Genomic DNA, 72,089 nt, shown 5'->3' with positions numbered 1-72,089 from the left:
TATGATGCTGGTATCGGAGCGTACAGCTTTGTTTTGTTTTTCCAGAAGGCATTTTATCACCAACTGCATATCGGTTTGGTAATACTATTCGTCAAAAGGAATGGTAAGTACCTTCAAGGATACTTCTCATTCGGAACACAATCGTGTCTATCCGCTGAAGATTTTCCACATTCTCAATAATACCTGGGGTTAATCGTTGTGATGTTTCTCAAATTTGTAAGTTTTTGGCAGACTAACATACGGCTAGATGGGCCAAGAACAGTCTTATAGCATAATAGGTTTGGATAATAGTACTCGACTATGATGCAACAATCAGTGAAACACCTGCACATTTATTTTTAATGTTGTTCGTGCAAAAGTGTAACTTTGTAAAGATAGGAAATGAAAAAATCTTTCGGTTTCAGTTTTCTGCAACAACTGCTTGTGTTGCAGTTGGTGATGATATATCATATATTTATTGTGACGTAATAAAGTTAATGTGACTTAAAACCAACTACGGGCAGGACGGTTTTCAAAATTGCTATTATTTACATTTTTTTTTGTTTTTGTTTGTGTTACGTTTTGTTTGTTTTCTTTTGGTATGCGATGAAAATGGTCGAGTATGTTCTGATTTGAATGCGCCTAAATATGTCCGCGTTTGTAAAATGAACCTTGACACAACGCACCTAATTTTGACATGAGTTTTACATTATTTTGTCACTGACCCCCTTGCGGGTCCGGGGATGTAGAATTGGCCCTACGTGTCCTCACTACGTGTCGTAAGAGGCGACTAAGTAGAGACAAACTGTTTGCCGTGGGTTGCGTCCCGTGTCGGAGGAGCAAACGATCCTGGTAGCTGAGCAGAGGCTTTCCAATGCAATACACTACGTTGGCCTCGACTTCTTCTAGACGGGTGGTCGGGAGGGCCCGGTTTCAACAAGTCGGCTGATCACGCCAAGCAATAGGAGGTCTTAATTTATTCGCTCGCTTTCTCTATCTTTCTATATGTATCTCTCTTGATACCACCGTTGATCCCACTGTCTACCCCTTTATGTTTCCTTTCTCCTATTCTCAGAAGATGTCCTGGAAGGCGGTGGCTTAACGGGTCAATCGGGAGGTATCTTTACTTGCTGAGTACACCACCTATGTATCCCTGGCACTTGAAAAGTGTCCCCTTGTTGGACTCCGTGGCGGGTGGGTGAACACGGGTAATGAATATAAAACAAGACATAATGGAAAACAAAAACAAAAAAAAAACAACTAAAACGATCTAAAGTATTAGCTGACTCAGATAACGAGCCATGTAGCATGGAATCGTTCCCACGCTTCATGGCTATTCAGTCAAAAGATTCAACAAAACCGATTGCTTCGCTGTCACCATTTATAGTCGAGAAGACTATACTTGTCCTAGTCGGCACACCCAAAAGCGTGAAGAAACTCAAATCGGGTAGCTTGCTTCTTGAATGTGAGCGCAAAGTACAAAGAGAAAATATAAAGAAAATTCAAACATTCTATGATATGCCAGTTATTTCTTTCACTCATTCAACACTTAACTCACCCAAAGGTGTCATTCGTTGCCGTGACCTCAGCAGGGGTCAGAGACACTGAAATCGTCGAGGGAATGAAGAATCAAGATGTTACCTCAATTCGTCGAAGTCGTATCTAATGGCGGTACACAATTGCAGGACGCCAACACCATCATATTTACGTTTAACACACCAACACTACCTAAGGTAATAAAAGTTGGCTTTTTGCAGGTTCAAGTTGAAGTGTATATTCCATATCGTCTACGTTGTTTCAAGTGTTAGAAGTATGGTCACCACGAAGAGAGATACTCCAGAAACCCTGAATGTGGCCGAGGCAGCGAAACCAGCCAACAAGAAGCAGTCTGACTCACTATCAGTACTTCACTCACTACACAATAGAAAACTGGAAAATCCATTATTGACCGATATTCTCATCCAAAATAATGAGCTTAGTACCTCCCACAATATAGTATACTGTTGATTACCTAACCATAGTGGTATTAAAGATAATGAAAAAGCAGATTGCGCTGCTAAAATAGCCCTATCCCAAGAACCATCTGATTTTAAAGTACCGTATACTGATTTTATACCTAGTATCAAAGAGTCTTTACGTCAGAAGTGGCAGGCATCATGGAATGATGCATTAACAAACTTCATGCAATTAAGCCAACCCTAGGAAAATGGACTCCTTCCTACAGAACCATCCGTAAGAAGGCAGTCACTGCAAAAATTAGAATTTGTCATACCTATATAACCCACTCTCACATCATAAAAGGCGAAGAACCACCAGAGTGCGTTTCTTCCAATGAACCATTCACTGGTAAGCACTTTATGATATAGTGTTTCGACCTGCAACCTACGCCCAATCAGTACTACAATGTGTATGACATGAAGGAACTTTTTGACACAAATAAACGTCTCTTGTATCATAAAATTCCTGAAAGAAGTAATATTTATTCTAAACTATAATTTTTACGCTCTCACCTTGAGTATTTATATGTAATTTATATACAGACCTTTATATGCAATATCTTTTCATCGAAATATTCATTAACACACATTTACATTCCCCGTTGACGAGGAAGTTTCATATACTACTTTTTCCATCTTATCGTTTGCTTTTAAGTGTTTTTCTTATCGCTGTTCGATAAGAAACATTTTACCACTTTTAATTATTCCTACATATAGCCTTTGTATGGCGCTCAATAGTGTTGATGCGCCGTAAAAATACAATCAATCAATCAACCATTATGTCATCGATATGACGTTACTTTCTATCTTATGGTATCGTAGTGATATATATTAGGGAAGAGATTTGTTGTAATATGACGTGATTTAAACTTCTGGCTCTTAGTAAATACCAGCTAATAAATATACTTATACAATAGCAGCAGAGAAGGTGAACAGACCTTTTCCTAGAAAGTCATTTTTGAAAAAATAAAGCTTTCTATGAAATTGGACGAATATCTGATGTATTTATACCTATTGAGAAAAAAAGATTCTGGCAATGATTCTTTTGGTGCTACTAGAAGTGGGTTTTCTTCCTCAACCACACCAGGAGGAAGAGGTTTTATTGCTTTTCCTACAATATTCTTGCCGATGTAGATAGTTTAGAAATTCTGTATGAAGGAAAACGTGCTGGAAATAATTCTCCAGAAATCATTAATGAAATCATTGATATTTGTCGACGATTACTTTCAGGCAGTATCAATCACATCAATGTTTATATATCTCTCATTGATGAAATTGCTGATGATTATTACAGCGATTAGATAAATGAATAACAAATAAGATGATTATACATATTGCTTAACGTGGACCGATCAGAGTGATGAATTCTCTATTACGAATCTATAGAGTGATTGCCGGTGATGGACTCGGCGATGTTGTTCATTTTTTGTTTTAGAAGGATGGCCCCAAAAGCAATACCGATTGCAAAACAATTATGAATGAAATATATTGATTTTGTTCCTGAAAAAAGTCCTGGCGCAATTAGTAATGTTGCCGGTAAAGCGTTCCCGTCAATCAAGGATAGACTAGCACAATTAATACGACGAAAACTTCAACCAGTGAAACTGGCCAGCACTGAAGTTATGCCTGCAAATGTCAGTAAAATAATAAATAACGCTGCAAATAAAAAACTATCCGAGCTGGCTGGTGCACCACCATCAGAATTTTTTTTTTATATATAAAAGTGCGAGTCTAATAGAAGGAAGTGGTCTTCGTGTTAGACGATACCAATTATAATAAAATGTTTAAGCGTGTATCTGATCCAGCATTTGACATGGACGCACAAATTCTCAAAGATGGGTCTGTGCGTGATTATCAGTATTATTCTTATTATGCACGTATACCTAACGCAGGTGGAATAATCGAACTACAGGTTCAGGATACATGTAGATATTTCTTGCCGACTGAGGCATTTATAGAGATCGAAGGTAGACTTTTGAAAGCATACGGAATTGGTGATCAAGTTGGTTTTGTTAATAACGGTGTCATGGCACTATTTAACAGCTCTATATATATATGATATGTAGAAAAAATATTGAATCATGTCTGGAAACCGTCGACGTTGCCACGACGATACTTGGCCTTGCAAGATACAGTGATGATTATTCAAGATCAGCTGGTCCATCAATGATGTTTACGAAGGATACAAATGATCATCCAGAAAACAGAAACTAACATTAAATGTCGCTAGAACTGAAGTTGCATCAATGAACGAAAATTTCAACTTAGGATTTGATGCACGTCGATCAATGTTGAACAGTGATGAAGAGTTTTCGTGTGCAATTCCACTGTCGCATATCTTTGGATTTTGCAGAAATGTTAGAAAGGTTATATTTGGCGTTAAACACACCGTGATACTTGTCAAAAAAGCCACCGATAATGATGCAATATGGCGTGATCTTGCCATTGGTGTTGGTAAAGTAACAAAACTGTGGCTGTGGATGCCAGTAATGACTCAATTCCTTTCTTTTATGAGCTCAGGTGGTAAGTCATTATTATCATCGTTGACAAGGACCACAGACAGCATTCAAAGTAATACTGCTGGGTTATTCATATGGCAAATAGCATCACAGCAGGGAGTTTCAACACCACGACATATATTTTTGGCATTTCAGGAAAACGCCAGAGTAGATTCACAGGAAAGAAAACCAATGGTATTTGACTCACTTGGAGTTGCTGAAGTCAGATGCAGCACCGCAAGACAAGTGGCCAAATATATGGAACTTCAACAAATAGGACCAACTAATGTGAGTGTAATAAGACACAAAGCGCTCCCCAAAAGTACTCCAAACATCATACCGCAGGTCTGCACAAAGAATGAGAAAAAGGAGGAAAAACCTAATGCCACCTTAAAAATTAATACTCCACAAAAAGCAACGATTGGTCATAAGTCAAACACAACTTATAAAAAAAGTCATTAAATTACATCAAAATTTAACCTTTTAAGCAATAATGACATAGCATTGGAACTAATAAACCAAAGAGCCGACATATCAAGAGCCTCCAGGTTTAAATCAAGCCAAGAACACCCGACCAACATAATCCTACTCGACTTCATTTCAACACCACCACTACTAGTCTACTTTGATGGCCACTCTTACCCACTACTGGAATACAACATTAAACCTCGATTCTGTAGCCATTGCAAATCATGCAAACATCAAGCCAGCATCTGCAAAAAAAAAAGGTGTGACACCTGTGGCGGAAACGACAGCAGCAAATGCACATACACTGGACAAAAATGTGCTAACTGCAACGGACCACATCACCCTATCTCCAAAGACTGCAATCACACCAAAAAAGAAGAGGCCATCATAAAACTGATGAAAGAAAACATTTGCCATACTCAACTGCCAAATCTGCTATGTCATCGAATCTCCCAAAGCAGGAAAAGGAAAAGGAACCTAAACCACAAAAACTGCTATAATGGAGCCAAATTCGAAACAAAACCCAAAACCTATCCATACCCAAGCCCACTTACACCCGATAAATCAGCTGACAACAAAAACCACCCTCCTGCCTTCCAACACAAACAAAAAACAAGTGGAATCCAAACCAAAACAAGTGATTCTAGATAATGTTACCAATACCAAACCAACCAAATCAGATATTTCGAACTTTGTTCAGGAGGCCTGAAACCAAGTAAAATCTGAAATCACAAATCCACAATTACAAAGCAGTGCAAGTAGCAGAGAAACAAGCAATGCAGGTAACAAAAGTACGCCCCCACATGAGGAATTCACACCTGATATAATTATCCATTACTTAAAGGACCTCGTGGTAGGGATCACCAATATCTCTCAAAAATGTTTTAATAAACTGAGAAATAATGTCTCTTAAAATATCTTAAAAGACATTGCCATGTGAGCATAATTCCAAAAATACTCCAGTCATTGGCAACAACAGCATATTACCTATTTTCTTTAATTGGTTCAGAAACGTAGTTGAAAGATTTTTCTGAAGTTAATAATGAATCCGCAAGAAAGTCTTTCTTGTAAATATAATGAATTTCTATGGAGCAGATAGGGAGAATAAGTAATTTAAATGTTTCAAGTTTCTGACAAATTTAATAGCAGATCAGCAACACTTGTCCAAATCTTCCAGAATTTTTTTCCGTCAAATTTTGATTAATTTTGTTCCAGGTTTATGAGAATAAATCGTTTAATATTTTTCTACGTTTAGAGTTAAGAAACAACGGTCATATTTGATAGCGGATCAGCATCGGTTATACAATTATGAAAGCCTTCTGTCCCAATAAATTGACTACTAAATTTGGTGAAAAATTGACCGGTGATTTTTGAAAATAAGTTGAAAATTGCAATTGTTAACAGACATACGCAGGAGCATACCATCAGCTAACTTGGCTTTACAGCCCAGCCAGAGACAAGTGAGTTAAAAGAAACAATAACCTCTACAACTACTATTATTACCGCATGTGTTATTTTGATGGCTTGGTTTTGTAAATGACCGTGCTTTGCATGTACGGTTATAATTACCGCTTGGTCATTTTGATGGCTTGGTATTCTAAATGACCATACTTTTCATGTACAGCCATATGTGTTGCCTGATTTGAAACAGTGTTATTTTACACCTTTTATTACTCCACCTCCATGACATCTAGTGCCCTTCAACCCGATGCCCTACCTCAACCGCTTTAGAACCATGATCCACGAGTCATACTCACGTATATCTAACGCCTCTCAATCGCAAGCCCTACTTCAGCCGCCTTTTGGACCATAGTCCGTGGGTCGTACCCGAGCATATATTTAACGATATGCTGTAATATATTGTGTATTACTGTTATTACTACGTCAATAAATTGGTCTGTTATTACTATGTCAATGTATTGGTCTGGAAGCACGATGCGCACTCCTGTATGTTGTAAGAGACACGGAGGAAACTGATTATCTGATGAACCAGTTTAAGAGGCGAAGCAGCCTCATATTTTGTCGAATATATATGGCTTGGCTTATGATCGTACCTAAAGTTAAATTTTGATAAACTGAATAAAAGTTTATCATTAAATGAATATGATAGGCTATATTGTACCATACTACTTGAACAGATTCTTAGCAGAATGCCAAAATGAAAACGGTATGCCCGTCTATCAGCGGCATCTGCATTTGAACTGTAGGAAACACGTGCCATCACCGTTAATTGTTTAATCTTAGTCCAGGATAATTCCCTTTTACATCCTGGAATTCAAAAAGACGTTAAATAACCAACAACGAGGCTTTCATATTGTGCTGTATGTTGAAATTGTAGTGGACGTATTTCGCAGGAGTACAAACATTTTCTTCCCTGGAACATCCCCTGACAAACTGCATTGTATTCTCCGTTTATGTGTAGGTGGCTGCACAAATTTAACTTTTTTGAAGATTATGTTTTTGCTCTGTATTCAAAAAGATGGACCTAACATAAATTTCTCTAATCATAAATAAATATTACTTTGTTCAAAAATGTCAATCAAATACAAGCAAACGTGAGGGCTACATTTGGTTTAATCTGTGTCCCAGTGACAATTCATTTGCCCCTTTAGAGTCTTGTTTTTTTCCATATGGGAACAAGTAATTTCAAATATAAAATGTCTACTTCCCTGACTTTCATGGATCAAGGATTGTGGAATGTTGCATTGGAGTTATTATTTGATTATATTCTAGCTTCGAAGTCTACACATTAGAGCTATTTGTTTTTTATCAATAACAAACAAACTATTGTGTTGTAACTAGTACAATTCCTCTTCAAAGTTACATTCATAAGGATGATTTCTAACCTTGTGAGGATAATCTCACTGACTTTATAACCATTTCAGTCTTTTCTTGAGATCAAACTGTAGTGGAGTAAGAGATTGTGTATGCATATATAATTTTGATATTTTGAATAGAACGTTCAATGCAAGCGTTTGCTTAATTAGATTGTGTGTGTGAATAACTATGTAGGTAAAGAAGAGAACCTTTTTACCTTGCTGCAGACACTAATATATCTTTAACGAGAGAACATGAATTAATGTGGTCATGGTTTTATAGCCACCCCCACTTCCCCCACTTCTGTCACTCCATCCATTAGTCCGATAAATCAATTTCTCAAATCTGTGTTGATCCTAATGGATGATATGTGGGTCTGATGTCACCTATTCATTTAAATGTGCAAAACTGTGTACAATTTAGACACATGCAGGGAATTAGTAACAGACATATCTAGCACGAAATTCGAATGGACACACGACAGAGGATTGTGCTATTCCACGTGTATTTACAAGTCACCAAACACAGGCTTTGCACCGGAAATATGATGTATATGCCCCCAAAATAACCCTTCAGCCGACGATAGCTCCTCAGCCTCGAGAAATACTGGTAAGTGTATAAAATTCACACTGATGTGTGCAGCCAAAATTGGGTGCAGAATTTCGCATGATTTAATGGAATAGGTGATATCAGCCCCTAAACAATCATTCAATATCAGCCATATATTTTCAATCAAATTTAAAATCTATACTGAATGTCAAATTGTTCTAAAGCACAGAGAAATGGATTGTACTTTATTGAATATATTGTATACTTATAGTATTGAGTGTATTGTAGACTTGTATTTTTGTATGTTTTTTTTTTCAAGTCTGAAAGCATCTGTCAAAAGGTAGTAAATAAAGGTTGATTATGACGTAAAAAACAGAGATAGGGATTAAAATTGAAGGGAATGGGAGCAAATTTGTATTAGATTCTTTCCACCCTATATTTCTACTTAAAGGTAACTCGAATTAAACAGACAGAAGTATTTATAAATTTCCTTCAGCAGTCACACAAACACTTAAAATTAGATGCAGATGTTTTTTCAACGAATAAATACCATTATAAAAATTTTGAATTGCATGGTCCCGTATGCATATATATAGAGTACTCGCTATATTTTTCAATTTTGAGACTAAACTTGTATACCGTTATCAACGACTAGTACAGATCAATATAAACCATTATATACTCTGGTAGAACATTGATCCAGCTAGAAATAGCATGCGTCAGCAGGTGTGTTTTGGCAACGTGTACAGATATGAAATCTCGTGAGCTTCTAAATACCCAGGGCAGCTCACGATCAAGCCGTACTCAGGGAGTCTCCAATCTTATATATATAAAAATATATATATATATATATATATATATATATATATATATATATATATATATATATATATAATAAATTGATTCATAAATGAGTTCTTCAATAGCACCATATTCATGTCAGCGTCGCAATAACCAAAACGAAGTTTCTAGATTGATTATCTAGAAACATTTACATTTGTCAAGTCTCGCACTGTAGTATGCAACGTTTACCAAGTTCAATAAACGTGTGTTTAGCCTCCCACCCTTCTTCGATTTTCCATACATTAATTTTACAACTGTCAGCTACACACCAATGACAGTCTGCATGCCGTACCTCGCTCAACTTGCGACTGCAAAACAGATTTTATCTCTTACTATGACGAGATACAAGTTTTATCGCGTCTTGGTTGGATATATCTGACAACGTAGGTAAAACATTATCATAACCGTTGTGATATTCTTTCGTAATGCTACTTGTAGACCTATGCACATGATTACATAATCGATAATGCAACCGGATGTAATGTCTGGACATGCGCAAATGGTGATTTAGTTGGATCTACAGTGACTATGAAAATGCAGCGGCTTACAAACTTGGACGATCTTTCTTTAAAATAAAATTTCGAAACTTTATCACGCTGCCCATGTATTTCGAGATAAAACATTGTGTCTCTTTTTGCAACAGCCTAGGACAACTCACCACATTTGTTTTTTTTTATATTTCTTGTTATCCGGATTGGGTGTATGAGCACAATGAGACATCTTTAAGTTTATATAAGCGTAATAAAGTATATTGAACCAAGATATTTTATGGAACGACCAACATACATACTTATTATACTCTCGTTGTTTTCTCCGTTAACTTTACATTGTCAGAATGGTGCAGTATTTTTCTTCTTTTTTCATACTGCACGACAAGTGTGTCTAAGAATAGTATATTATATTAATAATAACCTTGTCAACAAACAATGTACGATCATTTAGCACACGCTTTTGCCTTTGCTTAATTGGATTTGTTTTGTGGATGAACTATACAAGTTGTTTCATTCATTTGAAAATATAGATGATAAAGTTAACTGACGAATTAACTGAGTCACAAGTGAAACTTTAAAACAAGCAAATGAATGAACGTGATATTCGCAATGTCAACAACAAACGTGGGAGATGCAGTAATTGAAACTACCATTCTGATCATTTCAACAGTTATTTAGGAGAAATATTCGTACTTTTCGCAAATAGAATGGTTCAGACTATGGCCAGTGCCCTCTAGGGTCTATAAAAATAGTCATTCAAAATATAAAAATAGCAGAGAACAGCATACTGAGGCCAAGTGCTATCGCACATCAATCAGAGACATACCGTTTTACAAGTGAGCCGAAACACACAACAACAACAAAATTAAAATTGAACTTAAGGTTTTGGTAGGAAACTACGAGCCTCAGAGCCAATAAGCCAAGGCGACGATGTTTTTTCTATTTCTGTTGGCTAAGTGGAGTGTCACAAACAGCTGCTTTGCAATTTTCCCAGTTTAACATTTTGGTACCATGTTAAACTAGGCATAGAAGACACACATTGTCTGATACAGGTCATAGCTGGGGTCCCTCCAACAGTGAACATGCAAGTGAGAGGACATAAACAAATGTCCTTTTTAGCGAGTGATAAGCATGGTAATAAATGCATGCTTAAATGTATGCATCTTGAATTTCCTTAAATTTACCTTCTTAGTTAGTTCTGCAAATTTGAAAGACATGAAGCATGTCATGGAAAACCTGATACATACCGAAATGGCACTGAAATTTTGATTACATTTCTAACTGAAATCACATTTTCCTCACTGCATTGAATAAATCCAGCCCATCATAAGCAAAAAATCAGAATTGACTTGGATCAACCGAAAAGCAAAATCCATCCATACAGTACTCCCAAGGTCGTGTAGAATTATTCAGAAAAAAAACTCGTTCATATTTTTCCATACAAATGCAGTAACCTATACGTACATGCATGCATTCATGCACCCATCCATCCATCTGAATATAACATACATACATACATACATACATACATACATACATACATACATAGATGCATACATACATACATACATACATACATACATACATATAATTTTAAATAAATGATTATTGACAAATTCATTAAGTACTGACATGTCGAATTTACTCAGATTTTAAAAGATTCATATTTATGTGATCACCTTCATTAGTGTAATGACGTCATGCCATGCAATCATAACAATTTGGCATAAACTTAGCGACGCCAAGCAACAATGTCTAATATGGAGAATATCGACAAAGTGTAAATTTTTTATTAACATGTTAAAATTATATATTAATTTCATCGGTAAACATTTCTTCAAGAGAATTTCCGATATTTGTTTAAAATTAATAAGGATTTAGCGAGTTTAAAATTATCGGCTGCATTACCTACCTGGACGAGGGCACAGTTTAGTGTTATGTATGATATTTACGCAGAACTGAATACTTATTTTGTTGTTAGTCAGCGGAAAGAACGAGTTTGATATGGCATAGGGATGTCGAGGCGTTCCCCGACCAAAAAAAACCCAAACACAAATGCGGTTTTTTATTTATTTCATACCCCCTACTTTCTAAAAATGTTTAACTTTACTGTTTGAATGTAATCCAAAACGAATTGGGATTTATAAAAGTTCAATTCACTCTGTCCACAAATTTTTTTTAAAAAAATAATATATATATATATATATATATATATATATATATATACACACACACACACACACACACACACACACACACATATAAAGAAGACATCTAGCAAGCTTGAATCTGGCTGTCTAATACAGAAATACGGATTGAACAACTGTATCATACACCAGATCAAGCATTTAACAGTGAATGGATATGTACATAAATCTTAAATAAAGCGCGGATCAGCCAATAATGTAGAATGTTATTGATGGCACAGTCGGGTCATGTAAAAACGGGGGATTTCGTGTAGAAAATAGTCACATATTGCGATTACAGATAGAAAAAGGTGGTTGTTTTATTTCTATGCACGTTTTAGATGACCCGGGACAAAGACGGGGATTTACGGATTAAAATGTATCAAGTCTTATGAATAGTTAGCTCCTGCTATTCATTCTAATTGTTTCAAACAAGTCTTACTGGTCATTCTAATTCTTTCAAGCATACTATAAGCGATCTAATCATTATAAATGCTGCTGAAGTCTGCAAGAAGGATCTGGACATCTCATTTAGGCAATCCTATTATAAGGTACCGAAATTCGAACAGCACATTAAACCTTTGCTTTGTTGATTTCCGATGGAGAAATATGAACAGCTGAGCTCAAGTAGAAAATGGCGAATTAATTCTAGGAGAGAGGGGATTATATGTGGGGGGGGTGGGGTGGGGAAGCAGTATTTCAAAGAAAACACAATTTGTTTTCCAATATAGGTTTTCGATAATCGAAACTAAAAATATGGATCTGATAACTTGTTCTCAATGTCTGTTTTATAATATATCATATATAAATAAATACTCCAAGATCGCGCATCAGCGTTTGAATACACATTCTTTTCTTAATTATTTTCAACAATTGTCAGAAAGTGTTTTCTTCTCTTTTCAGTCCATTGATCATGGACATATTGACTTTAAGTGTAACATTAGTCATTTGAATTTTTAAATCGATTTTTTATGGCCATATTGACTTTCGGTGTAACATTAGTCATTTCAATTTTTAAATCTATTGATGAGAGCCATATTGACTTTAGGTGTAACATTAGTCATTTGAATTTTTAAATCTATTTATGATGGCCATATTGACTTTAGGTGTAACATTAGTCATTTGAATTTTTAAATCTATTTATGATGGCCATATTGACTTTAGGTGTAACATCAGTTATTTTTATTTTGTTCAATCCATTCAAGATGCCATACAGACTCTAGGCGTAACATCAATCATTTCTGTTTTTAAATTTCCACGGGATAACTCCTCATTCCACAAACTGCTGCACATTCCCTGCAAAATAATATTTATTTGACAAAGTTGTTTGTTCCAGTGATATTTCATACCCGCAATCATATATTGGGCAGGTAATACGTACGTCAACATTCGCTATATTCACGCTTTTGAAGAAAATTATTCGTAAATAATGCAGTATAAATTTATGCTAACGAGGAATATGGGTTTTTCTTGTCGATGACCATATTAACGTTAAGTGTAACATTAGTCATTTCAATTTTTAAATCTATTGATGAGAGCCATATTGACTTTAGGTGTAACATTAGTCATTTCAATTTTTAAATCTATTGATGAGAGCCATATTGACTTTAGGTGTAACATTAGTCATTTCAATTTTTAAATTTATTGATGAGGGCCATATTGACTTTAGGTATAACATCATTTATTTCTAAATTTTTTAAATTCCAACGGGATTAAACCTCATTCCACAAACAGCCTCACATTCTCTGCACAATAATATTTATATGACAGAGTTATTTGTTCCAGTGAAACTTTATACCCTCAAACATATATTGGGCAAGTAATACATACTCCAAAATTCGCTATATTCACACTACTGAACGCAATTATTCGTAAACAATGCAGAATAAATTTATGCTAACGAGTTTGAGCATACACTGCTGTAATTGTCCATCAATTAAACAAAGACCCCAATTTCGTGGAACAGACTAATACAATAAAAAGACCCCCGAATTTATGTAACATACTAGTATAAAACACTCCTGTCAATCTAATACGAAATTTAGGAAAATTGTCCAGCAGTATGATAGGACTATACCACCAGCAACGCTTAGCATATAACATTGCTCAACTCATGTTATAAAATTTATTTAACAGGAATATTTGTAAAAAATAGTATATTTTTTCGAAAAATGTACATTATAAGTTTTGATGTTTATTAAACAGAGTTGCAGTGCCTGTGTAGGGTTCATGTTAGTAATTTCGGATTTAAAAAGAATGTATGACCGAGACTAACTGATTCATTAATATACATCATTTATATATCCATTCGTCAATTCGTTTATTTGTGCAATAGGAACATACGAAGATCCATATGAAAACAAACCATCGCTTTATTTCAGTTAACGATTTCAAAACAAAAACAAACAGAAACATATTGATTTTTAATGATTTTTAATGCAGCCAAAATGCTTACCCAAATGGATTGTTTCATCGCTTACTCAGATGGATTGTTTCATCGCCATGTGTTTATTGCTTCCAACATATTGCAATACAAATCTCCTTTATCATGTTCAATGTAATCGTTCGGCTTTTTTGCCGTCTTTAGTTCTCTCCCTGTGCAAGCTTGTACATCAAAACAAGCTTCAACGGAATAGGGGAGGCAAATCCTACAAGCTCAGCCTTTACTTGTCTCCTATCAGAGTGTGGTCTCCATGAGAAGAGTAAAACAATGCATTAATTACACCTAATTGCATATTTATCCCACCTAAATAAGTAAATTTCAAAACTATTTATTTATTTTGTTCATCCCAAAACTTGATGATGCTAAGAGAACATTATATGATAAACAATCTTGCTTTCAAATCATTTAGCATACAACAAAACGTTTGAACTTAACATCATAAAGTTGAATCAACCCAGTTGAACTTGCATGATAAAATTTGAATCAACCCAGTTGATGTTCCTAAATCTTCATTATATAAAACCTAATCAAACACTGTTACCATAGTAATATTAATTATGTGATTTAACCTCTCTTCTACCTTTCCAAGAAATCTCCATTGCATGCATTATAACGTGTGCTCATTGATGTTAGAAATGGCTGAACTCCCAGGCACTAGTCTGATGGAAACGCATACTTGGAATCAGAGTTAATATCAACTACTTCGCACATGAATAACAAATAAACTTTAGTCAATACATTATATATTTCATACGTTTCAGTGTAAATATTCCATGTTTGTTATTGAATATACATTACTATACGATCAGTATCGATAATCATACAGTTACAACATTACGACTCTTGCAGTTTTCATTTTATAATCCTTATTCAGCATTATATATGAAAAATACACCAACTTAAAGCAGAGAAAATGCTTAATGTGCACGAGGCAAACATATCAGTAACTAATCATCATTAAGTTCGAATTTTACGAAAAGCTTTTATAACTTTCTTAAGTAAATGAAAATAATTAAAATGTTTATAATTTTAAATATTACAAAGTATTCTTGATCCATTTTGTTTTGGAATGAAAACATCTGCTTAAAAATACATGTGTTGTATTGAATATGGCCTTTTAAATGTCTGTGTTGTATCAAATATGGCCTTTTAAATGTCTGTGTTGTATTGTATACTCGCTCTTTCAGTTTTCATTTTACAATCCTAATTCAGTATTAAGTATGAAAAATGCACCAACGTAAAGCAGAAAAAATGCATAATGCGCCTGAAGCAAACATATCAGTAACTAATCTTGAAAAAGAAAAAACTGTTATAACTTTCTTAAGTAAATGACATAATTAAAATGTTTATAATTTTAAATCTATAAAAGTAGCCTTGAATTTATCGAACATGATCTTTAAAGTGTCTATGTGAGATCGAATGTGGACTTTTAAATGTCTGTGTTGTATACTGAATAAAGTCTTTTAAATAATTGTATTGAATGTGGACTTATATATATATATATATATATATATATATATATTGTATCGAATATGACCTTTGAATGTGTGTCTTGTATCGAATATGGCCTATTAAATGTCTGTGTTGTATCGAATATAGCCTATTAAATGTATGCATTGTATTCAATACGGCCTTTGAATTAAATGTATTGTATCAAATACAGTTTTTAAATAGATCATTCGTAGCATTTTTGAAAGATCAGATCTCCATGAACCTTCATTATGACAAACAGAGACAAAGTACATGTGATAAATTTGATATTATTTCTACATAAACAAATTAAAACATTTGACAGTTCCGTACTCACTGCATTCAATCAACATTCTTGTATTTATCACACGGCATGCAAAACCAGAAAGAATTTCATTTTCGTTTCACTCTGAAACATATTTCCAGTTTTAGAATCAAAAGGGACCGTTTGGAATATATTCCATCAAACTTATGGCTTCACTAAAATAAATCACAAAAATATTCGTAAAAAGTATGGTATATACAACGTGAAAAATCTGTCAATTCAAGAAAAGAAAATTACCATTAAAAACCCTCTAGAACATCACTACTAAAATAATTTTATTCAGTGCATGAATATTCAACTCTCTAAAATGGTATTCATGATAATTTGTACTTCTAGTCGTTGATTTATTACACTCGAAAACTATTAAAGATCTTTCAAATATAACAAAAAATATATTTTAAAACAATATCTTTTCTAGCTATATCCCACACTCGCGCATGCCCACAAAGGGTCATCTAGATATAAAAACAATGTTATAGCTTGAAAACTATCCAGCCTCGTATTCGCTTTCAATTTGCATGGAAATGGAAACGACTTTCAATATTTGCTACTTATGAGACAATATAAAGTTCAATTAGTATGAAAAAGATATAACTTATGCGATTGCAATGTAAATAACTAGAATGCAAATTATACTACATGTGCAGTACACTACGGTACGCTCAAAACTTTCAGGCAAGACTGCTCTTCGTTTGCATACTCCTTATCGACGTTTTTTTTTACTGGTAACTGCAAAATATCCTTAACACATCACAACACGACTGCATATGACGGCTTAGAACTTTCGTATGTCATGACAAATTTCCACAGCATATGGTCCATTCGGTGGAAAGTGATCAGACGGCAGTTTCTCTTACTGTGTGTACACAACACGGGCAGGAGCCATTGATCAGTTCAACTTTGCGAACTACGTGTCCTGAAAAATTAAAACATATATTACTACAGGTATTACTAAACCGAGGAACAGTCAAGAAAAAACGTTTCGTGGAAACACTTCATTGAAATGTCCAAGGGGATCGAGTATCCAATTTTTTTCGGGTCGAATGAAGCAACTATAAGTCTTAGTCCTAACAAAACATAAAGTGTAACTGCAGGTGGTGGTTACAATTCTTAGCCTCTCAGATAATGTAAATATAAGGACATTCATTACAAAATGTAGACTTTCCAGACACCCATCTATCAATCATTTAACTAATAATTATCTAGTTCGCTCTTGACCTGATATTCGAATTATCTGGGACATATTATCTGGGACCAGTACACGCTATGAATATCTGAGGAGATGCTTAAAACAATGTTAAAAACCATATCAAAGTCCTTGGCACTGAATTACATGTCACGGCCTCTCCACTTTTTATAAGAAAATCTATTTATCGGTTTCTGTGAAAAGACTTTTTCCCAATCAATTATATTTACTAACATTCTTGCGTATCGTCCACACACAAAATATCTTGGAAGCAATATCGTTTACAGCAAGAAGCCTTTCAAGATTCCACAGATTTGACATTAACAAAATACTGACCAGACATGAAAACACCATTGTCAATGCTCAAATATTTTCATGCTATCAAATGTGGTAGGAATCTTCTGAAGTTCGAATACAGATACAATCATACGTACAAGAGACAAACGAAAAGAAGGAGACATTTATGCCTGCGAAATCATGACAGAAATATGGAAGCCTAGATAAATGCGTAAGTAGTATAAGGGGTGAGATTAGCGACAATGGGAATTAGCATTAAAAACACCCCCTGGGTAAGATTAGCGACAATGGAAATTTAACATTAACCACCCTGGGTAAGATTAGCGACAATGGAAATTTAACATGGGCAAAAAACCCTGGGTAAGATTAGCGACAATGGAATTTAACATTGGAGAAAGGAAAAAAAAGGAAACATTGAGATTAGCGACAAAGGCATTCGAACAATGGAAAAAAAAAATATCGATTCTAGGGACAAAGGCAATTGAACATGGGGAATAGAGTTTGGGTCTGTCTAGGGACAAGGGGAATTGAACATGGGAATAGAGTTTGGGTTTGTCTAGGGACAAAGGGGAATTGAACATGTTAGAAAAAAAAAACTACTTTAGGGACAAGGGGAATTGAACATGGGATTTTTTTTTTTAAATTTTTTGTAAAGGGGTAGGCAATCGAAACGCTATCTCTTTTCGAGAAATGTGGGTGGCCCTGAAAAGGGCCTTCGGATTTATGTTAATATTAATATTAACATAGACGGCATCTGTCACATCTTTTTCTTCTTAAACTCCTTCTAACTACAGGTCCATACACAAGTACCCTCTTGAGGCATCCTTGTCTTTCTATGTAAACTCTTCTCATCCATAGACTAGTATCTGTCCTATCAACAACAGTCCACTTGGACCGGACATACATGAGCATGTCCGTCCTAAACATCATTGAAGACACAAGGCTGGATGATTCAACTGTGGTCCACATCGTGAGGCGACGAGAACAGGTGAATCAATGCAGTGAACTGCGCTTATTTATAGGTAGAGGAAGGATTGAAACGGATTGAGTTCATTCATCTTGAAAGGCACGATCCCTTTGTCCAAACACCAGAAACAATGCTTAGGCAAACATCGTCACGTTCTTCGCCAAATGGTTCAAAAGAAAATTCCGATTCGTCAAAAAAAGAAGATGTCGGTCCAACGTGGAGGCATTTTACCCCTCTTGTTAGGCCCCTTACTGAAAGGAGTCTTGGGAACCATGTTGGGAGGACTGGTGGGAGCAAGATAAAAAGGCCTTCGGAAGTCCCAAGATTTCATAATCGACCCCTGACAACCCCATGGAAGGACGAAAACTAGCTTTAGTGCCTTACAAACGATGGATGGAATACCATCGGTGGCAAGAACAACGCACCCCGCATTTACCTCCCAATCCCCATTTGAGCGAGATGTCCCATTTACAACACGAATTGCAGTCCTTGATGGATCGCCAAGATTTGTCCAAAACAGAAAAATCGCAAAAGTACGGTCAACTCTTGCAACGACTGCAACTCTTTCACCAGAAAGCTTTAGACGAAACAGCTCTACCCACTCTGAAAGATTTTAAGACCTTGATGAAAAGTCCAGCACCATCACCAGTACCAGTACCAGTACCACCACTACCAGTGACCAAGACAGAAAAAGGAGAAGAAGAAGAAGGGTTTCAAACTCCACCAGAAAAAGTACGCAAGTTAACAACACCACCTACTTCCAGAATTGGATGGATTAAAAAGATGATGGCCACCCCTTCTTCATCACAAGAGAAAAAGAAAGTGAAGACAGAAGTGAAGACAGAAGTGAAACAAGAACCGATATCCCCCGCGCAGACATCCTCCTCTTCAACACCTATTGCCGGTCGCACACGCAAATCATTGCAATCCAACAAAATACCTCAAGAGAAAAAGAGTAGCATCCTCCAAGAGTGGGTGTCTTATTAACACACCAACCAACACAAAAAATGGAAAAAGTCTTAGCCAGCATTTACTACGATCCCTCCCATCCTGCAGGTTACGCAGGAGTTCAAAAATTGTATCGTGCTGCCAAAACGCGACTGAAAAGTCTCCGTTTACCTCAAGTGCAACGATGGTTACAAGAACAAGCTACCTACACTTTACACAAACCCATTCGACGCAAGTTTGCCAGAAGTCGCACCCGAGTGGAAGGCATCGATCATCAATGGCAAGCCGATTTAGCCGATGTCTCTCATTTGGCCAGCTACAATCGTGGCTACAAATATTTGTTTTGTGTCATCGACGTCTTTTCCAAATTTGCCTGGGTCGTGCCCTTGACTTCCAAATCGAGCAGCGAGTTAGTGCGAGCCCTGCAACGAGTGTTGAAACAAAGTGGCCGTCACCCTCTTCGATGGCAAACGGACAAAGGCACCGAATTTCTGTACCAAGCTTTCCAAAAAGAATTAAAGAAACGTGACATTCATTTTTTTACCACCGAGAATCCCGAAACCAAAGCCAGCATCGTGGAACGTTTTCAACGCACTTTGAAAGAACGCATGTGGAAATATTTTACGCATCACCACACTCTGAAGTACATCGACATCTTACCGCACCTGGTGCAAGCGTACAACCAATCTTACCATCGAAGCATCGGACATGCCCCGCAAGACGTGACTCCCGACAACGAAGTATTGGTGTTTGAGCGCCTGTTTGGTACGTCCCCGACGAGGGCTGTCCCCAAGAAAAGTGGAGAGTTGGTCGTAGGAGATTGGGTGCGCATTGGCAAAACCAAACGCACTTTCGACAAAGGTTACTTACCCAATTGGACGACCGAATTGTTTCGCGTCACTGGACGAGTGCATGGCCGTCATCCTGCCGTCTATAAATTGGAAGACATGAACGGAGAAGTGCTCAAAGGAACGTTTTATTTGCCCGAGTTACAACGTGTCACCAAAAAAGAAGACGACGTGTACGACATCGAAAGCATTCTCGAACGCAGAACCCGTAAAGTGGGCAAACGACGTGTCAAAGAAGTCAAAGTACGTTGGAAAGAATATCCACCCAGTTTTGATTCTTGGATCGACGCTTCGCACGTCATCGACTATAAAAAGAAGTGATCATCATGCCCTTTCACACAGCAGACGCAGCTACGTCGACCACTCCTCCTTCACCTAGTTCTTCTGTGCAAGATTTACAAAAACAACCCTTGTGGGTGTGGTGTGGAGAACGTGTGCCTAAAACGCAAATCGTCTTTTTCTGCCAAATCTTCGTGGTGTATTCTGTCATCGGGGCAGCCATTGCCAATTTGAGTTTGCAACAAAGAGACAAACAATTGTGGACCATTTTATTGAGCAGTTGCATCGGTTACCTGCTTCCCAATCCCTCCCTGAAATTCTCCTCGAACGGGAACCACGGGAACGTTGTGCTGTTACACGGCCAAATTACCTCAAGCCATCCAGTTACATCACGAAGCCCATTGGGAAGTGGCTTTGGTAGAAATGATTCACCCTACACAAATCCAAAACATCACCGAAAAGCAAAACACTTTTGAGGTCGAAATCCTGAACCAACAATTACAAGAAGTCATGAATGACATCGGGTTTTCAGGGGACACAAGACCATCCAACAATTCACCCTTCAATATCTACACCTTGAAAATTCTGGCAGGGTTTTATTTTAGTGGTCAACATTTGGTGGACACCATTACTTCCAGGTTCGAGTTAGCCTTTGGCAAAGCCCTGAACAGAGTCAAAAAAAGTGTCACCCTGGAGTACCATAAAGTGGCTCGTCGCTTACTGATGAAAGTTCAGTATACCCAAACGTTGTCCACCAGTTTTAATCGTGACTTGTTTGATATTTTAGGTGGAGACACAAAAATGGCTCCAAATTTTAAACCGAAGATCAACAGCAATACGGAATTTTACAAGTTTTTTCGAATCCCTGTAGAACTGAGCCAAGGACTGAATTTGATGTTCGTGTACTCCTATGTGGTGGAGTATAACGTGGTGGGACACACCTCTGTGCCGTTACTGCGTGTCATTCCTTTGAAAGTGGATAGTACCACAACCAGTGACCAGGAAGGTGGAAACACTTACCACGTCCACCGGGAATTTGTACATCCTCATTATTTGCCTGTCAGCAAGTCGTATTTGGACACGGTCAACATTGCTATAAAAGGAGATTTGGGACAAAATATTCCATTCACCAAAGGAAAAGTCACGGTGAAACTCATTTTCGAAAACGGTTCTCTCACGACTCGTAAGTCATGTATCCAGTGTATCGAGGGGATATGTTAAAATCGGCCTTTCGTTCGGTGGCCCCAGTGTTGAAACCGATGGTGACACGCGGATTGCACGCCTTGAAAGATGCGGCACTGACGCAAGGCAAAGAATTTCTCCAAAATATCATCATCGACAAACAAAACCCTAAAGAAGCCTTCATGAGGGCAGGCAAAAATGTCTTGCTGCAAACAGGCAAAGAACTTTTGGGCCGACGCGAAACACCTATAAATGCCCTGCACGCTACCGAGTCAGGCATTCAGCAAGGACAACGCAGAAAGAGACGACGAAGAAAACACCCTATCACCAGACTTCAAGCTAGAAAGGCAAAGAAAAGAAGAACCGTTCGAGACTTAGACGTTTTCGATTATTGAGACACAGCAACAAAAAAATGATGCACCGAGAGTCTTGCGCCTGTTCCAAGACGGAACTGGATCTGTTTGCCATGCCACCCACCATGATGACCATGCAAGAATCCCAATGGGTGGAATTTCATCCCGTCTCCTCATTGACCGATTCCGCTCCCATCGAGTTTGAAATCAAAGGACAGCCCGAAGATTACATCGATTTGAATAGCAGTTACTTGTACTTGAAAGTCAAAGTTCAAGATAAGGATGGAAATGCTATAGACAATGAGCCAGTAGCTCCCGTCAACAATTTCATGCATTCCTTGTTTAGCGGAGTGGACTTGTACTTGAATAACAAACTAGTCAGTAGCAGCATGGATACTTACCCTTATCGAGCGTACCTGGAAAATCTCTTGACGTACGGAATAGACGTCAAGAACACTCATCTCAATGCCTGTGTGGTATGGGAAGCTGACGATGCAGGCGAATTTGAAACATTCAAAACTGATACAGCCAAAGACCACAATGCGGGATTTGTAGAACGAAGAGACAGAATCAAAGACGGACACAGTTTAGAACTGATGGATCGTTTGCATTTGGACATGTGGTTGCAAGAAAAATATTTGCTGAACGGGGTGGATGTCCGCCTGAGACTGAATCGGAGCAGTGCCGCTTTCCATTTAATAGCTGATAGTGACGATAATTACAAAACCAAAATCCAAGAAGCCAGACTCTACGTACGCCGTGTGGAAGTGTTACCTAAAGTGGGAAACGACATCAGTCAGACGTTGAGCAGAACGACCGCCAAGTATCCGATCCGACGCGTAGAAGTGAAAACCTTCACCATTCCTAGGGGACAGCGATCCATGATTGAAGATCATCTGTTCCAAGGACAGTTACCCAAACGTTTGATTGGTGGTATGGTCGAGAATACAGCCTTCAACGGAGCTATCGCTAAAAATCCTTTCTACTTTCAACACTTTGACGTGTCCAAGATCGAAGTCAGTCGCGATGGCAAGACCTTGTGTACCCGACCTTTCGAACCTAACTTTGACAAGAAGAATTACTTGAGGTCGTACTTGTCGCTGTACGAAGCCACGGGACAGTTAGGAACCAACACCAGTCACGGCATAACGTACGAGGATTATGCAGGAGGCTACGCTTTGTGGGCTTTCGATTTCACTAAAGACCAAGGCAGCGACGAGGGACATTTCCACCCTATAAAATCTGGCCAGATTCGTGTGGAACTTCAGTTTGCAAAGCCACTGGACGAGACAGTGAACGTCATCCTGTATGCAGAATTCGATAATACCATAGAAATCAACAGTTTGAGAGAAGTCATTCTAGATTACTAGAAGCTATGGAAGACTGTTATCCCTCTTTACCTAGTGGAGAAGCTTTGAAGATGGAATGTGAGGAGACCGTGGAAGGAGAATCCCAACACAAAGACGAAAAGGACATCGTGATCAAGTCGAGATGTCCAGAACAAGAACAGCAATTGGTCTCCTACTGTGCTACATACCTGGCAGACACAATTACGACATGGATGAAGCATGATTACTATGGATGTCAAAACATCAGTCAAGAAGAAAAATTCAACGAATATCTGGACGAAGCTTGGAGTCTGTTTAAAAAAGACGTGTTACGTTGGTGGTATAAAGACTTGCGTGAACATTTCTGTCCTCCATTAACGACTCGAGACATCCATTACATCAAAACCCTCTTTGACAAATTCAAAGAGAAAGTCGAGATCGAAATTGATCACTTATTATCAGCAAAAGAACATTTAGTGACTTATTTTGATCGTGATTTTTCTACAAACGATCAGAAAGTAAATCGTTGATTTTGTGACTAGTATGCTTATTTTGTTGTCTTAAGCTAGGAAACGTAGTGTCCATCCATGACTCAATGACTTGCAACAGTGGAAATCACAATTTCATTCACAACGTTGCCAACCCTGTTTACAGTAGAGTGTAAATTGAAAAAAAAATGTTTGATGTTATATTGTTGGATTATTGTTAAAAAATGTTAGAGTTGTTGGTTAGTGTTAAGTGATTTTTGAATAAAAAATGATGTGTTTTGAAAAAAATGCCTTTGTGATTTGTTTGGCTATAAGAATGTTTGATTCATGCTCTTTGACTTCTTACTATCTCTCTCATGACACTCATTGAACATTGCGGCTCGAAAACCGTGGAGGGATGTTTTCCTTCACGTCCGCGCTTTGACTTTAAGAACCGGGTTGTTTCCAGTCTAACCATCCATTGTCGACTCATCCTCCTACGAAGATGTGCTCCAAACTAGCTAAGCTAAACGAAGCCTACGTGAATTTGCATAGGGTCAGACACAGTCTGATACCGAAGCCAGAAGAGATAGAGAATGTGAGAATGCTAAAGTCACTGAAGACTTGATAGAAGAACTCTTCAGAGAAGAAGTGAACAGGGAGAAAGAAGAATGGACAGAGAAGTACAGACTTCAGAGACAGCGGCAACAACAACAACAACAGCAGCAGCAACAGCAGCAGGAACCTGAACCTGAGAGAGGCTTTGTCGATTGTCGTATCGACACCAAAGAGTTCTTCTTCTCTTTCCGAAGAAGCAGACCTATCGCCAGAAAGTCTATCCTCAGAGGACATCGCATTCTTAGAAACTAAAAGATTGCCATAGCAAACAAAAAAAAAAGCCCTTTTCAGGGCTACCCCAATATTCTAGAAAAGAAATAACAATCAATTTGCCAATGTGTGTAGGTAGAGTAGTGTGAATATAAACACTAACTCTTTTTTATAGTGTGAGGGTATGTGTTTGTGTGTTTGTGTTTGTAACATCTCACGTACGTTGGTGTGGATAGTAGATTAAGATCATGTTTGTTTTGGCTGTTTGAGGTGTGGGGAGAGTAGATTTGGGGGGGTTTGATTGGATTGCTTTGCGTATGTGAATAGTATATTGGAGTGATTAATGAAAAAATTTTTTAGAATAGGAATGGGTAGTATAAAAAAGTGAGTGAGTGTTTCTTTTAGGTCCGCGCGTTGTTTTTTGGTCATGATCTAGGTAAGATCAATTTTATGTTTTTTAGGGGGATGTTTTCCTTCACGTCCGCAGTTTTAGTATAAATTGAAACTCGTTCGGCAGTCCAGCTACCCTTGTTGATTGATCAACACCAGAATGAACACGAGACTGGCGAAACTGTTGGAACTTCATGTGCATCTGGAATATGCCAGGCGCCTGTTGAACGAACTGGCCGCGGAGGCCATTGTGGAAGAAGGAAGGATGAGAGAGGTGGAGGAAAGAAGAAATAAAGAAGAGGAGGAGAGAAGATACAAAGAAGAGGAGGAAAGAAGATACAAAGAAGAGGAGAGAAGATACAAAGAAGAGGAGGAGGAAAAGGAGAAAAGAAGAAGAAATTTCAGAATCCCAGAAACCGAAAATTGGGATTCCGAAGCCATATATCCTGCCTCTGCTCTCTCCCCCAAAAAAGTAAAAAGCAACTGGGGAACAAGATGTGTATGTGGCGCCAGGCCTGGAAGGTGCCACCATTAACCAGGTGTCCACGAAGTTAAAAAAAAACAGCCCTTTTCAGGGCTACCCAATACTCTAGAAAAGAAATAACCATCAATTTGCCAATGTGTGTGTGTGTGTGTGTGTGTGTGTAGGTAGAGTAGTTATATAAACACTAACTCTTTTTTCATAGTGCGAGTGTATGTTTTTGTGTGTTTGTGTTTGTAACTGCTCACGTAAGTTTGTGTGAATGGTAGATTATGGGTTTCTTTATTGTTTCTTAGCGTATGTGAAGAGTATAGTTTGGGTTTTGTAACCGCTCACGTACGATTGTGTGGATAGTAGATTATAGATTTTGTTTATTGTTCCTTAGCGTATGTGGAGAGTATAGTTTGGGTTTTGTAACCGCTCACGTACGATTGTGTGGATAGTAGATTATGGATTTTGTTTATTTTTTCTTAGCGTATGTGGAGAGTATAGTTTGGGTTTTGCAACCGCTCACGTTCGATTGTGTGGATAGTAGATTATGGATTTTGTTTATTGTTTCTTAGCGTATGTGGAGAGTATAGTTTGGGTTTTGTAACCGCTCACGTACGATTGTGTGGATAGTAGATTATAGATTTTGTTTATTGTTCCTTAGCGTATGTGGAGAGTATAGTTTGGGTTTTGTAACCGCTCACGTACGATTGTGTGGATAGTAGATTATGGATTTTGTTTATTTTTTCTTAGCGTATGTGGAGAGTATAGTTTGGGTTTTGCAACCGCTCACGTTCGATTGTGTGGATAGTAGATTATGGATTTTGTTTATTGTTTCTTAGCGTATGTGGAGAGTATAGTTTGGGTTTTGTAACCGCTCACGTACGATTGTGTGGATAGTAGATTATAGATTTTGTTTATTGTTCCTTAGCGTATGTGGAGAGTATAGTTTGGGTTTTGTAACCGCTCACGTACGATTGTGTGGATAGTAGATTATGGATTTTGTTTATTTTTTCTTAGCGTATGTGGAGAGTATAGTTTGGGTTTTGCAACCGCTCACGTTCGATTGTGTGGATAGTAGATTATGGATTTTGTTTATTGTTTCTTAGCGTATGTGGAGAGTATAGTTTGGGTTTTGTAACCGCTCACGTACGATTGTGTGGATAGTAGATTATGGATTTTGTTTATTGTCTCTTAGCGTATGTGGAAAGTATAGTTTGGGTTTTGTAACCGCTCACGTACGATTGTGTGGATAGTAGATTATGGATTTTGTTTATTGTTTCTTAGCGTATGTGGAAAGTATAGTTTGGGTTTTGTAACCGCTCACGTACGATTGTGTGGATAGTAGATTATGGATTTTGTTTTAATGATTTGCGTGTGTAAATAGTAGATTTGGGGTTTGTTTATTGTTGCTTCACTTATGTGGATAGTATATTATATGAAATGAGAAAAGTAGGGGATGATTTCCTTCACGTTCGCGCGATGTTTGGTCATGATCTAGGTAAGATCAATTTTATGTCTTGGGGGGATGTTTTCCTTCACGTCCGCGCTTTTCGTATAAGAACCCACAGTATTCGTCGTTCAAATCATCCTACAAAGAAGATGGCTTCGAACCACCTTGACAAAATGCAAAAATTACAAGACGTTTTAGACAATTTAGGAATAATGGAGCAGATGTTAGTGAGACTCAATGAAGACCACTATTCATATAGTCCCCATCGACTAAAGATGGAAATTAATAACTTAAGAAAAGTAAAGGACATAATAAGTGGTGTCATGAAAGAGATAAAGGAGGAGAAGCAGGATGAAGAGGAAAGGATAAGAATACGAAAATGGAATGAAAAAATTGAAAAAGAAGAAGAAAATGAGAAGAGAAAGAAAGAAGAGGAGGAAGAGAAGAAGAAAGAAGAGGAGGAGAAAAAAAAAGAAGAAAAAGAGTGTAGGAGAGAAAATAAGAAGTTGGTGGAGAAAAAGAAGAAATTAGAAGCAGAAGAGGAAGAAGAAAAACCAAAGGCCCTTTTCAGAGCCACCCATATTTCTCGAAAAGAGAATGACTTTTCAATTGCCTACCCTTTTTAAATTTAAATTTAAATTTAAATTTATAAAAAAAAATTTTAAAAAAATCCCATGTTCAATTCCCCTTGTCCCTAAAGTAGTTTTTTTTTTCTAACATGTTCAATTCCCCTTTGTCCCTAGACAAACCCAAACTCTATTCCCATGTTCAATTCCCCTTGTCCCTAGACAGACCCAAACTCTATTCCCCATGTTCAATTGCCTTTGTCCCTAGAATCGATATTTTTTTTTCCATTGTTCGAATGCCTTTGTCGCTAATCTCAATATTTCCTTTTTTTCCTTTCTCCAATGTTAAATTCCATTGTCGCTAATCTTACCCAGGGTTTTTTGCCCATGTTAAATTTCCATTGTCGCTAATCTTACCCAGGGTGGTTAATGTTAAATTTCCATTGTCGCTAATCTTACCCAGGGGGTGTTTTTAATGCTAATTCCCATTGTCGCTAATCTCACCCCTTATACTACTTGCGTATTATTCTCTTTACCTGCAGCACACGTTATCCATGTACCCCTTGACCATTCTTTTCTGACATCCAAGATGGTTTTGAATATCATCAGGGGTTCATCGAATAAAGAAGACATTGACAGTCTTGCAATATTTTCCACGCAACTTTCGACCCCCATGTGATTGTTCCTAAGCCTTTCTCCAGAAAGAAGTAAAGTACGAGCAGATTCAACCACTTTTTGTTGGTCACGTGTCAGATGGGTGTGACCTTTTAGGCTTTCATGCCTAAGTATGATCAGTTTCAGCATCAACTGAAGTCTTCTGAGTTCATCTCTTATGTCTAGTTCATGTTGTGGCGTTAAAAAACATTTTTGTTTTGATATCCAAATTTTAAATGCGTCGACGCTTTTCATGAAGGCCTCACTGATCTGTTTTTCAAGTCCAACTCTGGATTTCGTCTTGAATAAATACTCTAGCATCTTGATCTTAGAAACCAACTCATCCTTGACAAGCTTATCTCTCTTCTCGGGATTACATAACTTTGATTTTACTTCTCGTATTGCTTTGCGGATCTTATTCAGTTCTCTTTGATATCTGACACTATTTCTAATTATCATTCTGCAGCACGGACAAACTGGGAATCGAATTTCGGATAAATCTCCCTGCTGAACCTGATTTCGCATCCACCGATCCATCGCTGTTACTTCCACTACATCGCCACAATCACAAAGCTGTACAAACATAGACTTAAGGCTATTTTCTTTTCCAAATCGCCTCTTTGTCACTTTGTCTTTGTCACATATTCTACAAAGAGTAGGGCAAGGTTCTCCGCAGATTCCAATGCACGTATGTCTACATTTCAATCTTTTTTGGCAAGGCTCGTTGCATGGAGGACGATCACATATTTCACTGCAGGTTTTCGTGCATTTGAAGTGTGGACATGACCAGGTGCATGGTTCTCTACAGGGTTCACAAATTTCTGAGCAACCTTTGATGCAGGTTTTATGAGGACACTTTTGATCACACCTTTTCTCACATGGTGGACAGTAAGAGCATAATACCGTGCAGACATGTCCACAGATGAGGACTTCAACGTTGGAAACTGAACATTTTGTATGGAGTCTACCTTTAAAACATTCAGTACAATCGCCAGGGCACTGGTGCCCGCAAACAAGGCGGGTGTCACATTTTTCTTGACAAAGAATAATTCCTGCTCTGTGGCATGGAACATCAGATTCATGTCCACACTCAAATTTATTTTCAATCATAAAGTTACATTTCTGAGAAGACTCCTGCCCACATCTTACTCTTGACGTATGTCCACAATTAAACTTAACTTCTATGCTCTTGTCGCATGTTAAGTTAGACTCTGGAATGTTGCAACTGGTCTGCACCGTATGCCCGCAGCCTGGTACACGTTTGGTTACCATCTGGTTACAATATTGATTGTGGTCATGTTTCTTCCCGCATATTTTGTGACATGTGTGACCACATATCAACGGACGTGTACACTTTTCTATACATACTATTTCAGACTCTGACATACAACACTGAATATGAACTTTGTGGCCACATTCTAGAATCTTGTCCACTATCTCAAGGCAGTCTGTCATGTGCATTTCACCACACTTTCTCTGACATACATGTCCACAACTCAAACGTTTCTCACATGGCATTGGACATTTCACACCTAAGGTGCCCTCCCTGCATTCTACAGTAACGGTATGTCCGCACATTGGAAGAGTGCTTGACACAGGGAATTTGCATTCAAAGTCTTCTGGATTCAAGTAGCACGGAATATGTTGCACGTGGTGGCACTCTGGCATTTCTTTAGCAACTTTAACCATGCAATTACAGTCCCGGTAGCATCGCTTCTTGCAGCTGTGTCCTCTTTCACAAAGTCTTTCACAAGGCTCTTGACACTTGTACTTTTCGTGATTTCTATCATCAGGATGACATAGTCTTTGGCAAAAGTGTCCGCATTTTAACTGCATGTTGCAATCTTTCTTGCAACCACCTTCAGGAGCAAAGTTTTCAAAATCATGAGCATCAGCTGCCTTAAAACCGTCACTTGGATGGTTTTGACAATAAAGGTTTAGAGCTTCTCCCAATCTCCCCTCTTTCTCGAGTGTTTCGATAATATTTTGCCATAACTCTGAATGTCTAGCTAGGAAACCAAAGTTTCCAATGACATAAAAGCCCATCTTTGCTCTTGAAAGAGCGACACAGATTCTGTTTGAGATCTTCAAGAAGCCTATTTTTCCTTCACGATTACTCCTAACCAACGAAAGCAAGATAATGTCGTTCTCTTCTCCTTGATAATTATCTACAACAGTCACCTTCACCCCATCGAAATCTGACTTTGGCATCATGTTTCTCAAGCAAAAGAGCTGGCCTGAGTAGGTTGTGAGGACGGTTATTTGTTTCGGTGAGTAGCCCTGTTGCAGCAGATACTTGCACAATGCAACTATATATCTGGCTTCATGCTTATTGAGATGGCTTTTCTGATCGGAGTCAGCACGTTCTTCTTGTGTATGGTCAATAAAGAAAATATCAGATCCAACTCCTTTGATGTGTTCATACTCTGTAACAGATACGTGATCTCGTAGATTGCGATATATATGCCGTAGAAGTATTGATATTTCTGGTCGCATTCGATGTTGCTCCTCCAGGCAATCGCACTGGATTCCATTGTTCACCATCCTCTCAAACAAAGAGATATCAAGCTTGTAATCCTTTGCTAGTGCATACGTCGTTGGATTTGGACGAAGTTGCTCGTGATCTCCAATTAGAATTACATGTTGACAGTGTTCGCTGAGAGTCGTGATGACATGACTCTCCAAAACCTCTGCAGCCTCCTCCACAATAATGATTCGTGGCCCTATCTTCTGAAGAACCGGTTGATATCTTGCCGCACATGTCGTGGTCATGCCAATAACATCAGCACGTTGTAGAACGAACCGATCCTCTTTCATCTTGGCTTCCTTATACATTTTCATAACCTCTTCATATAGTTTTGCGTGTCCGACAAAATCTTCCTCTAATGCATTGATATAAAGTTGCCTCCAGTATCTATACAAGCACCATCTATCCGCATAACCTAGTTCCCAAACATTGACAACTTTATCAACTTGCTCCTGTTCCATTACACTTGTTGCATGTAGCTGTCTTTTAAAGCCCTTCTTTCGTTTGTTTCTCTCTGTTTTAGATATTTGCCAAAAGTCATTTTGAATTTGCTTTTTGCCTGCTTCTGCTGTTTCACATGTAGTAGTTTCACCTTTTCTAATTTGTGTCTTTGGTCCTACGTCAACAATGTTGACAGTTTCGTTAGTTATTTCTTCGCTCGATTCGAATACAAAATCTCTATCATCTGTCATCAGACGATCTGCTTCCATTGCGTCTGCCACATCAACTATATCGACGTACAAATCCCCTGAATCACAATCGACACTGTCTTCATCATCCTTTGCTGCTGCGTTTGCATTCACGTCCAAGTCATTCATATTATGAAGCAAAAACCGATTTTCATCGCTTATTGGCAGCAGATATCCACAGCCAAGCCATTCTTCAATAATCCAAGATTGCATTCCGTTCTGCGCGACTTCTTCAACCATGTTCATATCACTCCAAAGGATCTCATCAAACCCGGAAATCAATGAGTCATGAAGGTGTTTCATGTAGCGATTTAGATCTTGTTCAGTAAGTAGAATTCTCTGTTTGGATCGTTCTAGAGCTTGAGCCTTTACTTCCAGTTGCACCTTATGTCGATCCAGTAATCGTCTTGTTTCGATACAAGCGTCTTTTATTTGGCTCGGAACAAGTCTGTTCTTTCTGAACCTCTCTCTAAATTTGTGAAGATGGTGCTCCTTTAAAACTTCGCCTGAGCTGCGACCTCCGACTCGGACAATGTCTCCAGTGTACACCTTTAAAATGCCTTCTAAAAACTGATCAAGCGCATGATTTGTATAACACACTATGAGCATCGGGGATCTGCTAGTGCCTAACAGAGAATCAGAATTCTCGTCCCAAACGTGCCTGTTATGTAGTAGAACTCTCACAATCTGGAGACCAATATAAGTTTTCCCAGTACCAGGAGGACCTTGTGTGATGGAAAATCGGCGAGTAAGGGCTGTTTGAATAGCCTTATATTGTGATAGATCAAGACCCATATCGTTTGCAGAAGGCCATTTTGAAAGAGACAGTACGTGTACGTTTCGAGGCGCTTTGCTACTTAATACTTGCTGTCTAGTTGCTTGATATTTTGAAATGGTCATCGTACGGTCAAGCAAAGGCTGAAGGTCATAGACTGCGGAGTCTGTTCTAGAAAGGTAAACTGGTGGGTCAACATCTTTCTCGCAGTTCACCAAGTGCTTTTGGAAGGGTAGCCAAATGATATTTTGCAACCCACATAGCACATATTTGTATGCTTCAAAGAATGCTACGGATTCTGCCATCACAAAGGTTCGGGACGACATCTCCATGACGTCTTTAAAATCTGTCTGAAAAGATACAGACACCTTTCCGCGCCTGAGCTTCCGTGGATCTCTATCAGCTACAGTTGCAAATAGCATCGTTTCAAAGTCATCTGAAGATAAACAAAGGAAGGATCCATATAGCAGCCTCTTGCTGTGATCCCATTCTACATGCCTCATATGCGAAACGTTGAATTGAATTTGGTGATATATGCCATCTCTTCCTGGTGCCAGTTGTTGTATTTTCACATCGTAATACAGACGCAAATCCTGTAGTTTCTTCTTCTTCATATGAATGTTCTCTTTGTACTCGCGAATACCCTCTCTCAAAGGACAGATGAAGTCTTCACGCAACAGCCTGTATTGAACATCGAGATAATGTTCAAGATCATTGTACCCACCTGTTTCTTTATTCATGCGAAAAAATGGTGGTTTGTCTGCCTTAATTTCAGCATGTTGTGGATACATTTCAATCTTTCTAAAATTATTAGGTGGTTCTTCATTTTCATGCAAAAAGGCACGAGAAACCCTATGAGTTACTGAATTTGTCATGCTTTTGCTGACCTGCCTATCTTTCATTGTCTGTAATTCTACAATACCTTCTTGGACCTCCTGCAATGCTTCGTCGGGATTGTCAGTAAGTCGAAGATTCTCTGCTATTCTTTGCAGAATGTCTAGCAGACCAAATATCAGATACATCGATGTTGGCGTTCTAGAAAAGAAAATGAGTGCTAGTCTTACGATTTTCTTCAATACTTGCACGTGTTGAGAGCAATCCAAGAATTCCGTAGTCAGGTATGTGGTTAAAAATGGAACTATAACTAACTCGAAAAAAGATGTGTCCTTTAGAACGATTATCAAAGCGTAACCGGCATTTTGTAGAAAACGTGAAGAAAGAGCTTTTTCTAGCAAAGTTATAACGTTTATGAGAAGTTCTTGATCGTTGCCACTGATCTTTATAATCTTTTTCAGCAATGTCTTTTTCTTGGATAACACTTTGCACATTTGACTGGGGTCTTCTTCAAGAAGTGATTTGACCTTCTCATTCATTTTAGTCAATGAATTTTCATCGACGTCCTCGGAGCCAAACTCTGTGGTTGCTTTACGGTTTTCTATAGTATTTGTATGAGCCTTTTTTGTAGTTTTGGATGGTTTAGGAGTTTCCCGAGAAGCTTCATAAAAATTGTTTCTAGTAGAATCGCCGGTCCAAGTAGTTTGGTGATTTTCACTGTGATCAGTCAGTTTTTTACTCCTTCCATCATTTTCAGGTTTCTCATATACTGCAGAGTTGTTTGTCGTACCTCCCACAGGCATTTGCCTCGAGCGACGTCCTCTTCCTCCTCTACCTCGTCTCCTTCTTCTGACGTTTCCTTCCTCTTGCTTTCTTTCCTGAGCAGCTAAATGTGGTTCAGAGTTTGATTTTATCATGAATGACCTATTGCCATCTTCTGGTGGCGCTTTCCTTCTCCTGTTTTCATCCATATCCTCTTTTGATGTGCGTGTCTGTCCCTTACCGGATACATTCAAGTTTTCTTTTCCTCTCCTTCGCTCACCTTCCCTGATATGTCTATCGGTCTGATATCCGAGCTGGAATTCTTTGGTTCGGGTAGAGTTATCAGTGTGAGATCGAAATGATTCGATACCATCACGGGTACATTTTTCTTGTATTTTTCCAGAATTTGGGACACTTGCACGATTGCACAACATAGATTTGCTTTTTCGTCGATGACGGTCATTATCTCTTGCAATAGCAGACACAGGCTCTTGAATATGACTAACGTATGCTGATTCGCTGACTTTCAAACGCGAATGCGTGCCATTACGGGGAGATTCAGTTCTTGCTTTATGACCGTAACTCATTCCTGACAAGTTCCGAGCAGACTCTGACCTTGGTCTAGTTTTAGTAGTACCTGTTGCTCCTACAAACTGTCTTCGCGGTACAGCTGTAGAAGAACCATTATTTTGTGCAGCCTTCTTATGTTGGCCATGTCGCCCAGCAATTGTTTTCTGGCTCGAACGAAAATTTTGACCTCTGACAGATTCGTGGTAAGATCTGAAATAAACATTTATTATACATTATGGTAAACATTTAAGAATTTTTTTCATAGACCTAAGAAAAGCATACCCGTTTCCTACTCTATTTGGCGAAAATATTATCAAGAAAGCCTCTAAAGTCCTAAACGAGCAATGACCTAGAAGCTACTTTAACGTATGACATTATCTTGTAACGGCGAGTCTAAATCACAAATATAAAATAAAAATATTTTAGATTTATTTGCAGTTCTCAAAATATTCCAATTCAACTCAATTCGACACGAAACGTAAACAAATAACACCTAGTTATCTTAAACTGGAAAGAAAAGTGTGATAATTACACATACCTAGACACTGACTGTGATGAACATTCACTATCGTTCGCCTCGTCTTCTGCGTCATCCATCTCCTCTGATTAAGAAAAGATAGGAGTTTCCAATTAATTCTTTGGACTTATTTATTGCACTTGTTTCACCGCCTCTTGGTCCTAAACCAAATGCAATAACAAGATAAACATCGACTTACTTAATAAAAATGAAAATATTAATCTGCAGATCTTACATGCACAAGTGTCAGAAAAAACGCTAATTAAATATACTTTGGATTAGATTATATACAGAATTTTACAATTACTTACCTTTCTATGAATAATAGTCTACCAGATAGGCATATCCTTCAAGATTAAGAATCAATATTTATAAGTTTTATTTTCCAAAAAGTGACTAAAAATACAACAGCAGTGTTGGAAATCTGACGCCTATGTCTTCTTCATGCTTCACATGCGAAGGACAAGCCTGCATTGTAAAGTGTTGTCAACTCGGTGATCTGTTCTTCTGACGTACTGAATACAAAAAGTTGCGTCCAATTAGTCACAGACAATACAGCCAAACATACAGTATGCATACAGTTTGGCTTTTTTGTTGACCTTATCAAAGTGATAGAACAAAAACCAAGGAACATTATGAAATTAAAGAAGCCATCCTATGTACTAGTATGTAAGTAACAGAATCCGATTTTTTAGACAGGATAGAGAAATATATTCCCTACGGAGTAAGATTTGTGCCAGGACGAGGATTGCCGAATTTCTTACAGATCCCTTTTTCAATAGTTAGATCTCCCCCATCCTACTCATAGATATGTGGAGAAGATCTTTTATCCATGGCTATCTAGAACTGTCAAACTGTGTCACATATATGCCCGATTTCAAAAATCATATTTCTCGCCTGCTCGTTTGTCGCAATATTCAGAAACAAAAATCATATGACAATAGTGTATGTCATACCAATCTTTCGTGTATTCGATATTGGGTAATTTTTGGGCAAGCAATATTTTAAGCGGTGGGGGCATGGAGTTGATTACTGTTTGAGAGAAATATGGCTTATTTCAAACTCCCAATAACAACAACAGCAGCAGTGGCCAAAAAGACGTTATACATTGCTGCAGCAATAAAACACCACTAATTATCTGCAAATATTTGTCATATACTTATTTAGAAAGTAGACTCTCACTCTGAAGTACTTTTATATAATACACGTATTTAGAAAGTAGATTCGCACTCTGATGATACAAGAAATGACATTCGAAATTGTGTCAGAAAGAATACCATGGCTATAAATATCACTCGTGTTCCAGAAAGACAATTGGCAATGGTGGTCCTTGAAGAAGGGCAAAGAAATCAAAGGACTGCAAGTTGACCAAACCATATATTTCTGCAGCGCATGGAAACGAATTAATGTTTGCAACCAGGCAATACAATGTTATAAATAAAATCTCCCATATCTTAAACCTGGGTATAAATTAAATTTCCAATTTGAATTTAGTATTTATTACGCCAACATTGAAAGAAATAAAACAAGATGCACTCTAAATTGCCAATTAACGCTTCCTTTCCGATCTCTCTCTCACTCTTTCTCTCTCTCTCTCTCTCTCTCTCTCTCCGAGTTACTTCCATTTTTAAGGAATTTAAAAAATATGTTTCATTTAAAGAATGGCACACGATGACGGTATTCTGTTGAAAAGTTTGCTGTTAAAGTTATAAGGTAAAGGGAAAAAACGAAGTGGGTTCGTGGAACACTGATTCCACACCATCTTGCCTTAAAACTGACTCAAACACATAACTTAACCAAGATGTGAAGTACGGACGGACGAGCACACACACACACACACACACACACACACATATATATATATATATATATATATATATATATATATATATATATATATATATATATACACACATACATACACTTGTACTGAAATATATTAGGAATTATACAATGAATACAAATGGACATATACTGTGCCCTGTTAACCCGATATGATACACATACATGTACTGAAATATATTAGGAATTATGTAATTGTTACGTATATCTGATTTAATTCATATTTATTTTAATTTAATTGTTTGTCAGTTTTTTAAAAAAATTATTCTATTATATGCTATTATAATGTAAATTTATTCACTGGAGATGACATTTTTTTCAGAAATTCGGTTGCCCTGAATCATTCTTTTTGTTAATCTAAATCCTGACCTTGTTTCAGAATTTGTAGCAACCTTCCTAAACAAAATCTTTTTAATAAATTAAAATGATTGGTTGTGGCCATGGTCATGACGAGACTACATGATTTAAGATGTAAACAATTTTTTATATTTTTATCCTCGGAGTAAAATCATTGGTCTAATCAAGGCCATATTCTGTGTAAATGACTTTCATAAAATATGTAAACACAGTCACGTGGCCCTGTGTTTCGAAATTCCGGTTTTTCCATAACTGCGCATTTGTAAGTTTTAATATAGATGCGTAGAGAGAGATTTCTCAGTTTTTGGGCTTTTTACACTGATATCAAGTTATTTTGTTGTAGCGAGATTCTGACTAATATTTTCCTCAGATCAGTTGGATTCAAAAGGATTAATTTCTTTTTGGAAATATTTTGAGGAGTGCTCACACAAAGATTTTCGAAAGACTTTGCTTACAAATTTAATTTGGATTTTCAACACCGGAGTGTCATTATTTGTATTTCTACAAGGAACTGTAGATAAGCACAGTACTGACTACAGCATACGTCATCGTCATCCATCTTGGATTTTTTGTCAGGATTCGAGCTTGAAATTATAAGAACATTTATCACTAGGACTTTTGCAATTTAATTCGGATATTATTCTTTGATTATGTTTCGATTTGATTCGTGTCGTGAAACTGTAAGTTCTTCTCCTTTTTTTCATTTTCACAGAATTATTCCAGGGAAATAAATTATTTGTTAACCTTTAAAATCTTGTTGTTTTCACTCTTTCTGTGTTACTGTTTATTTGAGCCTAAACACGTAACACAATGAATACAAATGGACATATACTGTGCTCCATTAACCTGATATTATACACTTAAAGCGAAACAAGGCATTTTACATTAATAAATCATGTCAGTCTGCAAATTGTGAGATACTGAAATCATTTAGAATGTGTCTGACCCAATCGAATTCTTTGTATACACAAAATACACTCTTTTAGTTAGTAAGGAACAGTATACAAATCTCAAACTCCCCTGGGATTGTTACTTACAAAACCCTTATGTAGATTCCACCAGTTCTTCACCAAGAATGTTTCACCAAACATAAGACTGGAGATACTAGATATAATCTGGATAAACGCAATGTAAATTTCTGCAACATAAAACTTGAAGTTAATGAAAAACTGCAGTATTACAAACTGATTCAAAGATCCTGTATAATTTCTCTTTACTTAAAATCAGTCCAAAATGGTAACTTTCAACACAGCTCAAGTCAAAATGTGCTCCCACCCAACTGGAAATTTAAACGGGGAGAATAAAACAGAAAGAAAAAATAGAATCATCCGAGGCGGACACTCTTACGACTTAGCCCAATAAAAAGTGTAATGCTTACTTTCATGCAACCATTATTTATTTTGACGTTGCTAATTTTTGGCATATGTGTGGTGACTAAACACCTACGGAGAATAATCATAGCATTTCGGGTAATGGTGTGAAGCCAGACGTTCCCAATAAAAGTACGCAGTCTAGTACCACAATTATTTTTAACTTGTATAGGCCTTTTCAAAAAGTGATTTATCTCCCTTGTGAGGTAAGTTCTTCCGCGCCAACAATCACTTCCGGGAACTATGCAATCTACAATGGCATTGTTGATAAAGGAATCTTTGAAACTGACAACGCATATAAGACAATTCTTCCAAATGTAGAATAATATGAGTTATGGTTAGATGTCATATGTTGTTAATACAAGCAAGATTGGTTACCTGTTGTTGAAAAATCCTCCAAACGACAAATATTTTACGATTTATAAAATGGGTATCCATTTGGGAGAATATTTTTATTCACAAATTCCCAAATAACGTGTACTTCACTATTTTGCAGTTTATAATGTCAAACGATGAATTAAATGGTGAAACTTGTAAATATAATAAAATGCCAATAGAAGAAAGAAAATGTATCAAATATTGTTTTAGCTGGCCAACATCATAACCACTTTTAATGTGCATGCTTAAAGTAGGCTCGACTGAGTTTGATTAAGAGATAATATTACATAGGACCGAATATATTGAAATATCATCATTTAATGAAAATAAGAATAAACTATTCGTGGCAAAGTTAAGCGTATTAGTTTGCAAAATTATGAACGAATTAGAAACTGAATAGGAGAATGGACAGCTACTCACGTTGAGTTCACAATGCAACCATTTGCGACTGATTTAATAACTAAGTGATATACATGAAACACGTTTTCATTTAAATCGATGATTACTTTTCTTTAGATACTCGCTTGACTTGCAATATCTAGATAATCCATTCTCTCTATCACTGTATGTCTCCTATTGTTTCTCACTGCTCCCTCTATCTTTATTACACCATGACGGCTTCATATATAATAGGACTTTGATTGTCCTTCACTCATATGCCTTGTGTATATGGCATGAAGATGATTTTTTCACAGACTTGTTCTGTTCTGTTTGTTCGGCAGTTCCACAGTTGTAAAACGAATAATATAATTACGTTAGTGCTTAGCGACAATTGAACTAGAGAAATATAACACGCTTCTGCAAAATCCAAATCCGATTTAAAATCGTAGTGCTTTCTCTGTTGTAATTCTTTTCGGAATGTTTTGATTACAAGCAGCTGTCACAGTAACTGAGCCGCCTATGCATAACGTGGCCAATAACATAACTTCTTTACGTGCCTTTCTTTGATCCTTGCAAGAAAACTAATTATCATAACAATGCGTGCTGATAGACGATTACTTTAAAGGGTATCTATACCTAAGGAAATTAAGCAGACAAGATGTTTTTATATTATTCAATCTACTAGTCTATCGTTTGTAAAAATAAGACAGAAAATCAATCAAAAACCAGACATACTTATTCATATCTTACAGAGGATTAGTATATATTAATATGTACCAAAATAAATAGTAATTAATTAAAATCAACTAGTTGGGGAGTTAATTTGCGTATTTGAAGAGTTTCAATGTTTACTTTTATAACGTGAAAGATTAAGGGTATAAATAGTCCCCGGATGATGACGTACCAAGGTGGATATTCGCACTGAGTTGGACAGAAGAATTCCAGCTCAAAAGGAGTGAACTAGTTTCCGGAAATACCTATACCTATTAAGGGACCTCTGCTGGCTGAGTGGTCTAAGGTTCTTGCCTTTACATATCACTGACATAACACCATTGTCCACATGGGTTCGAGACTCGGTTCGCCCAATATGTGAGAAAGCTTTCCAATAGCTTCCCGTGGGTCTGTTGCCGCCATGTTTATCCTATCGTGCGCTGAGAAAATGGCGTTAAACCCACAAAACCAAATCAAAGATCATCTGCGAATGTACTTATAGATAAGAATGCTCTACGAACTTGTTAATATTCAGTATTGTTTTTTGACGCAAACAAATCGATGTCAAGACACAGAAAGCAGGTGTGCAACTCTTTCTGGACAAATTACCGACGATAAACCCTAAGCAAAAGGGCATACCCCTATATAAATAATAATGACTAAATCATGTACTTTCAAGTAAAGAAAACGACGAATCCCAACAGTTGGTATATCAGGGAATACCGTCGTATAAAGGAGTTAACCGCCGGGTGTAATCCAATTCATGTGCTAGGACAGCAGGCAATACTAACAAGAAACAAGAACAAAAGAAAGAAAAGACACAGATCTCTTGAACAGGCAACCTTGGAAACAAAGACGTATTTACGCTTGCTCTGCTTTATAAAAACAAATACTTCAATCCATCATTTCAGTATATATATATATATATATATATATATATATATATATATATATATATATATATATGTATGTGTGTGTGTGTGTGTGTCATCATCATACAGTATATATTTTCTTTGCAACCAGGATATAATTTATGTTGTCTGAATACACACACACACACACACACACACACACACACACATATATATATATATATATATATATATATATATATATATATATATATATACCACCCCATCCCCCAATGATGAAATGGTCTGTGCCTCTTGACGCTTCTCCATTCCACTGGGGAAATTGTCCCCTTAACGAATGCGAAGGCGGAAATCCTATCCGAAACCAGTTTTTTTTATCGTCAACGTTGCAGATATACATCTAATACAAAGTAAGGAAGTGTTTAAGGCTACATTGTGTTGAAGTATAACACATCCAAAATAAATAAAGAACGTAAGTTACAACATATGTATTGTAAGAAAACATTTTACTTTCACAGTTTTAAATAACTGTCGACAGATATGTCTGTAAGTCCAAAATTGTCACTTTTCATACGTACCCTTTCTGTCGTTAGATCCAGATAAAATATATGTCGTACAGCTAACTAACGATAAATTCCCGTCGGCCTTTGTTATAAGGCCAAACCGGATTTATCGATCAACTGACGGATATCTTTAATTAACTGGCTGGGATAGATATTACATTTCCAGGAATCACCTAACTTTCGGTTTTCGAAAAATGTATCACGAGTTCTTCTGGTGATATGTTATGTAAACTCCTTGACCCCAATAAATTCCAGTGAAAATGTACTCGATAACACAGAGAGATCGAGGGATTAATTTTCATAATCCTTATTTTCATGGTTATGTGTCGAGCTGGCTTAAACGTTATTAATTTCAAACATAAGCATAAAGTGTACATCATATCACGCGGTACAGATGCATATACTTCTGGAAACATGAACATGTTTGTTATTTTTATCTCGACTACTTTTTTTTACATATCTCATGTATTAGTTGCATTATGCAAAGACGCTATGCACACTCTTAGATACACTAAGGTAATGTGAAATCCCGATTACTCATCGTATTGTAACGTTCATCATAATACAAGTAGATAAACCTTGTAAGTACTGTTATATAACTAGAAAACAGTTTAAATCATGCCTTGTAATGACTTCAGACCACTGGTAAGTATGCTAATATCTAGTACCAAAAACCAAACATTTGTTTCATAAACTGCTACAATAATCAAAACTTTATATTTAATTAGTTTCTAAGACTCTTCCAACTTCTTGTTTGTCTTTTTGAACAACCCATAATAACGTACATAGGGCAAATGCTCAAATGTCTCCACAACACAATGGTCATCTGAATAAGACCATTCAGCTTCACAAGTAGTGTACATGTTTACGAAATGCAGGCAAAGCGAAGAGCACTGTGGGTTGCTGACCGCGGGGTTTTCCTCAGTGGGGAGGAAATTATAATTATCTGACCTGTATATATATATATATATATATATATATATATATATATATATATATATATATATATATATAAAGTGGTACCAGGTACAACCGTGCTGTGGGGGCGCAGCCGTGTTGGTGGGGGCCCGACCCAATCAGGAAAAGAAAATGAAAGTGACAGTGATGGGGGTGGGGGGTGGCGGTACAAATGTTTGCGTGGTGCCCGTGGTTAGATAGTTATATATATATATATATATATATATATATATATATATATATATATATATATATATATAATCATGATAGGGCAGTCACAGTTCAATTTATGCTGAAGTTTGTGTTTCATTATCATCATTAATAATAATTTATAATTTTAAGCCTTTCTAGAAAAGGGAGAGAACCTTTCCTGATCAAATAATGTTTAGACAAGGAAAGTCACTACGAGATTGTCGAATATGATTCGCATTATGTTTTTCCAACAGTTCAACTTCTCACGCGAGTAACTGATTTTAAGTAGCTTGGTTTGAATACTGTACTAAAAAGTCCCTCCTTTGTGCCATCGTGTCAAACGATGAAATGATACTGTGCTAGGAATTCCTATTTTCGTTACATCTTGTCGAGTGATGAAGGGCAGCAGCAGAGGGGGCGAACAGACCACTTGTCTCAAACCTAATTTGCTTAAAATATAAGCTTCTTCCGAAATAAAAAAAAATAAGGTCACTACAAACCAGACCGAGAGTTGTGTTTACATACCAGAGATCCCCACCCCCTCTGCTACTATCAATTTATCCAAACATTTTATCGAGTCTAATACAATATCTTGTAATAGGATCATGTAAATTTATTGTTATAATCAATTTATCCAAAAATTGTATCGAGTCCAATACGATATCTTGTTCTAGGATCATGCAAATTTATTGTTATAAACCCGTGCTGGGTTGATTGTGCTTGTGAAAAGAAATTTCTGAATTTAATTATATCCATGTCACCGCTACACCAAGTTTGATGAATATTTCGCAGCGTATGCGTATCAACTCCATTAAACATAACTAAAATATTACAGTTATCTCTGATCGCTTTTGGTATTTGTGTGTATCGCTGAGTAACATAGATCACATCAGTGTTTTTATGTCTGCCACGTGAAAAAATTCTGGCAGGATTTGATTGTTTGTCCAGCATCACATCGTCGTATACAACTAAATTATTAATAAATCTGTCTAAAACATCAACGCTCGGCGCTTCATCAATATCGGTAATAAACTCTATAACATCATTATCTTCGTCCAGCAATCTTGCGTTTTCATTGAAATCTTTAAGTACATCATAACATCGTTGATCATCAACTGATGGTGCTACTAAATATAATTTATCCCATTTTAGCCATCTCATTATCAAATTAAGTAATAATTGCATCTTACCCGATCCAGATGGACCTATTATTATCATTCTGATCGAATTTGGCAACGCAGGATGGTGTTTATCTGGCTCTTGTTTTCATGTCGCTGAGAAATCAATTATATCCATATATAAATAATATGAATCTATATTGTTTACGTTGCAAAGTTAAAACTCCGACTAATGATTTATCCACGGTTACAACAAAAAATGGAAGAATAGCATATGGTGGAAGATGTGCAGTATGGAACAGAAAAAAGTTTTAGTTTTTACCCATGAAAGATGGTGGTGATATTGCTAAATTAATGTCAAATTTCCCAGGAACCCCATGGGCTAAATACCCTGGAGCAAAACATCTACCAGGATATAATTATTGTGGTCCTGGTACTCGACTTGATATCAGGCTTGACAATCAAGATCAACCAAAATCAGGTGAGTATCCCATAAATGATATTGATAAAGCATGTCACGTTCATGATGTGGCTTATAAAAATAAAGATCTACAACATAGGCATATTGCAGATGTGAAGTTGATTCATTCGCTAGATTCCATAAAAAATAAAAATATCAGAGAATCATTAGCTAATTGGTTAGTAAAATCTGCAATGAAAGGTAAACTCGTATTAGGGGCTCGTTAATTATAAATGGAATCAATTTATTATAGTCCAAGGGGATATTGGAGGGGTAAAGCAGCAATTAGTAAACTCGCTGATGCAGCAAAAGTCAAGCAATCTACTGCTAAAGCGTGGTTATCCAAACAAGCAATATGGCAAATTTACCTACCATCACCGAAACGAATTCAGTGCGCGTATTTCGATGTTAGTGTTCCTAATGAAGTTCATCAAGCAGATATTCTGTTTTTACCACATGATACTGTACGTAGAAAAACATATAAATACGCGTTAACTGTAGTTCATGTTGCAGGTAGATACAAAGAGGCAGAACCATTATCAACGAAAACATCATCTGAAGTAGCCGATGCGTTTGAACGAATTTATCAACGAAGACCATTACGATGGCCACAGCTGCTACAGGTTGATCCTGGCAAAGAATTTCTTGGTCCAGTATCATCGTTGATGAAACAACATAATGTCAAAATCAGACGAGGACACACTGCAATTCATCGTGATCAGGCAATTGTTGAACGATTTAATCGAACACTTGCTGAGCGGTTATTTGGATATCAATACGCGAAGGAATTCATTCAAGATTAAAGATCTCGGGAATGGGTTGCAAGATTACCAAGTGTGATAGCCGCATTAAATAATGAGATTACTAGAACAACCAATATGACGCCTATTAACGCAATTACCAAAAACATATACCCGTACAACGACGTGATTTTTCAACACAGCCAGTATTAGGTAATGTGACCCTAAGATATTTATATGAACGAGGTGAACTTGAAGGTGGTAAAAAAAGAGCGACTGATCCTATTTGGAGCATTACGACACACAAGATATCCACCGTGACAAGATCCACTGGCAAACCAGCAATCTACAGACTAGATTCAACTGCTCCTCAACGTGGGTTTGTACGTGAACAACTACAAATAATTCCCGAGGACACTCAATTACCACCCAAATCACTTAACTAGCACCTCTACGTCGGTTACATTCAAGACAGGTCAACATCGTGTTTTCTCGTGTATGACCAAGATTGTTATTTTTTCTATCTACGGTAAATTGTCTTGGATCATTTTTCAGATACCGCCATAACATTATACAATTACAACTCGCACAGTGATTATTCTGCTGTTGTTTCAGCGTATTAATAAATTCAATGTCAAGATCAAAATCACGTTTATTTTTTTTATCACACTGTTTATAACCAGCTAATTTTTTTTTTATTATGTCACCGTCAACATCGTCATCATTAATCACTGACTCGTTCATGATAATCCTTCGTAGTTTAGATATTCTTCTGACTCTAGATACTGCGAGATAAACCAAATTTGACCACTCGATACGATCATCGACGATCCAAACAACTGTATCAGTAATAGTTAATCCTTGAGATGAATGAATCGTCATCGCGTATCCTAGCTTCCACGGGGATCTATTTGTTTTTAGCGCATCTTCAACAACATTGACATCAACTGCGACAATATCATTCAACACTAAATTCTGTTTCTCGATCTGTCCTGGTATATCAACGTCAATATTTTGTCGCCGCGTATCTGCTGGTCGATAACATAACGGAACTGGCAACGTTGGAAATTTTTCTCGTTGTAACTGAAATAACTCTCGTTGAAGTGTATCTCTGACTATCTTTCTGCTTGCAACTATCAGATCGTTTGGTCTCCACGCGTGTAAAAAGTCGTTCATGGGTGTTTCTGAAATCACTTCACGCATTACTTCACACTGAGTTTTATTCGACTGTAGTCTGATTAATTTTTTAAACTCCCTTAATTCTGGATCAAGTGCTCTATGATCATCAGTCACTTCTTCGAAGTGGTCAACACAATCTTTCAGCCAATTATGTGGAGATGGTCCAACAAAAGGTGGTAGTTGACCGTGATCGCCACACATTATCACAGCAGTATTTCTTGTTAATAGCCAATCAAGAAATGTTTTTAATGTTTCTAACGGTACTGTACATATTTCATCCCAAATGATATTCCGAGGAATATATTTCTCACCCATCCTCGAAGAAGTCCATGCGTCACCCTTCCATCGGAAGAAGCTGTGATAAGTACACGATTGTAATCCTCGTTGTTTCATCTCTCGCGCGAGTCTATGTGTAGGAGTTAAAACGATCATATCTGAATTCTGAAATAATTCGATTGCTCGGGTCGTCTTACCAGACCCTCCCGGTCCGTTCAGATAAACCGTTTTATTTCTGGTTATTGGATCGTACACCGATGGTGCAGAAGAATTTTTCAGTGTTTGATATTTTTTACAATAAATATCTTTAATCGTAACATCAGCGAATTCGGAATAATCGAGTATGTTTTCTTTTTTTATTCTCCACGAATCCCACTGTGCACAAGTATCGATATGTAGTTGTTTTCTTCACGAACCCCACTGTGCACAAGTATCGATATGTAGTTGTTCTAACAATCCTGAATATTTTTTATCGATATAAAACGAGTCCGTGGCAACTCTGACAGCAAATTTAGAAACTTTATTCATCATCAATAATAGATTTATCAAAACATATGCGAGCATCGATGATCTTAAATGAGTATACTGAGGTGACTCACCGTCCATGTAGCTCACGATTGTACCCAGTTTAGTTCCATTTGACAAGAAAGCTATTTCTCGACTTATAAACGTGTTTTTCTTCGTTGTATCAGCGATTATAAAATCTAACTCAGCATCGTCCATGATCAATCTTGCACAATGTCGTTTATGATCGTATGATCCTCCTTGAGTGAACTTGCCAATTATTTTTCTGCCAAGATCCTTCGTAATTTTATTCTCGTAATCTGTTTTATCCGGATTTCCATCATCAGAATACTGTTTTTGTTGTGGTAACCAAACTTCGGTTTGTTTCCGATATGATATAATTGCTTCACTTACAATCAACCGTGTTAACATCGCACAATCAAGCATATACCGTAACAGTACTATTGGTGCCCACATTTTTTCTGAAAAATGTTTTCCAAACCAAACATAACAAATTGGATGAAGTCTCATAGCAAACTCGAATGACTCGATACGAGCGAATCCAGTCAGATCAAAATCCGGTAATGGTCCATTTATTGATACTCGTGTCATCTCGTGCGTCTCATGACCGAATCACTCAAAGTACACAGAACAATCTCCGTACCCGAGAAAACTTCCGGGATAACACGCGACCATATCAACGGAAATAACATCTCTGTGATCGTATTTAGTATTCCATAATCCACCGTGTCCGTATTCGACACAACTGGATACTATATCATTGAGAAAATCAAATCTAGTTGGTTTCCACGAATTTTTCTTTCTGGCAAAATGAGCCGCAACTGACGGAAACAGTAAAACAGTTGTTCAATAGTTCGTCAGTATCATCAGTATATTGCAGTGCAAGATTTTTCATTTTTTCGTGAAGAAGATCTTTTCGATAAATAACGCCATTAGGTCGTACAAACTGATCAAATTTATTTTTTTCTTCCACGCATGAACTCTGAAATAACCATACTGACACAGGATCGTCTTTACTTATTTCGTTAATAAAATCAAACATGTCTCCGCGGTAAATTTTAACAGTTCGATTTCGTGGAAACACTGTTACTGCGCTAGTCCACGCGTGTGCGTTATGATCAATAATTTCGATCGAAGCACCTTTTGATTTATATTTTGATTCAAACAATATTTCTCCTGTTATCGTCGCTACGGTTATTGGGAACTTTAGTTTTTTCCCTAGTTCAGTCACATCTTTGATTGACGCCCGGGTATATTTAACCATTTCTTCCCACGTGTTTATTATTGCACGTCTTTTATCCGTTAAGCTGTTTCCGCGAGTCGAAACGGTAAAATGTTCTATCACTCGCTCAGCCACACAGTTTATTTTTGAAAATTTCATCGGAGCCACTTTATCAACGCTGGGTTTTTCATTTGTCACATAGATTCATTAAATAACCGCGGTCACAGGATACGCTCGCTCATAATGCGGTTTGCCAATGCCAGTCAATAGACCTGATTTGGAATTTTTACTTAGTACGAAAGTTTTTTCACCCTTGTGTACAGGATCATATTTGTCACGGATCATCCAATTACCTGTTTCTGTCAGCACGACAAATTTTATTCTGAAAAGATATTTGCGATTATCAATGTAGTTAATGATAGATGCTGCTCGTTCGTCATTCATCGATGACATCGTTGCGTATAATCTTGAACGTTGACTATGTATAAGATGCACCATCTGTGTGAAATTCTTTCTTGGCGCCGTGAATTTTATTAATCAAGCTTTTATTTTTCGGATCAACCAGATCTCGCATCGGTAGGTCAGGAGATATTCTGTCGAGATTAAATTTATCTGTGCTCCAGGGCTTGATTCGGGATAATCTATCGAACTCGGTCATATTATATTTCAAACAAGTATTTAAATGAAAAAGTATTATATATAATGTCTCAATGTAAATGGTTGATGATCGGCTCATTTACTCGCTGTAATAAATCCTGTAAAAACGAATTTTGCGGACAACATTCACAATCTGTTCGTAATGGTAGTTTAGGACCAATGGAGTGCGAGGAAAAACAAAATTATGTGCTCGCTGTGGTGGCAAGCGATACAGAGAACTTAAAAGATATTATGATAAAAAAAATAATGACAGTGACAGATCTATAAAATCCGTAGAGGACTATCTAAATAAGTTTTCAGATAAATTATGATTTAAACAAATAATATTATTATATAAATGGAGCAAAATATGGACGAGTTTGTGAAGCAGCCCATCATCAAGAATTACGAATCAAATCGTAATGGTGTGATCAGAAATTGCAGGTTGAAGAAACCAGTTGGTGTTATTAGTAATACTGGTTATCTCCAGTTTACTGTTGACAGGAAGAAAAAATATCTTTGTCATCGTTTCGTATTCGAAGGCTTCTTTGGGATGATTAAAAATGATCTTGTGATTGATCATATTGATGGAATCAAACTTAATAACAATTTATCCAATCTGAGGGTTGTCACGCAAAGTCAGAATTGTAGACTTGGAAACACCGGTTCTAATAATAAGAGTGCCAAAGCAGTATTATCTATAAATTTAGAGACGGGTGAAGAGAGAATATTTCAATAGATGTATGCAGCTGGAAAATATTTTGATATTGAAAGGTTTTCACTACATTCTGTCGCGGAAAATATAACCAGATTTGCTTTTTCTAAAAACTGTGATCAAAGAATCATCTTCCAATATCAATGATGGAGATAAATCGTCAAATTACCTCGAATTATAGTTATTAACCATTTATTTAATATTTGGGTCTATAGTGTACGAGCAGACTACTTACCTGAAAAAGGGGGATAACTCCGTTGAACATACATGTAATTGAGTTACTTCCCTTTGACCGTGTCACGGATCCGCATATACATGTTTACGATCGTAAGCGGAAAATTGCTGTTACACATCTATTTCAAATTTGCGATGTATTCATGTATGTAAGTTTTAATGTACATGGGAGTTATTTGGATGTAAACCGCACTTATTTAATTTTGATCTGTCTAGAGCTGGCTAACGGGAAGAATATCAGTTATTGCAGGAACCTCCCTTATATCATTGACTGTATTTAGCACAAACAATATATTTACCCAGTTCGCTACGATGTTTGCAGTGTTGCGGTTTGGTCAATTTGTTATAGTGCTGCGATAATAACAAGTAACCGAATCGTTCGGTTTTCCTAGTTCTCTACGATGTCTGCAGTTGGCAGTTAGCCAGAACGTTCTTCCGGTACATATGTTATCCCGAAAAATAACTAACTTTTTTAATCTGACTTATTAAGCAGAAATACGTTTTATCTGTGTGCAGAACAGAAAAACTGGTTACATTTATATATTAAGCAGAGACAGAGATTTCTTCAGTGATGGTTAGCTATATAATAACTTTTAAAACGTATATAATCAGATTAGAAACCATGGCGCAAATGGTAGCGCAGCTGACTCTCATTCTGGGGGTCTCCAGTTCGAATCTCCTGACGGACATATGTCGATGGTACCTATGGTAGGGTTTTTCCTATATAAAAGTGGGGGCGTCAGCAGCCCATGTACATCTCACACTACGAAACCGTAGTGTGACTGCGTTTTAGCAGCCCCGGGATTTTCTCCTGGGTGGTGTACATGGCGCATAGACAATCTTCTAAATATTTATATCATTTCGTTTAAGTTAGAATAATTCTTCCGAGATATGTCTATGTGACGCCCCCAAAATAAACAGTAGCGTGGATGCATAAGCTCTACGTCACATGGGTGCCCACGAAAAACATTCAGAAAGAATGTTGGCTAAAAGAAACAATCATGGGATGCCGAGAAAAGACCATAACAAAGGTCTCAACCGACAAAGTCTGGGGACAAAAGTCTTAACCGACAGAGTCTCGGGACAAAAGTCTCAAACAAAGGATCCCATGGAGACACAGGCCACTGCAGGAATACCCATGAATGATAACCGCTCATCATGCTACTGTTTATTTTTTTTTAATGTATTTATTTTGAAATATTTTTTATTTATTTGAAATATTTTTTATTTATTCTGATATATATTTATTTATTCTGAAATATATATTTTTTATTCTGATATATTTATTCTGAAATATTTTTTATTTATTCTGCTATATGTATATTTATTTATTCTGATATATATATATATATATATATATATATATATATATATATATATATATATATATATATATATATATATATATATTCTGAAATACATTTTTTATTTATTCGGATATATATTTTTTATTTATTCTGATATATATTTTTTATTCTGATACATATATATATATTTATTTATTCTGATATATATTTTTATTTATTCTGATATATATATATTTTTATTCTGATATATATATTTATTTATTCTGATATATATTTTTTATTCTTATATATATATATATATATATATATATATATATATATATATATATTCTGAAATATATATTTATTTTATTCTCATATATATATATATATATATATATATATATATATATTCTGAAATATATATATTTATTTTATTCTGATATATATATATATATATTCTGAAATATATTTTTTTATTCTGAAATATATATATTTTTTATTCTGATATATATATTTTTTATTTATTCTGAAATATATTTTTATTTATTCTGATATATATTTTTTATTTATTCTGATATATATTTTATTTATTCTGACATATATTTTGTTTATTCTGATATATATATATATATATATATATATATATATATATATATATATATATATATATATATATATTTTAATTCTGATATATACATGTTTTTTATTCTGATATATATTTTTTATTTATTCTGATATATATTTTATTTATTCTGAAATATTTTTATTTGATCGATTTGAGTACCAACCACCCCATCAAAACAAACAAACTGATTGATTTTGTACCAATCACCCCATCCTCATTGATTTACATGATTTTAAGCACCAACCACCCCATCAATTTCTGAATAAAATATTTCAGATTATAAAAAATATTTCAGGATAAATAAAATATTTCTGAAAATCATTAAGATTTCACATACAGTTTCACTATCAATTCTTCTCCCCTTAGGTCAATTAAGTGTCCTGTGTGGTCAGTTAGTTTAAAATGTATTCGTGTTAACATATTATTATGACACCGCAGATATACAGGATTGGCTGGTACTTGCACGATCAAATCCCCAGGGGGTACTTGTGGTGTGAACGTGTATAAAATGTATCCCTGTTGAGCCTGATTTGACTTTCCAAGATCTATTTGATAGCTACCATCGATCACATCACAAACGAGATTAACTGCGATTGTCGATGTTATATTAACTACTCCCGGTGAAACATGTCTGCCGCCGCCGTATATATCGTTATCATGTTTGAGAACAAGCGCATGTGGGGTTATTTTTCTCCATGATTCGATGATTTTAGGAAAGTTTTCCGTGATAAGATCGTTCAGTGATTTTACTAGTTTGTCAGCATTAAATCCTGGTATTACAAAAGTTGGTAATTGTTGTTCAGTTATTTTGTAATGATTGAGATACAACTGCTTAATTACACGTAGTTGTATATTATCATCACCGAGGTAAGATATATTCCAAATGATAGTTTTATTGGCGTATCTAAGATCTGATATAACCTGATTTAGATGTTTGATCGTCTCAACGATTTGTTGTTTCACATCATCACTGTAGTATTTTGTGATGTCAGAAAAGAAATTTTGTAGTCTGTTGATTGATTGTCTAAATTCAGAATTAACAGGATCGAGATATGACTGAATAAATCCTTCATCGATGACTGGATTCATTTTATCATCATGGGTATACAAATTCTCTGTTATTTCAGGAATCCGCTCACCATCAGGAGCAGTAGTACAAACAGAAATTCCAGTACTTCTCCACGGGTATTTCCCTCGATATCCTGGAGTTGTCATAAATTTCTTTTCATCTGTGATAAAATCACTCAAACGTGGTTCTGGTGGTCCATGATATTTTGGCGGGATTTCAGGCCAACCTATTATTGATCTTATCGATGATTGATAAATATCAACGGCGTAATGAGGAGAATGTATCTCAACCGTAGAAGATAGCGTCGGCTTATGAACTTTAATTGATATTTTTGCTTCTTTTCCCGTTATTGATTTTATTCTGCGCTGAAATTCTTCACTGATCTCTTCAATCTCATAACTGCCAGTTAGTATTCCAACAACGACCCAGTCAGGTGTTCCATCATCTTTATTTTTGTTAGCAAATACAAGCGAATTATTTGCTGGTGTACCATTAAATGATTTCGATCTGATATTTGGCCAACTATGGTATACTCGTAATTGTACTAGTGCAATTTCTTTTACTGGAATCGCAGTTGGAAAACTGACGTTAAATTCAGGATTAATTGAACTTACTGAGATCATCACTGTTTTCAGCGGAGTTGTGTTTGTCACGATCTGCTGAAGTAGCTCTAGTGATGTCATTATTTATATTTGTCCCTTTAATACCAGCACAGTTGTATACGCTAGTCATCGCTGCAACCTCAAAATCGGATATAATTCCATCATTAAGACCTGCTGATAACAAGGAAGATAACTTTGTGTATGCTACCGTCACCGTGTGCAACTTTATCATGTAATCGGATAATTTTATACTCGTGCAAGTATTTTTTTGTTTTGCAATGATATTGAGCACACCTGCAATTGATGTTGTAGCTGAAACACAGATTGTTACGGCTATTGGTGCCATTATTGTTATCGCTGATGATAATATACCCGTGGACACAAAAACAACAGCGGATACTGAATAAACGATTCCGTCAACGATAACTAGTCGTCGTCGATATTTCTTTATTTTTACCGTATATTGTTCGACTCGACTTTTTAAGTTCGTTTTGCCATTCACGTGCTTGATTGTACCTATACACGCCTGAGGTACTTATTATATTTTATACAGTAACCAAATGAGGTGTTTCAGCTACAAATTCTAGACACCACCAGAAAGATGTTGCGGTTAATTTCTTATCAGCTGCTTCGAGAATAAATACTTCTTCGTTTCCGCTATTTAATATGATAGACACAACTCCAGAAAACCTGTCGGTGGAATGACGCCATGGGTACGTTGTAAAAATCTCGAATTTTGCAGCACTAAACACAGACAGCCTGTACACGCCCGTGACTGTTGCGGCATATTTGATAGTTTTATTTTGCTGTGACCATGTTGCGAATCCAGATGACACTGTGCATACGATATTGGTAATATGCCCGGGAGTTATTCCGGCTGGAATTTTAATCAGACTAATTTTGTTAACGATATCAGGAATTCCACTTACGACATCTTCTAATGTTTTTTTAGTTGCGTCTAGGTTAGTTTTGATATCAACGAGTTTTATGTCAACGGCGTCCGGAGTGCCGAAGAATTTATCTATGGATTCATCGGTTTTTTGAAAATTTCTTCGAAATCTTCCAAATGCGCCCACGTGCACATCATACTCTGCCCGCAACGTGGATAATTTACCGTCAACGATATTGTGGTTGACGTCGACGTATTTTTTTGTCGCGGCATCTTCGTTGGATATTGGATCTCTTAACACTACTATCTTGTTTCCGTTCATGCTGAGTTCACCTGTCATTGTGTCGCCGGTGCTTCTTACACGATTAGCAACGTTTTTTGCAATTTCATCTCTGATAGTTGCAAACGATATACTTGAGTCGAAGTGGTTACTTGTATAATCATGCACGACTTTATGAGGTACCGCGGAGGACTTTGATATAGCGTCGAGTACATTAATTACTTCACTGCCGCATATTGGCGGATCCGTCATTGTTTGTGTTGGTAGCGTTGAATACCAAACCGCTGTATGAAGTGGTGCGACATACTTGATAAACTCACGAGGTGGAGCTAACCCGTACGAATCAAAATAAACGATTCCACGTGGATCAATTGCGTATGTGGTCCAATGAGTACCAGGTCCTGAATTATCATCGAGATTAATAATACCTGTTTCAGTGCTGTTTGGTCGGTCCGGCAATGGATCTCGCATAAAAACACCTCTGAAGTTTTTTATTTTTAGTTGTTTAACAGCATCAAGTAAATCAAAATTTGATGCTGGAATCAACGAAGTGATCCTGGAAGCCTCAGACCTTTTCCCCAACGAGATCCCGGTAATCTTAATCCGGTCGCTCTTTTTTTTAATCCTTGCCCTGTTGCTTTCTTTAGAGCCATTCCAGCAGCGTTTCCAACAGCACCTAATGCGGCTGCTTTTGCTACGGCAGGTGCGGCTGCAGCAAATAATGCTGGAATAGCCGCGAGAAATGGAAAAATACCGCCTGTTTTAATTGAGTCTTTAACCGCACCCGCAGAGAGATTAAGTTTGACGCCTGTTTTTGATTGTTTAGCGCTATTGAAATGCTTAAGTTGACGTTTTGATAATGATAATTTATTTTGTCCACCCATGATCTGATCTGGCTTTAGTGATAATTTCATTCCGCAGTTTTTTGCTGAATTTGATTGAAGGTTTTTAATCTGACCAGGAGTCAGACTGACACTAACGTGATGATATGGCATTTTATGATAATACTCGTGTTTTTAAATAACATGATTAAAGATTTTCCACTGGTACATCAACGACTCTCATTCGACCACTACCACCTTCAAGTAACATCGCTTTGTCACTGACTATAACAGCGATTGCTCTGTAGAAGGCACCACCAGCTGGCGGGTCATTAACACGAGCTCGAAAGTGTATATCAACGACAGATTGCTTGGATAAATCAAGATGCTCCAGCGAAAAATAATAAATCGGATATAGATTTGTAAAATCTAACTGTGATATTTGCAGCCCAGTATCCACGTTTTGGTCACGCCCCATAAATGACATCAAACGATGATATGCACGCGCTACGTGATTTTGACCAAAATTTAACAATATATCTTCAGCTGGTTCTTGATGTCCATTTATCCGCAAGGAAGCTTCATCAACTCCAAGTTTGTCAAATATCATATGTGAACGTTCCTGACTATTCATCCGATCACTATTTTTCAGCGCAATAAAAATATGTCGTGGCGCAGACACACCCTGTTGTGATGCTATATTCCATGTGAATAAACCATTAACATTACTTTGAGCAGTATCTGTGGTTACTGTTAACCATGATAGCAATGATTTACCACCTTGATCCGTAAAAGAGAGTAATTTTTGTTCTTCAGTAATAGATGGAATCATTACTGGCATCCACAATGAAAGCTTCGTTATAGTTACTTTACCAGCATCAGCAACACCAACACCTCGCCAGATTGCATCATTATCATCAGTTTTTCTAAATAACACAACTATGTGTTTAGCTCCAAAGATGACCTTCCTAACATTTCTGCAAAATCCAAAGATATGGGATAGTGGAATCGCACACGAAAAATTTCTATTATCTCCTTTTAACATCGATCGGCATGTTGCAAATCCAAAGTTGTAAGTTGTATTAGTACTTTTTATAATACCAAAAGCAGCACCTGGTCTGGCTGCATGTTCAAAATCATCTGGTTGTGGATCAGTTGCAGTACCTACTGGTGTCCGTAATTTAATATATTGTTACACGCACACGGGTATTTACTTGACCGAGCGGTTGTCAAACCCTGGCGCGATTCTCGCTAGAAGTCATAAGTTTCCCCGACTTTCCAAAGACTTCCATACAACCTCAGTTGTAAATCAGAAAGCCCGACGTGTCCATTCTATACCTAAATTTTCCTCTAATTAATGCAAGACCACAGATAAACCAAACTGTCAACTATCCATCAACCGTACATCTGCGTGTTTTGGCTTCATTATGTTTCCGTACCACCAACCGTTCACGCCTTAGAACATATACGAGTACTCCCTAACAATGGGAACTATTTTAACTCCGCCACCTTAGGCCAGTCAATGTATGCTTTCCAAGCACATTTCGCCGATATAAATGCACCATATTCGCCCGCATGGCGACATAAACGGTCTCTGCCAAGTCCCTTTTTATTTATGCCCTTGTGTAATTTACCGGTTTAATACCGTAAGTGCTGTCCTTGCAGTCACGCTACCAATGTATACCACTAGATTTTAATATGTACTATTTTACGACAGGGACAGTCATTCGGTTTTGGTCGGAATTCACTACTAGTGAACCAGGACATCATGGAAACACACTAACACTTCACTCCGTGACGTTTGCTCCTATTGATTAGCTCATTAGTTGGGGCCAGGAATATTTCCATGGCGCCAAATTCCAATAATCAAACAAGTAATCACACAAATCTAAGAATTGCTTAAAACGGGGCACCACAACCACGTGCACATACTCTAAATTTACTACAGTATTGAACATGATCAGCGTTGTTGGTAGCATCCTTGGCAAACATCATTGTTGGACCGGCTGATCTTGTGTAATCATCAGAATATCTCGCTAGACCAATTATTGTTGTAGCAACATCAACATCATTCTGAATTGATTCAATATTTCTTCCATCAATCATGTATGTGGCGCTACTAAACAATGCCATAATCCCATTATTGTCAAAACCAACTTGAAAATTGGCATCATATGGCGTATTAGTCGCAACATTCGTTACAAGTTCACCTTCTACTTCAATAAACGCCTCAGCGGCCAAGAAATATCTATTTGCATCCTGAACCTGTAATTCGATTCTCCCACGCTGATTTGGTTGTTTTGCGTCATAGGAATAAAATTAATCACGTACTGATTCATCTTTGAGGACCGGTGCATCCATGTCAAATGCTGGGTCGGACATACGCTTGAACATTTTGTTATAATTATCAATTTTCCAAATGGTGATCTAAATTATCGCCGAAGACCACTTCTCGCCATTAAATTTGAGGTTATATTTCTTTCTGCTTCTTCAGATAATTCCGCTAGTTTTTGATTTGCGGCTTGATTTATTATTTCGCTGACATTTGCGAGCATAACTTCAGTGCTGGCCAGTTTCATTGGTTGCTGCTGTTTTCTTCATATTAATCGAGCAAGTCTGTCCTTGACAGTCGAGCACGCTTTACTGGCAAGATTACCAATAGCGCCAGGAATTTTATCACGAACAGCCTCAATAGCCTTCATCCCTATTTGTTTTGCAATCGGTATTGCTTTTGGAGCCATCCTTCTAAATAGACCCTGAACAACATCACCAAGTCCATCTCCGTAAATTATTTTGTAATTTGGCAGTCGTGAGTTTACTACCCTGACCATGATCGGTCCACGTTGAGCAGTGTGTATAATCATTTTTATATACTGATTAATTAATTGTTTAGTCGCTATGATAATCATAGACAATTTCATCAATAAGAGAACGATAAATACTGCGATCCATAATACCGCCTTGAAATAATCTTCGACAAATATCAGATATTTCATTGGTTATTTCTGAAGAATTGTTTCCTGCACGTTTTCCTCCAATCAATATTTCTAGTCGCTCTACGTCAGAAAGAACACTGTTAGGACAGGCAATAAGACCACTTTCCAATCCACTTCAGTAGCACCTAGTGCATCATCGTCAGGATCTTCTTCTGGAGATTGTGGTCGAGGAGGTTGTTTTCCTGCTTTTTCTTCACGTTGCTGCTTTATTCCTTTTTCTTTTAATATTCTTTCTGCTTTTGATTTTTTAAGTTGTTCCTCCATTTCTTCCTCTTTTAATATTTTTCTTTCTTTACTCGTCCAAAGTCGTTAAAACTAATAATATCTTGCTCGGATCTGATTTGCGGAATATCTTCAGAGATGCGATATATATCCCTTATCCAATCGGCAGATCTCATCGTTTTAACATATTCCGGTTTTACATACTTATCTCTTTCATGAAATCCAAACGCGGCAATGCTAAGTACTTGGTCTGGGTCTTTGATAGCGACAATACCCTCAGGCGTGAATTTATCTATGATGTTGACTCTAACTCTTGGCGGTTTTGGTTGAGGAGGTTGAGCTGTTATATCAGCTGGAAGATCTCGTAAAATCTTTTTTGTTTTCTTAGTTCTCGCCGCTATTTTTTCAGTTTGCTTAGCGGTTTGTTTTAATACTGGAAAAATACCCTTTTTCCTCTCCTTATCATCCTCCTCAATATCTCCCCATATAGTTTTTTCAGCAGCCGCTGCAGCTTTTTCAGTAGCTGTAGTGACGGGTTTAAATAACTTTTTAGTGTCTTCTTCGTACTCATCTTGTGATTGTTGCTGTGCTTGTAGGTTTTCTCTAAATGAATCTCTAACAGAAAGAAATTTCTTTATTGCTTCTAATCTTTCTCGAGCTAATCTAGCAGTGTGTGATTCCTTGCCTGGTGGCATTATTAATATGATAATTTTTAATTGATAGCAGCAGAGGGGGTGGGGACCTCTGGTCTGTAAACACAACTCTCGGTCAGGTACGTAGTGACCTTATTTTTTTATTATTTCGGAAGAAGCTTATATTTTAAGCAACTTAGGTTTCAGACAAGTGGTCTGTTCGCCCCCTCTGCTGCTAGGGCAAGCTCTACATGAGATAATTAAGAAGGAGTTCTCTCTCTCTCTCTCTCTCTCTCTCTCTTCAACTACATACGAAATGCATTTGAGCTCGGATGAGTTTTGTACTTTACGGTAAACGATTCTATCAGACTGCAACTTTCATTTCAAATGTATGCCGCATAGGCATACATTTTTTGTTCCATCTCAAAGACTTGTGAGATAATCTAGGTGAGTTACCTCATATTCTTTATCTTCCTGTTATTCTGATTCTAACTATAAAAGAACACACAAACGAAAAGATAAAACTGACAAAGTTACAAGCTTTGAAGATCTGCAGTTACATTCCTCCCTCACCCTTCTTTACAACAGTCAGTGTTTGAAAATGTACATATTAGCAATACAAAATCTTAACAGCATGGCAATATCCAATATTTTTCAGGTCCTGGGTTCAGTGTGTCTTTGGTATCGTCACAACTGTTTCGAACACCTAATTCTCTTTTCTCCTCCACATCACACTCTGTATTAACAAAGTTTGCTGAGCATAATAGATCGTAAAAATTTTCACTGTAAATGCAAAGTCACGTTTTAAACTGTATGTTCAATACTGTTTACTAAGCATAAAGACAAACTTACAAAATTCATTGAAATATTGTAATACGGTCTTCATTCCATATTAATACAGATTCGCTGATGTTTGAATTTTGGATCTTGAATTAGGAATCAGTGTTTGTGCTGACTTAATCTGCATTGTATAAATTTTAAAGTTATTTTAATAATACGATCTTAAAATTGTACGCCTTACAGTTAACGATATCATTTTTTGAAGAAGGCACAATCACAGACAAAATCGCAAAACCTCGACAAAGCCACATGGAAGGTCCTGATCATACACGGGATGGCAGGGCTGTGAAGCGAGCACATCGCCACTGTACGTTTCAGTATCCCTTATATGAAGAAACCAAAGTTTGGTCAGCAGCATTTTCTGCATTCTAGCAAGGGGTTTGTAAAAACTCGCTCACAAAAGAAACATTTAAAAACTGAAAATGTGATTTTTATAGACAACTTTCAGTATCCAAGTATGGGTATATTTTCAAACGATATTAGAAGAGGACATATTCTCGAGCCTGACTAAGCGTCACATTCATTAGGATGAATCCCCGCCCATTCCCCAACCAGTAAGATTGAAACGGATAAATCATGTGAGAGAGAGAGAGGGAGATAGAGAGCGAGAGAGAGAAAGACAGAGAAAGAGAGAATTTTCTATCATACTACCACTCTCAACATTAATATTTTAACTAGAATTCAAAACTTTCAGACTAAGACAGTCAGAAAGAATGAGAGAAAGAAAGACAGAGAAAGAGGGAATTTCCTATGATACTAAGACTCTCAACATTACTAATTCAACAGTAGAATTAATAATGAGAGACGGACAACCAGACAGACAAATACGACAGGTAGACATACGTTGACACGGACACACAAATGGACAGATACATATAGAGTCATACTTTGATAATAAAAGAACAAATATGAGTGACGTTACGCACAAATGAACAAGGAGTACATATAAAATGAAATACATTTTAATATACGAGTACAAAAATAAAATGCAACGTTCCACAACTACATACTTGTCTCAATAAGAAAAATCGAAAAGTTTTCACCAGAAATATGAATTGACAATATCATATACCCCTCCCCCCGACCGCTCTCTCTCTCTCTCTCTCTCTCTCTCACACACACACACACACACACACACACACACACACACACTTTGCAACAATGTATTTTATAAGGTCACTGAGAAATTCCGAGAATGTAAAGTTCTGGATAATCAATGGTCGGTTTAGTAGATTTAGAATATGAGATAAACAATAATACACTGTTAATACTAGGACACAACTCTCATCTATGATCTATTGTGTATTCAATACACATCAGTAAGTTGTACGTGCCTTCACGTTAAGAAGCAATCTAGTCGACACGAAATTGTTGGATTTCGTGCAGTATTTCTTACAGAATCGAAGGACGTACGAGAAATTATTTTGTAACAGTTGCATAATTCGATTATATGTCCTGGTCTTAATGGAGAATATATCCTGAAATATGTACATATTAGCAATACAAAATCTTAACGGCATGGCAATATCCTATATTTTTTCTGGTCCTGGGTTCAGTGTGCAGACAAAATCACAAAACCTAAATAAAGCCGTCAACCTGGGACCAACAACCACTTATTATTGTGGATGGCAGGACTGTGAAGCGAGCACATCGCAAAACCTCAACAATGCCATCGACCCCGGCCGAACAACCAAGTATTCTAGTGGAAGTTCCTGGTCATACACGGGATGGCAGGGCTGTGAAGCGAGCACATCGCCACTGTACGTTTCAGTATCCCTTATATGAAGAAACCAAAGTTTGGTCAGCAGCATGTTCTACATTCCAGCAAGGGGTTTGTCAAAAAACACTCACATACAAAACACTTAAAAATTGAAAAGGTGTTTATATATACCCAAATATGGGTATATTTCCAAACGATATAACGAAAGAATATATTCTCGAGACTGACTAAGCATCCCATTCATTAGGATGAATCCCCACCCATTCCCCAGAGAAGGGGGGGGGATCGTATGATACTACCACTCCTTGCAAGATCCCAACATTACTATTTTAACAGTAGAAACCAAACATTTCAGATTACGAGAGTCATAAAGAATGAAAGACGGACAACCGAACAGATAAATACGACAGATAGACATACGTTGACACTGACACGCAAACTGACAGATCCAGACTTTGATAATAAAGGGACAAATATGAGTAAAGTTACGCACAAATGAACAAGGAGTACATATAAAATGAAATGCATTTTAAGTATATGAGCACTCTAAATAAAATGCAAAGTTTCACAATTACATACTTGTCTCCATAAGAAAAACCGAAACGTTTTCACCAGAAATATGAAATAGGCCACAGAATATACCCCTCCGCGCGCGCACACACACATGCGCACAGGGTCACTGAGCAAATTCCGAGAATGTAAAATTCTGGATGATCAATGATCGGTTTAGTAGATTTAAAATACAACGTTACAGATGAGATAAACAATAAAACAATGTTAATACTAGGATACAACTCTCATCTATGATCTGTTGTGTATTCAATACATATCAGTAAGTTGTACGTGTCTTCGGGTTAAAAAGCAATCTAGTCGACACCTAATTGTTGGATTTTGTTTGGTATTATCTACAGAAATGAAGGTCATACGAGAAATTATTTTGTAGCCATTACATAATTAAAATATATGTCCGGGTCTTAATGGAGATAGTTCCTGAACTATAACTATTGGATTGGTAGAATTATCCAGCATAGTACAGTGCCTTTCTTGCCGCCTGTATATTAATTATCACGTAAGCTTTTTCTGTTATACTTAGAATATTACACTTAACCTTTTAAACTGCAGACGAGTTTACTTGCTGATTGATTTAAACAAAATGCACGGACTTTCGAGATATTGCGAGATAATACGAGATCATTGTTTTCAAGTACTGTGAAACTGGCATATTAGCTATATCCTTTGATTTCAAAGTAGGAAAAAAACTGATGAAGCACTTAATTAATAGAACTCGGTTTGGCCTTATGTAACAAGTATCATACTTACGCCTATGACGATTGTTTCACGCTAGGGGGAGGGGGAAGTGGGATAATGAGGCCAGGGATTGGGGAGGGGGAGCTAAATTAGTCACCTAAATACAACTACACGTCATGACTTCGTAATCTAAATCACTCTCTGAATTATTATTACATTATATCGTAAGATTTCAATATATTAGTAATGAGGACTTTGTATAGCGCCTAATCTTAAGAAGCTCTAAGCGCTTTACAACATTAGACAACACCTATAAGATAAAAAATATATAATGATATGATTACAAAAACAAACACCATGAAATTAGAAAACATTAAAAAACATGCTGAGAATATTTAAGGTAGGAAACATTATTAGGTCTTTAAGTTTGTTCTTGCAGTCGAAATAAGTGAGTTGTGAGAGCCTTCTTGAATGTGATCACTGTATCTTTGTGTCTAAGTTCAGTGGGCAATTCATTCCACATTGCTGGGCCCTGGTATGCAAAAGAACGCTGTCCATATGACTTTGTTTTCATAGTGGGAATAATGAGTATACGGTTGTCAGAAGAGGAGCGTATCTTTCTGGTGTGTACACATGGGTGAGGTCGGATAGGTATGTTGGACTAGAGTCTGACAGTGAAACGTAGCACAGAGAACAAATTTTGTATTTGATTATGGATCGAATGGATAGCCAATGTAGGGCACAGAGCAGAGGGGAGGTGTGCTCTGATCGTGGTACTCTAAGTATGATCCGAGCAGCTATGTTATGAGCTTTTTGAAGTTTCTGGAGCAGATATTGAGATGAACCAGACAGAATTGAGTTACAATAGTCCAGTCTTGAAAGTACTAATGAACACACAAGTGTTTTAGTGGCATCAACTGAAAGATATTTGCGAACTGAGCTGATGCGTCTCAGCTCAAGATATGCAGCCTTGCATATGTTCATGACATGTTGGTGCAATGTGAGAGTACTGTCCAGAGTAACACCTAGATTTCGTACTGATTGTGTATTATATTCATAAAACATTTTACTCATGCAACTATGTCCACTTAACGGAATGGTAATAGCCATAAAATACTGATGGCGAAATTATGTACAAAAATTGTTTGTTATATTTTCTTTCTGACCAGCACCACGGGGGACGAATCCACTGAGTTTCACGGTTCAATCACCGCGAGGGCTAGCAATTTACTTCGTCCTTAATTGTTTATAGCGCATCAAAGAATCTTATTGGCTCTGATGTACTTCAATTCATTTAATGTTTTAGTAACTCGATATGACCTGGTCTGACTGTAAATCTTGTTGGACAACGATTTAAAATCTGTGTCTTGTCATCGCTGACTCCAAGGTAACTTGGCCTTCTTATCCTACTTCATGGGACACTCTAGGGGAATGTCTGAACGCGGGTCTACTTTTTCGCTACCATACTTGTTTTCGATGACTACAGTACTTACAACATTTAATATCGCTTTTTCGATCGTTTCTTCAGATATCTCTGCGTATCACTTTAATAGAATGCCATGAAATATTCTCAGCCAACTTTACATGTATATTCTCTGATCCATTTTGCCCTTGACCTGCTTGACCTCAGTTAGCTTTTTCAACTGGACCAATAGCTTGTTAATACTTGTAGGGAGAAGCAACAACACTCGAGCACCAACATCGAAATTCCTACCTCGCATTCCGCAGTTATACTTTGGTGTATCTGCCACCCGACTTCGCGAGCTCTTCGTGTGCAATCCAACACGCACACTCTAATCTTATACGTCGACAATGCATTTCCTTGTCCACAACAATACCTGACCATAGTTTGTGCAGAATCTACATATGAGCACGAAATGCCGTTTGATATAGCAAATCGAACGGTGAAAATCCCATACTCAAGGTCTCTCCACCCACATCCAACGTAACATTTTTTTTAACTTACTGCCATTACATATGGGGTGATACGGTCATGTGCACAATCTTTTAATCAATCGCAACCTATAGTAACCCAAGAATCGGTAGGAATCTCCTCATGCAGCGCTACCCTCCTGAACGTGTCAACCAGTGCCTCGGCAACATGTGCAGTTTCAATAGTTAATAATGATATGGCTTATGTGTACCTTGTTTCATAATATCCTAGGATTATGTCGGTGACGAGAAAGATGGGTCCCCTTCAACACCGTTTCTGCCAAATATGTCCCGTATTTACGCAAAGCCATACAATGTGGTTATCACTTTTTCAGCTGCTCTTTGTTGTTATTGTTTGTTGTTTGCTTTTTTATTTTTGTTTTTTGTTTTTTGTTTTTTTTTTTTTTTTTTCGCATGCCTAAGTAACCTGATCTGATATACTGCACAGTTTACAATTTAATCCACTACATCTGAACATTGGTTCCTTAAAGTGGACATCTTCTGATAAGAGTCTCTGAATCGCGACGATACAGAGAGAATTTGGGTCTACAAGTAACATAAACCTAAGGCCATAGAACCCTAAATAAACAGGTCTGAAATTTCAGTTCATAGAACTCGAGATAAATGAGTTTCAAAATTCAGGCCATATAACTCGAGATAAACGGGTTCCAAATTTCAGGCGCTTTATGCGTACAGCCGTAAAAGAAAATAAATCAGTACTTCAAACTTTTCAAGCTTAAAAAACCGCACAGGTGATATACCTGTAAGTTTTCTTCTACAAAACACATATAGTTGTGAACAAACTTTGCAAAAACTCACAATACTACGCGCCCATCTAGGATTCTGCACTTTTTCCAACTTGGCAAGAATTAGTGCTGATATTTAAATATTTCCAACTTGTTCGAAATTATTCTTCTTCGAAATATAATCACATATCTTGAAAGGATGTCCAATTCAATGTCGTAAGCCCAATCTTTTGTTGAGATAAAGCTGTATCAGCAATTCCGGATCCGAAGAGACCACTGCTGGTTTTAGTACTGTTGAAAACTTGATATAATTTCGTTTTAGATCTGTGTCTTTTATCTGAAACGTATTTTGTAGATATACATCGTGCATTATTGGTTCGAGATAGCTGAATACGGACACAACATATCCAAGACTATATTTTGTCCAAATTGACACCACCTACAGGTGATACATTGGAACGACATGGGAAAGCACGGGTGAAACTGCTTCTGACCTTTTCTTCATCTTACTTTTGATGCATCAAAATTACATGGGAAAGTGCGGGATCAACTGTAGATCTTGTATTCTTCTTACTGATTCACTTTCTCTCGATCACTCCGACTTACCAGTGTGTATCATATATTATAAACTTCATGTTGCTTAGAGACCTCTCCGGTGTGCTAGTGGTTAAACCGTCCGTCCCGGATGCGGGAGGTCGACGATTCGATCCGCAACCGAGTCATTCCAAATTCTTATAAAAATGGCACTAACAGCTGCCTCGCTATGCGCTCAACATTAAGAGGTTAGTATTATTATTGGTGGGCCTGCTGTCAGGATAACGTGACTTGGTGAGACGTCATGCTACAAGTCTGTGAGATAATGCACCACAGCTAGACATCACTATAAACTGCCACACTGCAGACATCGTAGGGATATGACTAAACAATTGTTAAAGCTATGTTAACATTCCAAAACGCACACAACACATACAGATGTTGCTTTGTAGCTATTAACGTATGTATTATACAAAAACACAATGAAATTATCGACACAACAAAAAATATGCATCAAATATCAAAATATGATCTCTCTATGTAACGTTTCACGCCACAATATGGTTCGAACGAAAGATCATATATAAACCAGCATCCTAAAACGATGGACCTTATCAGAAATTTTCAATGGCCCATGTGTATATTTTTAGAAGACAAAATGACACATTGTTTGCTTACTTCATTCTGTACATAGTCGTAGATCATTGCTAATATATCCTTAACTGGCCAAAATTTATGCAGATAAATTTTTTACATAATCCATTTTTAAAAACAACAGACAATCCATTGCCAGTTGGAAAATGAAATAAAAATTCAAAATGAAGAAAAAATTATTTGCATCCATCGCGATGCATGAAATGATTGTCCTGAGGGAATATTCGTTCTGCACACCCGTGCTAAAACATATGACTCATTCCTAATGGATAATAAAAGTCATCATCATCATAAATGTTCGTTATTATCTTTACCTGTATGTGCACAGTTTGTGTGATTCACTACCTGGATGTGTATATCAGAGAGACAGACAGACAGACAGACAGAGAATGATTGTCAATTGCCAGGCTACAAACTAACTTAATTAGCATGATTAAACACTCCGTTGGGATGAAACGGGTGATGCAGACTTCGTGTCCCTTTAGTCGAACATTTCACATGATAGATCTACTGTTTAACAACAAAAGTATGTACACAAGCACAACATTTCCACGGGAACTGCCATGACTCTGCACAAAACCTTCGTGGCTAGATTTATATCCTACTCACTTTTAGTTTCGATGGCAATGGTCACGAAAAAATTAAACGAACTTCACTTCCTTTTAAATATGTTTCATTCCAAACCACTTGACATCAACGACATCTGACTACTGCAATTTAAATTTCGTCCACCTAAAATTTAATATAAAATATCAAGATTGCAAAACATTTTCTATTCATAAGTTCAAAGATACCTTAAAAAAGATGACTATAATATGTCAAATTATATTTACATGTACCTTATCTGCTGGATCTAGGTCATTATAAATCTGTGTGCATTCACTAATGTAAATTTATATCGTTTTCTTGTCCTACCTGGTATGTATCGATCAGTTTCTGACGCAAGTCGAAGAAACCTGATGATCTGCCAATAGATCGTTTTTTAGTTTCACTTTCTTGAAAAAAATAGGTACGTACAGTTTTCGAAAAACAACTGAGCTTTTCCAATAGCATTCATGTAATTTATTAATAATTAGTATTTGTTTCAGTTTATGGATGAAGTTTAAATGACCAGAAAAAACATTGTTTCTTGCTATGAAAACAGACGCAGTCATCAAGCAACATTCCCAGCTGTTTCATATACTCCAGTTTGTTCGGTGGTGGGTTTATGTGTCAGCCATTCGCATCAGTTGATGAAAGTATTTAAAGAAATCAAAGACCCTAGGACAAGTAAACCAGCCTGATTAAACATCAACGACTCTCGGACAAGTAAACCAGCCTGATTAAACATCAACGATTCTGGGACAAGTAAACCAGCCTGATTAAACATAAACGAATCTCGGACAAGTAAACCAGCCTGATTAAACATCAACGATTCTCGGACAAGCAAACCAGCCTGATTAAACATCAACGACTCTCGGACAAGTAAACCAGCCTGATTAAACATCAACGAATCTCAGTCAAGTAAACCAGCCTGATTAAACATCAACGAATCTCAGTCAAGTAAACCAGCCTGATTAAACATCAACGAATCTCGGACAAGTAAACCAGCCTGATTAAACATCAACGAATCTCGGACAAGTAAACCAGCCTGATTAAACATCAACGACTCTCGGACAAGTAAACCAGCCTGATTAAACATCAACGAGTCTCGGACAAGTAAACCAGCCTGATTAAACATCAACGACTCTCGGACAAGTAAACCAGCATGATTAAACATCAACGACTCTCTGACAAGTAAACCAGCATGATTAAACATCAACGACTCTCCGTTAAGTAAACCAGCCTGACTAAACATCAACGAATCTCGGACAAGTAAACCAGCCTGATTAAACATCAACGACTCTCCGTTAAGTAAACCAGCCTGATTAAACATCAACGACTCTCGAACAAGTAAACCAGCCTGATTAAACATCAACGAATCTCGGACAAGTAAACCAGCCTGATTAAACATCAACGACTCTCCGTTAAGTAAACCAGCCTGATTAAACATCAACGAATCTCGGACAAGTAAACCAGCCTGATTAAACATCAACGAATCTCGGACAAGTAAACCAGCCTGATTAAACATCAACGACTCTCCGTTAAGTAAACCAGCCTGATTAAACATCAACGACTCTCCGTTAAGTAAACCAGCCTGATTAAACATCAACGACTCTCCGTTAAGTAAACCAGCCTGATTAAACATCAACGAATCTCGGACAAGTAAACCAGCCTGATTAAACATCAACGACTCTCCGTTAAGTAAACCAGCCTGATTAAACATCAACGACTCTCGGACAAGTAAACCAGCCTGATTAAACATCAACGACTCTCGGGCAAGTAAACCAGCATGATTAAACATCAACAATTCTCGGACAAGTAAACCAGCATCATTAAACATCAACGACTCTCGGACAAGTAAACCAGTCTGATTAAACATCAACGACTCTCGGACAAGTAAACCAGCCTGATTAAACATCAACGACTCTCGGACAAGTAAACCAGCCTGATTAAAAATCAACGACTCTCCGTTAAGTAAACCAGCCTGATTAAACATCAACAAATCTCGGACAAGTAAACCAGCCTGATTAAACATCAACGACTCTGCGTTAAGTAAACCAGCCTGATTAAACATCAACGACTCTCCGTTAAGTAAACCAGCCTGATTAAACATCAACGACTCTCTGACAAGTAAACCAGCCTGATTAAACATCAACGAGTCTCGGACAAGTAAACCAGCATGATTAAACATCAACAATTCTCGGACAAGTAAACCAGCATGATTAAACATCAACGAATCTCGGACAAGTAAACCAGTCTGATTAAACATCAATGACTCTCGGACAAGTAAACCAGCCTGATTAAACATCAACGAATCTCGGACAAGTAAACCAGCCTGATTAAAAATCAACGAATCTCCGTTAAGTAAACCAGCCTGATTAAACATCAACGAGTCTCGGACAAGTAAACCAGCCTGATTAAACATCAACGAGTCTCGGACAAGTAAACCATCATGATTAAACATCAACGACTCTCCGTTAAGTAAACCAGCCTGATTAAACATCAACGAGTCTCGGACAAGTAAACCAGCATGATTAAACATCAACGACTCTCGGGCAAGTAAACCAGCATGATTAAACATCAACAATTCTCGGACAAGTAAACCAGCATCATTAAACATCAACGACTCTCGGACAAGTAAACCAGTCTGATTAAACATCAACGACTCTCGGACAAGTAAACCAGCATGATTAAACATCAACAATTCTCGGACAAGTAAACCAGCCTGATTAAACATCAACGACTCTCCGTTAAGTAAACCAGCCTGATTAAACATCAACGACTCTCGGGCAAGTAAACCAGCATGATTAAACATCAACAATTCTCGGACAAGTAAACCAGCATCATTAAACATCAACGACTCTCGGACAAGTAAACCAGTCTGATTAAACATCAACGACTCTCGGACAAGTAAACCAGCCTGATTAAACATCAACGACTCTCGGACAAGTAAACCAGCCTGATTAAAAATCAACGACTATCCGTTAAGTAAACCAGCCTGATTAAACATCAACGAATCTCGGACAAGTAAACCAGCCTGATTAAACATCAACGACTCTCCGTTAAGTAAACCAGCCTGATTAAACATCAACGAATCTCGGACAAGTAAACCAGCCTGATTAAACATCAACGACTCTCCGTTAAGTAAACCAGCCTGATTAAACATCAACGACTCTCGGACAAGTAAACCAGCCTGATTAAACATCAACGACTATCGGACAAGTAAACCAGCCTGATTAAAAATCAACGACTCTCCGTTAAGTAAACCAGCCTGATTAAACATCAACGACTCTCGGACAGGTAAACCAGCCTGATTAAACATCAACGAGTCTCGGACAAGTAAACCAGCCTGATTAAACATCAACAATTCTCGGACAAGTAAACCAGCCTGATTAAACATCAACGACTCTCGGGCAAGTAAACCAGCATGATTAAACATCAACAATTCTCGGACAAGTAAACCAGCATGATTAAACATCAACGATTCTCGGACAAGTAAACCAGTCTGATTAAACATCAATGACTCTCCGTTAAGTAAACCAGCCTGATTAAACATCAATGACTCTCGGACAAGTAAACCAGCCTGATTAAACATCAACGAATCTCGGACAAGTAAACCAGCCTGATTAAACATCAACGACTCTCAGTCAAGTAAACCAGACTGATTAAACATCAACGAATCTCGGACAAGTAAACCAGCCTGATTAAACATCAACGACTCTCGGACAAGTAAACCATCCTGATTAAACATCAACGAATCTCGGACAAGTAAACCAGCCTGATTAAACATCAACGAGTCTCGGACAAGTAAACCAGCCTGATTAAACATCAACGACTCTCGGACAAGTAAACCAGCCTGATTAAACATCAACGACTCTCGGACAAGTAAACCAGCCTGATTAAACATCAACGACTCTCGGACAAGTAAACCAGCCTGATTAAACATCAACGACTCTCAGTCAAGTAAACCAGACTGATTAAACATCAACGAATCTCGGACAAGTAAACCAGCCTGATTAAACATCAACGACTCTCGGACAAGTAAACCAGCCTGATTAAACATCAACGAATCTCGGACAAGTAAACCAGCCTGATTAAACATCAACGAGTCTCGGACAAGTAAACCAGCCTGATTAAACATCAACGACTCTCAGTCAAGTAAACCAGACTGATTAAACATCAACGACTCTCGGACAAGTAAACCAGCCTGATTAAACATCAACGACTCTCGGACAAGTAAACCAGCCTGATTAAACATCAACGACTCTCGGACAAGTAAACCAGCCTGATTAAACATCAACGACTCTCGGACAAGTAAACCAGATTGATTAAACATCAACGAATCTCGGACAAGTAAACCAGATTGATTGAATATCGACTGCTTTAGAATATTGGACACTCTTCATCGATGTATGGAAACAATGTGTATAATTTTTTCTTAGGTACAACACTTTATTAGCAATACGTTTTTACTTCTCATTTTGCTAAAAGATATATCTTGAGAAAACTATGTACGGCACTAAAGACACATGAGAAGCAATTACTTATCACAGCCTGATTAAACATCAACGACTCTCGGACAAGTAAACCAGCCTGATTAAACATCAACGACTCTCAGTCAAGTAAACCAGACTGATTAAACATCAACGACTCTCAGTCAAGTAAACCAGACTGATTAAACATCAACGAATCTCGGACAAGTAAACCAGCCTGATTAAACATCAA

General features: G+C 37.1%; 1 protein-coding gene and 1 long non-coding RNA gene across 4 annotated transcripts; one reads left to right on the top strand and one right to left on the bottom strand.

Annotated features, from left to right (window-relative positions):
* Positions 1-13,939: 13,939 nt before the first annotated feature.
* On the bottom strand, positions 13,940-41,552 carry LOC149798591 (NFX1-type zinc finger-containing protein 1-like). Of its 2 annotated transcripts, XM_089957411.1 has the most exons (5): positions 41,445-41,516; positions 38,192-38,292; positions 34,977-35,040; positions 28,164-34,648; positions 13,940-16,982 (listed from the first exon to the last, which is right to left on the bottom strand). In XM_089957411.1, the coding sequence occupies exons 3-5, from the start codon at positions 35,033-35,035 to the stop codon at positions 16,903-16,905; spliced, it is 6,624 nt and encodes a 2,207-aa protein (XP_089813537.1). In that variant the 5' UTR covers positions 35,036-35,040; positions 38,192-38,292; positions 41,445-41,516; the 3' UTR covers positions 13,940-16,902. The 2 variants fall into 2 exon arrangements, with proteins under 2 accessions (XP_089813537.1, XP_089813536.1); XM_089957410.1 differs by lacking the exon at positions 38,192-38,292 and having other exon boundaries at positions 41,445-41,552.
* A 388-nt stretch (positions 41,553-41,940) lies between these two features.
* On the top strand, positions 41,941-45,119 carry LOC149798590 (uncharacterized). 2 transcript variants are annotated; one of them, XR_016420830.1, is made up of 3 exons: positions 41,951-42,074; positions 44,067-44,177; positions 44,670-45,119. It is a non-coding gene; the product is annotated as an uncharacterized LOC149798590 (long non-coding RNA). The 2 variants fall into 2 exon arrangements; XR_016420831.1 differs by lacking the exon at positions 44,067-44,177 and having other exon boundaries at positions 41,941-42,074.
* Positions 45,120-72,089: the final 26,970 nt, after the last annotated feature.

The sequence above is a fragment of the Sinohyriopsis cumingii genome, chromosome 5 (assembly GCF_028554795.1).
Source record: "Sinohyriopsis cumingii isolate HCF-2022 chromosome 5, ASM2855479v2, whole genome shotgun sequence".
Taxonomy (NCBI): Eukaryota; Metazoa; Mollusca; class Bivalvia; order Unionida; family Unionidae; genus Sinohyriopsis; species Sinohyriopsis cumingii.
The sequence above is the reverse complement of the archived record's forward strand: the minus strand, read 5'-3'. Positions and strand labels throughout refer to the sequence as shown.

What these genes read in the sequence shown, in the direction of transcription:
- LOC149798591 (XM_089957410.1), bottom strand. Translation starts at nt 35,035, where the DNA reads ATGGATGACGCAGAAGACGAGGCGAACGATAGTGAATGTTCATCACAG. An exon ending in TCATCACAGTCAGTGTCTAG is followed by an intron (nt 34,649 to 34,976) that starts GTATGTGTAATT and finishes TGTTTATTTCAG; the next exon opens with ATCTTACCACGAATCTGTCA. An exon ending in ATGGATAACGTGTGCTGCAG is followed by an intron (nt 16,983 to 28,163) that starts GTAAAGAGAATA and finishes TTAATTTTTCAG; the next exon opens with GACACGTAGTTCGCAAAGTT.